The sequence below is a fragment of the Microchirus variegatus genome, assembly GCF_963457635.1.
Source record: "Microchirus variegatus genome assembly, chromosome: 13".
In the NCBI taxonomy this organism is placed as follows: domain Eukaryota; kingdom Metazoa; phylum Chordata; class Actinopteri; order Pleuronectiformes; family Soleidae; genus Microchirus; species Microchirus variegatus.
In genome coordinates, this window is record NC_139814.1 from 26,911,982 (window position 1) to 26,973,419 (window position 61,438).

The 61,438-nt window shown below is 40.6% G+C and overlaps 5 protein-coding genes across 5 annotated transcripts in view; 3 read left to right on the forward strand and 2 right to left on the reverse strand.

Annotated features, from left to right (window-relative positions):
• LOC310936047 (germ cell-specific gene 1-like protein) overlaps positions 1-2,568 on the forward strand; it is a gene marked incomplete at both ends in the record, with an annotated part of 6,878 nt that extends 4,310 nt beyond the window's left edge. Inside the window, 2 exons of the mRNA XM_083900072.1 lie at positions 347-458; positions 2,013-2,568. Coding sequence (XP_083756198.1) covers positions 347-458; positions 2,013-2,568 — 668 coding nt within the window. The remainder of the gene's footprint in view (positions 1-346; positions 459-2,012) is intronic.
• Positions 2,569-4,543: 1,975 nt separating this feature from the next.
• On the reverse strand, positions 4,544-7,043 carry LOC310936058 (recoverin-like; the record flags this gene model as incomplete). Its single annotated transcript, XM_083900085.1, has 3 exons — positions 6,646-7,043; positions 5,775-5,886; positions 4,544-4,629 (listed from the first exon to the last, which is right to left on the reverse strand). The coding sequence occupies exons 1-3, from the start codon at positions 7,024-7,026 to the stop codon at positions 4,544-4,546; spliced, it is 579 nt and encodes a 192-aa protein (XP_083756211.1). The 5' UTR covers positions 7,027-7,043.
• A 4,561-nt stretch (positions 7,044-11,604) lies between these two features.
• On the reverse strand, positions 11,605-12,043 carry tmem238a (transmembrane protein 238a; the record flags this gene model as incomplete). Its single annotated transcript, XM_083899620.1, has 2 exons — positions 11,605-11,768; positions 11,890-12,043. 2 exons carry the CDS (start codon positions 12,041-12,043, stop codon positions 11,605-11,607), a joined length of 318 nt encoding a protein of 105 aa, XP_083755746.1.
• Positions 12,044-14,772: 2,729 nt separating this feature from the next.
• LOC310935687 (coiled-coil domain-containing protein 106-like) lies at positions 14,773-19,824 on the forward strand (the record flags this gene model as incomplete). Its single annotated transcript, XM_083899621.1, has 7 exons — positions 14,773-14,815; positions 15,945-16,076; positions 16,874-17,065; positions 18,378-18,524; positions 18,646-18,846; positions 18,931-19,091; positions 19,669-19,824. The coding sequence occupies 7 exons, from the start codon at positions 14,773-14,775 to the stop codon at positions 19,822-19,824; spliced, it is 1,032 nt and encodes a 343-aa protein (XP_083755747.1).
• A 1,334-nt stretch (positions 19,825-21,158) lies between these two features.
• LOC310936037 (CCR4-NOT transcription complex subunit 3-like) lies at positions 21,159-41,443 on the forward strand. Its single transcript, XM_083900060.1, has 19 exons — positions 21,159-21,297; positions 24,803-24,865; positions 25,551-25,618; positions 25,927-26,001; positions 27,092-27,181; positions 27,843-27,971; positions 28,802-28,897; positions 30,806-30,934; positions 31,024-31,114; positions 32,180-32,313; positions 34,016-34,072; positions 34,813-35,893; positions 36,114-36,222; positions 37,493-37,664; positions 37,952-38,048; positions 39,070-39,271; positions 40,315-40,447; positions 40,605-40,730; positions 41,338-41,443. The coding sequence occupies exons 2-19, from the start codon at positions 24,841-24,843 to the stop codon at positions 41,434-41,436; spliced, it is 2,913 nt and encodes a 970-aa protein (XP_083756186.1). The 5' UTR covers positions 21,159-21,297; positions 24,803-24,840; the 3' UTR covers positions 41,437-41,443.
• Positions 41,444-61,438: the final 19,995 nt, after the last annotated feature.

Sequence of the window (61,438 nt, forward strand, 5' to 3'; positions counted from 1 at the left end):
TGAACACGAAAAATACCATGGACTAGCGAGGATGGAGAAAAACTAGCGTTGACGTAGAAAAACAAACAGCTGATCCGCTGGCATTTTTCCTGAATGAAAATAGTAGCACGCTCCACCGGTAGAATTGTCAACATGTGACGTAGGTTAGCACGTTCGTTACGTTCACTACGCTAATTTGCATGCAGTGATGTCTCAATAGCACTTCCCTCAACGAGGGGAATTTAAGGTTGAGGGCGCTCAAAACCAAAGGGAAATATTAAGGGGGAGGTATCGGGACGGAGCCCAAATTCTCCAGTTTCCTCTCCAGTGTTTTAATCTCTGTGCTGGTGTCTTCCTGCTCGCTCAGGGATGATGGGGATGGTGGCTCACATGATGTACACCACAGTGTTTCAGATGACCGTCAGCATCGGACCCAAAGACTGGAGGCCGCAGACCTGGGACTATGGATGGTCCTTCGCGTAAGTGACAGTCTTTTACGGTTGTAAACGTTTGGACAGTCAAAGAGTTCATGATAAAATGATGGGACGCAATTCTCAACGTTACTGACCACCGTTTGATGACACAGCAGAAATGGTGGGGCCAATTTATCAATTTATTTATAAGCTGCAAGCTACCGCTGCCCTGCCAGCAGGTGGCGCTATGCCCTTGACATGTGCTAATGTTTTCTGGCCATGTCTCTCGTCTCGCATATTAAGTTCCGAGCAGATCGGTCAATGTACGGCAAAGTTACAGGACACTTCCTGTTTCGTGGGAAATGGTCGAAATTCGCCATTGGTTGCCATAGCCACGCCCCTTTTGTATCTGCAAAACCTTTTCATAAATTTTCATCTTTGATGTGTTTAGTACAAATTGACATGCTTTTTTATGTAGGTACAATTATCGTGCTCATTCTATTACGAAATGCCAAGATGGACTCAAAATTCAAAATGGCCGACTTACTGTTCAGTTGAGACCATGGTGCCAATAGACTTTTTTGGTCATCTTGGGCTGTGACATGTTTCCACCAAGTTTTGTGAAATTTGGTGCAACTTAGTTTCAGGTTCGTCCTACCAGGTTTCACGTTTGGGGGCGCCACTTAGCTATTTTGCACCACTTTTACGTATAACCTTTATTTTGTCAAAATTCCATCAGTTCTGATTTCCGTGCCAATTTTCGTCCATTTTCACTAACGTTTAGTGCCTGAAAAATGCAATTTAGTCAAACTGGAGGCCGTAGACCTGGGATTATGGATGGTCTTTTACCTACGTTTGTTTCAATAAAAAAATAATAATTTATAGAAGATTGGATGGTCATACTCATGCTAAAATCTCTACGTCAACGGCCGCCATCTTGGAGACGCAGTAAAGTTGGTGGGTTAAAATGGAGGCCGTAGACCTGGGATTATAGATGGTCCTTCATCTTAGTTTGTTTCGGTTAAATAAAAGTAATAAACAGTAGAAGTTTGGATGGTCAAACTTCATTAGAGTAGAAAATTCTCAAATCTCTATGTCAGTGGTCGCCATCTTGGTGACACAGTGAACTTGGTGGGACTAATTTACCCAAGAAAAATGGTAAAAACGTACCCTTATGCCCAAAGTAGTTAAAATGGAGGCCGTAGATCTGGGATTATAGATGGCCTTTTACCTACGTTTGTTTCAGTTAAAAAAAATAGTTTGTAGTAGATTAGATGGTCAAAAATTTACGTATGAAATGCTGAAATCTCTACGTCAACGGCCGCCATCTTGGTGACGCAGCGAATTGGTGGGTTAAAATGGAGGCCGTAGACCTGGGATTATGGATAATCCTCCACCTTTGTTTTCGGTTAAAAAAAAGTAATAAATAGTAGAATTTTGGATGGTCAAACTTCATTAGAGTAGAAAATGCTCAAATCTCTACGTCAGCGGTCGCCATCTTGGTGTCACCAACTTACCCGAGATGTTGTTGATGTTGTTTTCAATTCCTGATCTGTCAAAGTTTGGCTGGTTTCTGTGTCGTTAAAAGACGTAAACAATGACGATATATGGTCCCCGCAGCATGGCGTGGCTGTCGTTCAGCTGCTGCATGGCCGCCGCCGTGGCCACGCTCAACTCCTACACCAAGACCATCATCGAGATGAAGCACCGGGCTCGGGTCAGGCTGGAGGACGCCCGCGCCGCCGTCCACGCCCCTTCCTACGAGGAGGTGGTCCGATCCGGCGGCGCCGGCGTTTACTCCGTCAGCCAGCTGATTCAGCTCGGCCAGCAGGGGGCGCTCATGGACCCGCTGTGGCCCAGAGGAGTGGGGCCGGCTGTGGGGCCGCTGGCGTGCGGCGCCGGCGGCGCGCTGCTGGTCGGCGGGGGGGGAGTCGGAGTCGGGGGATTGGGGATGGGGATGGGAGGAGTGGGCGGAGTCGGCGGGAACGGCGTCGGGATGGCGCTGGGGGCGGCGGGCGGAGTCGGGGGCGTGGCGGCGCTGGTGGACCCTCACGGCGTGGTGGTGGTGGAGGGGTGTGGCCTCGAGGGCTGCGAAGACTGCGAGCGGGAAATGGACGAGATGGACTACGAACTGCGCGAAGACGGGGGACGCGAGAGAGAGGACTCACTCTGCTGAGGTTTCAGAAAACTCTGGACGAGACGAGACGAAGACGAGACGAGGACACGTGAAGCCGTCTTTGTTTGTGTACGTAGAGGATTGTGAAAAAGAGCGTAATCCAGACTCTGGACTCAGACAACGTCAACATCCATCCGTCAAATCTGGACTACATCTACGATCACACGGGGGGAGTTTATTTGAGATTATTTGATTCAATCACATATTTAATCATTTAAAGGGACACAATGTAGGATTTAAACCTTCAGATTAAGATTATTTTGATGATACGTCAACTGTCAATCTGTCGATTCTGTGCTAATTAAAGAAAATGTCATCATAACTGTCATCATAACCCCCTGCAGGGGGAGCCAGAGAGTAAATCCCACACAGGGTTGCCAGATTACGGGATTATTTTTTTTTGGGAAACGTCCCACGTGAATTCACAGGAACAGCCGTAAAGCTGTAATCCCATTTTTTTTTTTTTTTTAACTTTATTTATATTTGTTGTTTTAACCACCTAAGTACAAGGAAGAATCTGAGATTACAGCGACGGGGAGATTTGGACAGATGCTTTCAAATGCTGGACAGGGGATTATGTCGATAATCTGCCCAGTCAGAGAGAGAGAGACAGAGAGAGAGACAGAGAGAGAGAGAACGAGGAGATTAATTAAAAAACGTAAATTACGAGGCTGAATTATACAACACTTGATGTGAGACGATTCTCTGACACTAACATGTAACTGAGATGATTTACGTGCCTTAATCTGTTTCCCCGAGAAAAACAAGAGTGTTTTTATCAACTGTTTCCACCTGTGTAATCTGACATTTATTCATATACATATACAGTATATATATATATATGTGTATATGTATGTGTATATCTATATACACATACATATACAGTATATATATATATATATATATATATATGTGTATATCTATATACACATACATATACAGTATCTCATTCAAGTGACAATAAACTGTAAATACACTGTAAAATAAAACATAATCTACTGTTTATAACCTGGATTACATGATTACAGAGACATTTAGACAGTGAGACATTAAGACAGTGAGACAGACAGTGAGACAGACAGTGATACATTAAGACAGTGAGACAGACAGTGAGACAGACAGACAGACAGACAGACAGTGAGACATTAAGACAGACAGACAGACAGTGGGACAGACAGACAGTGAGACATTAAGACAGACAGACAGCAGACAGACAGTAAGACATTAAGACAGACAGACAGCAGACAGACAGACAGACAGTCAGACAGACAGACAGACAGACAGACAGTGAGACAGTCAGACAGACAGTGTCCTGGTTACTCAGATTAATCCTCAGACTTCATTGTGAATATGTTTCTAAAACAGTTTCTAATCCAAACGATTCACAGAAGAGTTTGTAGATTATTGTGAATCAGACAGAGATTGAAGTTTAGTTTTATTATTATTTCTCTGAACCTGAGATGAACCTCATCGTTTGTCTCAGTCCTTTCAAGATGGCGCTAGAGAGACAGTGAGGACGAGGACGCTGAGACAGGAATCTTGTTATAAGGAAACTTTCTTTTGTTCATTGATCAGTTGTTTGCGTCAGAAAATGTTGAGAAACGTCGTGAAGAACAGGAAGAGTTCAGGAGACGACATCCCGTCATTTCAAAATAAAAGTTTTTATTACACTCCTACTCCTGTTTTATTGTGAAGGACAGTTCAGTTTCACGCGTCGTACATTTAGAGCGTCAACAATCATCAACGTTATTGTCGTTGCAGTAAAATATGTGTTTGTGAAACTAAAACACAATTCACTTTTAATCAGAATTAAACTAAATAAACACACTTTAGTGTTTCTACTGCGAGTGAAGTGAAGAAGTTCTGTCTCTGTGAAGGTGAACGGAGAAAGACGATGATGATTTCGGTTGCTATGGAAATGTTATAAAAACCCTCTCCTGAGCGAAGACGTCGGTGGTCGTTGAACGTGAAAGCGTTATTTCGACGGCTCGTACTGAATCAAACGCAGAGCGCCTTCGTTCTCCAGAACTCCCTTCACAAACTCTCCTTCTGCCACTCGGTCTGTGGAGAATCGTGGAGAAAAGAAAACGAATCGTTAACCACGTGATAATTCAGTGTTTATATTCAGTTCACTTGAGGGGAAAAAAACGAGTTAAAGTGATAGTTCGGGAATTTTGAACATAAGACCTGTTTTCCAACTCAGCCGGTGTGATGGAGACGTCTGGAGACGTTTTTTCCAAGAAATTTCATTCAGTTCTTCTAGTTGCCGAGTTCGCCGATGCTATGGCTAGCGCAAGTCAATGATACAAGTTAGCATGGCATTAAAAACACTCATACCGACTCCACAGTGCACCAGAGGCAAATCAATTGTATCGACGTACATATCTGTGTTGATAGAATGTTTGAAATAAAAACAAACTTGCAATTTGAAGGATTTATGTCTCAGCAGCAGCAGTGCGTCATACTTCCCGCAGCGGCGGACTGATTCTGCTGCCGGAAGTATAGTGCTGAGAAAGTAGTCCCTCAAAAATTCATGCGATGCGACGTTAGTTTTGTTTCAAATATCATTCTATCAACACAGATATGTACATCGATAGTCTGCCGTTACAATCGATTTGCCTCGGGTGCACTGTGGAGTCGCTATGAGTGTTTCTTATGCCATGCTAACTTGTATCATTGAAATTGCGCTAGCCATAGCATCAGCGAACTCGGCAACTAGAAGAACTGAATGAAATTTCTCGAAAACGTCTCCATCACACCGTCTGAGTTGGAAAATAGGTCTTATGTCCAAAATTCCGAACTATCCCTTAAACGTCCACAAACAGAAGTCGTTATCGCGTTTACGACGGAGCGAGTCCGCGGTAAACGACGCAACACCGTTTTACGTTTGTTTCCCGACGTCTTCTTCCGATGCCGTGTTCAAAACCAACGCGACGGAAATGTTTCGACTTTTGCGGAAAAATCGCGGCGATGCGATCGGACGAACTGCGTTGCGGCGTCGCTTTTTTGTCGCAATGTGCAGCGCAAGTTCGGAAATGTCCGATCAAAAATCACTTTTATATACGTTTTAATCAAACGCGTCACAAACAGAACTCCCCGAAAAGGAAGTTCTTCAAATCTTTTTTAGATACTGTGACGCTAACCCCGCCCACAAAAAAACGACACGTCTGCGCGAATCTGTCACTCGTGATCGTCGTTCAACTCACCGTCGTCGTCCTTCTCGAAGTACTTCCAGAGTTTGTCGGCCCTCTTCTCAGCTGTGTTTTCATCTTGAGGCAGTTTGGCCACTTCCTCTTTGGAAATTAGCTTAAAAATCGCCTGTTAGCAAAAAAACAAACAAACAAACGGGACGTTTTTACATGATTAATTAGCTACGATCAGAGGTGGAAAGTAACAAAATACATTTACTCTACTAGGTTACTGTATTGAATACTTTATTTGTGTATTTTGTATTTTTTAAGTACAATTTAAAATCGGGATTTTGTATTTTACTTGAGTACGTATTGACTCCAGTATTGTACTTAGTTACTTTATAAATCCTCTCCGTTACTGAGTAAAAACAAAAATTCAGCACAATGAAGACGTACAGGGGGAAATCCAGACGAATTATGATGTGATTAGCATTAGCACCATTAGCACTGGCGCGTAAACATAGAGGCGTGGCCTCAAGTGACGTCATATCCTGTGTCCAAAATAGTTTTGGATTTCTGACCCTTTGTCGTATTTCTACTACCCTCACACCCCACGCTAAAGTAACAAAGTAACTTTGACTTAAACTACATTTCAAATGAACTACTTTTTACTTCTACTTGAGTAATATTTCATCAAAGTATTGGTACTTTTACTTGAGTAAAATGTGAAAATTTTAGTACTTTTTCCACCTCTGGCTACGATAAACACCGCGTACATGCGCTTGTTATTGTCTCTCGATGCAGATGACGTAAAGGCATTTATCGCAACTGTAAATTCTACTTTCTTTAAGGGAAAATAATCCAGAAGTTTACAATAAAGTCGTCCCGTACGCCGACGACGCTGTGTTGTTTGTGCTTGAAATCGTCGGCGTGTTCCCGAACTCACCGTGCAGATCTCCTTGACCTCCGTCTTGGTGATGTATCCGTTCTTGTCCACGTCGAACAGCGAGAAGGCCCACTCCAGCTTGCTGGTGGTCTTGCCCGTGGACGTCATGTGCAGCGCGACGATGTACTCGGTGAAGTCCAGCGTGCCGTCGGCGTTGGCGTCGAAGGAGCGGAAGACGTGCTGGGCGTAGGTGTCGGCGTCGCTCTCCGGGAAGAACTTGCTGTAGATGTTCTGGAACTCCTCCCGGGAGATGCGCCCCGTCGGACACTGCCTCTTGAAGTTGTCGTACCACTGGACGATCTCCGTCTCCGAGAACTTGGTCTTGAGCTTCAGGTCCTCCAGGATCTCCTTGGACACGGCTCCGCTCTTGGTGTTACCCATCGTCGGCGGCGTCGGCGGCGTCGGCGGCGGCTGCTTAAAGTTTCTCGAGCTGAGACGGCGACAAACGTGGATTTGCCTCCTCTTGTTTTGTCAAAGCAGCAGAGAGAGGAGATTATTCCCGGCCGTAATATCGCAGCATTATCCTCGTCCTAATCTTGAGCCTGGTCCCCGGCCGCTGATCCGCCGTCACAGAAGAAGGTCCTGTGACATGAGTGAGCTTGGTGAGCTCATTAAGACAATCGTGAGCCCTGAGGGCGTCACGGACCAGACACGAGACGGTCTTTCAGTGTTTATTTGACAGTTCTGCTGTGATTTGTCGAACTTTTTTGGCAAATTCAGAATCATTGGGTGAATTCCAATTCCTTGCTTAACCCTCAATCTCCTAGTCCTCTCTAGTCCAAGTTCTGTCCCGATTCTCAGAATAATTAAGTTGAGTTCAAGTTTAAGGGCTGTATCGCCCTCAATATTGAGATTTTCCGAGACCACCCTTGGGAGCAAGGGCTACCCAGAATGCATTGCGTGTTTTGCCATAACAAAGATGGCGTCGAAAGCAGCGAAACGAGTGCGATACAAATGAAGTATTTTCTTTGTTAATAGAGATATAAAAATGATCTTAGTTTAGGCCCAGATTATGGATTACTGACGTCATTGTTGCGTAACATTTATTTTTATTTTACCATCTTTACTTTTCAATAAGTCGTGGTGTGTGGTAACTGTCAGCTGAATATTTGTACGAGTATCATCTTATAACTAACTGACAACCTAATAACTTGACTGACAAACGGATCAGAATAAATAATCCTGACGTAAATGTGTTCTTGTTCTTCTTCTTCTTTTTTGGAGTTGACAGACTGGACGCAGCTATTCGGCGTTATTCTGCCCCCTACAGTCTGAAGACGTATCTGCATCTAAGGGGTGTCCCATTTCTAAGTGACAAAATAACACCTCAACACTTGGTTTTGAGGCCAGTTAAGATTAAGGGTTGAGCTCGAGGGTTAAGATAGGAATTGGAAAAACATCTTACTCGGGGTTTTCTGCCCATTGAATCTTAAATTCTACTAGTTCTGCCTCCGTAAACACAAATCGCCAAATCCACAACGTCACCACCGTGGTTATCCCACTAGGTGTCACTGTTCACGGAATGGTTCAAATTTAGCCTCCAGCTCAGTTGAAAACTGCAATAGTTTTGTCTCAGGGCAAAACAATACAAAGCAGCTGAAGTTGAATCAGGAAAAAATTGTTTAATTCAGTTTATTTTGTCCTCAGTGATCAACAGTGACTTCACTCCAATTACTACAGACTTCAAATTGTTTAGTTTATACATATAAACGTAATTATAAAACTTATTGAATGCATTCATTTATTTTCATGCTTTTTTTTGTAGTTTTTATTCAAAATTAGACATTTTTAAACGTTGACACTGTGAGATTTGCAGACCTGTTAAATGACAAATTATCTTTATTCCTATTTATTATGGTTTTTACGTGGTTACCAATATATTTTGATTGAAACTTACTTAAAATATATAAAATCATAAGTGAATAACTGTACGTTGATATGTTACGTTAGACTTTTTTCTCATTATATTCCGTATTTGTGTTTACAAATAGCTAAAAGTATCTATATTTTTACATGGATTCAATATAGAAATGATGATAAAAGATCAATTTCACCGTCTCTACTTTTATAACAACAACCCCTACATTTCCAGAAATCCACAAAATAATATCTTTCACTTAAACTAAGTTGTATTAAATGAGTCTAAATGCACCAAGAACAGTAAAAACAGTAAATGTAATTGTTGATATTATGTGCAGTGCAGGTGTGTGATGGTCTTACCTGTGTCGATCACAGCAGTGATTCTGCGTCTGTGAGCGGCAAAAGAAAATCTGCCTCCACCTGATCAGATTAAGACAATTAAGCTGGATGATCACGCGGCAGTGGAGCCACATGTGATCTGACCTTCATCCTCCTGAGGAGGAAGAGGATGTTGAAGAGGAGGCTTCTCGTTTGAGAAACTGAGTTTTTGTAAACCGCTCACTCTCCCACACCAAAGCCCATTGAGAAAATCAGTGATTTTTAGCTCACAGGGACACAGGAGCTGCTGGTCTACTGCTGCCTCGTGTGGTCACTTTGTGTCACTGAAGTTAATCAGAATTAAAGCCGAATTCACTAAAATCAGTCATTGTAAGTTAGTGATGGAGGCAGCAGTGGATCAACAACTCCTGTGAACTCCTGTGTCCCTGTGATGTTAAAATCACTGGTTTTCTCTATGGGCTTTGGTGTGGGAGAGTGAGTGGTTTACAAACTTCAGTTTCCTGTTGTTCAAGTCTGTCTAACAGTGAAGATAAAGACGTGAATGCGTTCTTAAGACGTCGTAGACGTGGATTACATGAAGCAAGTCTTTTGTTATGTGGCGAAAATCAGTTTTTCTTCACTCAAAAGAACCCACACCAAAGTCACTCACTCTCCCACACCAAAGTCCATAGAGAAAAGCAGTGATTTTAACATCACAGAGACACAGGAGTTGTTGACCCACTGCTGCCTCCATCACTAACTTACTATGACTTATTTTAGTGAATTCGGCTGTTTAAAACCTTTGTTTAGATTGACCTCAGTGACACAAAGTGACCACACGAGGCAGCAGTAGACCAGCAGCTCCTGTGTCCCTGTGGAGCATAAATCACTGGTTTTCTCTGTGGGCTTTGGTGTGGGAGAGTGAAGTGAGGCAATGAAGATATTCTTAAAAAAATATATATCTTTAACTTAATCTGACATAGATTTTTATGAGATTCCCCAAATAAACACAGACCTGAACTCTGTTTAAGGATAATCAGCTTAAATGTGGTGAAGACTCTGCTGAGATTAAAGACTCTTGGCTCAGTTCTGACTCCTGATCCACCATCTGGATCGACAGGAAAACAAGGTGTCAGCCTCCTGACTGATGCATGATGGGAAGCTTTGACCTGGTTTAAACTGGCCTCACAGTTTGTTTTTCCTCGTCGTCAGTGGTTTCACAGAGAAGAAGAAGAAGCTCATGAGATGGATGACGGACGCTCACGGCTGTAAAACACCAACAGAAGAAGAAAAGTAGACGTTAATCATGAATGACGTAACGTCAACAAACAACAACAGACACCTGTGACATAACGACGTGTGAAGTCTCTTTAATGCAGGACAACTTTAGAACAACATCCACTCTAATCAGATGAACTCTGGATTAAATAAAACCACTTAATTCCTGAGGATCCTCACCAGTGTCCTCCTTCCTCTCTCCTAACTCCTCATCACTGTCACCTTACGGAAATGTTAAAAAAACTAAAATGTTCTCCTTCTGCTGCAGTTTGTTTTCATCCTGATTCTAATGATGCTAATGTTAGCTCGTGTTAGCGACATGTAGCCACACGATGGCGCTGTGGATTCATTTGTCGACTGTTTTTCATGTTCTGATGCTCTTGAAATTAAACTTTTTTTTCTTCTTTCTTTGATCCACGTTTAGATCCACTTTTAGACCAAGTTTGGACCGGATTTAGACCAGGTTTCGCTCCAGGTTCAGACCAGGTTTAGATCCAGGTTTAGATCCACGTTTAGACCAAGTTTGGACCAGGTTCCGACCAGGTTTAAATCCAGGTTCAGACCAGGTTCAGACCAGGTTTAGACCTAGTTTGGACCAGGTTTAGCTCCGCGTTCAGACCAGATTTAAATCCAGGTTTAGACCAAGTTTGGACCAGGTTTAGCTCCACGTTCAGACCAGGTTAGCTCCAGGTTTAGACCAGATGTGGACGAGGTTTAAATCCAGGTTCAGACCAAGTTTGGACCAGGTTTATCTCCAGGTTCCAGAAAAGAATCCTTGGACTTGAGGGGATTAACGAGATTAAAGTAGAAACAGACAGAGGAGGTGAAGGAGATCTTAAATACTGCAAATTATTTATGATGTCATTATTTTTAGTTTGCTTCACAACGTCTCATTTGCTCAAACAAAAAATGAATAAGTGGATAAAACATTTTTTTTAAGTATAAACTGAATAAAATATGACAAAAATAAGCAGCAAAAAGGGTTAAAATAAATGAATGGAGAAATTGGATGTTGATATGTTTTAATATCACTTTATTTACATTGAGTCTGACATAAATTACACATTTTTATTGAATATTGTAGAGTTAAAAACATGAATCTTTAAAAAAAAAAACAGGCATTATACAGTAAATCCTGGCTGGAAATGTAGAGGCGCCCCCTTGTGGCACTTGAAAGTAAATCCCAAGGACTTGAGTTGTTGATGAAATAAATTCACTGTGATTTATTAAATCTTTTTAAATGTGATGGGCCATAAAATCAAATATTTAAATGACTTAATCCACTTCCTGTGGATGATGCAAACAAACATGTATATAATTTATTAAAATGCTTTTATTTTTTTTTTAAAGTTTAAAATATGACATTTTTAAAAAGTTGTTTTTGTAACAGCTGAAATGTTTCTAACACTTGAGTTTTCAGTATAAAAAGTAAAACTAACACTGATAAACACAGACGTGTGACTTTTAGGATGAAATGTATTCACGCGTTCACGCCCGGGGGCCTCAGAGGCGCCCCCTGTAGGTGCGGATCTTGCGGCTCAGGTTGCGAGCGAGTCGGTCGACGGCGCTGCCGATGTGTCCGAGCTCCTTCTTAGACGTCGGGCCCTCGATGTTCCCGCTGTACCACAGGACCCAGCCGCCCAGGGACATCAGGACGAACAGAGCTCCTGAGGACAGACGCACAGGTTATCAATAATCAATAATCAATCAATTAATTAATTAATCAATCATCTGCTGTTTTTTAAAAGTGTTTTTAACTTGATTTAACGCAGAGACAAAAAAACGTACCGGTGTAAACCAGTAAGTCTCCAAAGTCTCGTCCTTTGACTTCCAGGTTAGCGAAGACTCCCAACAGCAGGGCGGCGCCACCCAGCAAATCCATCAGCACGGCGAAGGCCAGAGCAATTTTACAGCGAGAAAGTCCGTCGCACAGATTCTTCATCGTCAGACTGAGAGAAAAACACGTAAGAAAACACGTAAAAAAAAAAAAAAACACACGCCCCAATAATTCATCCATAATCTACCAATGACTGAATTTATCCACAAATAATGGAAAAATACTAAATACTAAATTTTAAATAAAACCATGAAACATAAAACAGATTTTATCTTATTATTAAATAAGAAAAATTAAATTAGAATAAAATAACTACTTAGTGTTTAACTAATGATGCAGGAAGGTTTTAAACAAAAATAACGGCACATAAACACATAAACAGAGCCGCCATTTTGAGTCCACTGTTTACATTCACTGTCATTATAAACGTTTCCTGTGGATTAAAGCCCAGATTATATCTAAACTAAAGTCATCATATAATCTATAAACGTATTAATCCGTCATGACTCAGCATAAACTCTTCCTCTCTCGTATTCACTCACCTGTTTTTCTCGGATTTTCACTCAAAACTCGTGTTTTTTAGACGTTTTTATGAACTTTTCCACGGACGAAGCTGCCGCCGCTGCCGCTGTTGCTTTTCTTCACTTCCGCGTTTACCTGAGCCACGCCCTCAGGTGGCACACTTCCGCTTCCCCCTCTCGGATTATTGTTGGTGTATTACTGCCACCTAGTGGACTGGATGGTGGATATTTTTGACCCCTTGACCCTGCTTTGATTTTTCTCTGTAAAAATAATAAATAAATTATATCTAATGAAAGTAAAAAAATAAAGATCACTATGGTAACTGTATGAATTTATATATATATATAAATAAGTTTAAATGTGATTTTTTTCTGATCTTTACAGAGACTGTGGTCTCTTTTTATTATGATCATTATTATTAATCACTGTTTTCTTCTTCTCTTCCATTTATATATTATATAAAAATATCCAGTATTCAGTCAGTTCATATTCAGATGGATTTTTTTTATCATCAACATATTCCAAGGCAAAAATGTATATTAGTAATCCATAATTATGAGATATTTATAGTCATGATTATTGAGTTACTATTAGCAATCAATTATTAGTATTTGTAAAAAATTACTAACTGAAATAAGATCTAATATATCGAAGCAAATGTGTGTCATTATCCAAATGAAAATGCATTAATAGAAATGCTTTTTCATTTTTAAAATATAGCTGCATTTTGTGATTCGTAAATAAAATTAATAATAAATATTTCAAAATGCATTTTCACATTTTTAACTTCAAAACTGCTCATTCTATGACTTCATTATAAAGAAAATTACATTTAAGATTTAATTTTCAAAACATCCTCCAGCAAATATGTTACAAAATCCAATTTGAAATGTCAAATTGGAAAATTAAAATGCATTGACAGAAATGCTTTTTCATTTTCAAAATGCAGCTGCAGTCTTTTTTTTTTACTCATAAATAAAATTAATCATCAATATTCCAAACTGAATTTTAATTTTCAGCTACAAGACTGTTCATTCTATGACTTAATTAAAAGACAAGGAGAGAAATACTTTTTCGTTTTCACGTTTGCCGCAAAAAGTGTCTCATAATTCCATACTAATATGACATAGTCTAATTATTATGACATAACATCTCATAATTATGACTTAGTATCTCATAGTTATGACTTAATATCAATAATTACGACTTAATAAGTCATAGTTGTGACGTAATATGTCATAATTATGACTTAGTATCTCATAGTTATGACTTAATATCAATAATTATGACTTAATATGTCATCATTGTGACTTAATATCTATAATTATGACTTAATATGTCATAATTATGACTTAATATGTCATAATTGTGACTTAATATCTATAATTATGACTTAATATGTCATAAATATGACTTAATGTGACTTAGTATATCATAGTTATGACTTAATATAAATCATTATGACTTAATATGTCATAGTTGTGACGTAATATGTCATAATTATGACTTAGTATCTCATAGTTATGACTTAATATCAATAATTATGACTTAATATGTCATAATTGTGATTTAATATCTATAAGTATGACTTAATATGTCATAATTGTGATTTAATATCTATAATTATGACTTAATATGTCATAATTATGACTTAATGTGACTTATTATCTCATAGTTATGACTAAATATTTATAATTATGACTTAATATGACTTGTTATGTCATATTAAGTCATAATTATGACATTAATATGTCATAATTATGACTTAATGTGACTTAGTATCTCATAGTTATGACTAAATATCTATAATTATGACTTAATATGTCATAATTATGACTTAATCTCATAGTTATGACTAAATACTTATAATTATGACAATATGTCATAATTGTGACTTAATATCATTTGTAATGTCATAGTTATGACGTAGTATCTCATAATTATGACCTACGTATACGTTATTGTTTATATAAATGTTTTCCTCGCTGTTCACTGTGAATAAAGTTTTTTTTAAAAAGGGAGAAAAAAAAAGTAGAAAATGGCGGGGGTCAATCAGAGAGAGAGGCGCATGCGCAGTAAACACACCTGTGCACGCGCTGCTTGTTCTTCTTCGTCACCTGTTGCCGTCACTTATAATCAGGTAATTGCGGCAGACCGCGTTCTCTGTGTCACGCGGTATTACTCCACTATAACCAGTTTTAAAAAAACTAGCCTAAAACTAGCATAAAGCGGTATTAACTGGTATTAGCCGGTGTCACGGAACGGCGGGAACCGTTCATTTATTCACTGGTTCATAACGAGTCTGTGAGATAATGAATCCACCGGAGAACAGAAGTGACGACGTGAACACGACAGGTAAATACAGCGTTCACACTATTACCGTGTTTTTAATCAATATTATTCATGTTTTATCACTGATTATATCATATATGATGGATATATGATCTGCGTGGGTGAAGCAGGAACTCAAACGTGCTGAATAATAACTCATCAAACAATAAACGTATAGTTTACAGAGATTATCTGATAAAAAATAAGAGGTCAAATAAAGTCAGATTAGAGTCAGAAATGATGAACTAAAGACATAACTGTGGATAAAAATTCAGATTCAGTAGAATCACATTCAGGGCCGAAGAAAACATTAAAAGTTCACGTTTAAATCATTTACATAAATTCAGGAAATGAGACTTAAGATTAGTGCTGTCCTTTAAGTTTGATTTTTATAAATATGACTGACTGAAACAGTGAAAACAAGCTTCAAAATGACAAAATTCAATGATTTTCATGTGTTCTTCCACTTAATTTATTCACATGTACTTATTTATTCTCTATATTTGTAAAACAAATCAATTATTGTACATTATCAGAGCTGAAACACGTATAAAACCTTTATTTATACTACTACTACTTCAATTATAATGATGTAAGTGTCTTGTAAATCAATAAAACAAAGGCTCAGGTGATATTAAAGGTAAAAAAAACCTTCAAGCCAAAAACAACTATTTCACAATAAAAGCCTTGTGTTGAGTGCTGTTACTGTGAAACAGGAAATGGATGTTTTGTTGTTGTTTGGACGTTAAAACTCTCTGTGAACGGTGATTTTTGACTGAATTTCCTGGACCTTTTTTGCCGTTAAAGGCTCGAAAAACCGTGTCCTCGTAAATACAAGGGTTAGCGTAATCGCTAGCAAAGATTTAGCTCAAATATTGTGACGACACTCAAGTTCCCAACCTCCAGTGTTGAAGATTTCCAGTTTATTCACATTGATTCCCGTGGAAATTTTTGAATTTTACAACTCTGTGTATGGTAACCAATAAGTCCAGGTCTGGATCTGGATCTGGACTGTGGTCCACCTGTCAATGACCTCCAGACCCCAAAGATCCCAGTGTAGATGGAACATGATGACGTTTTTTAAGCTCCTTGTTGGTCTGTTGTTGTTTGTCAGGTCACAACATAACTCAGTTGTCTTTGTCCTCCTCTACAGGAGGAGCAGCAGGAGCTGGAGGTGGAGGAGGTTTGTATCTGGACGCCTACGAAGTCTCCTTCCCTCTGGAGGAGCGTTTGGAGAGACCACAGCCTTATCATCACCTGAACCAGGGTCAGCAGATGATGGACGGTACGTGGTCACATGTTTAGTCACTGATCAGGTCCAGTGATGTTTGTGATGCTTCTTCTTCTCCTGCTGCGTTCTATTTGTAGTCGGAACTCGGAATTTTCCAAGTTCTGGGACAAACGCGACTGCACAAGATGGCCGCCTCCGTAGAGCAAGGCCCTGGTTCATACTAATACATAAAAAAGCCTTTTTCTGAGACTATGAAAACTATAAAAACATGTATTATTATTATTTTAAAGCTGTTTTACAACACATTTATGTGCAGTATTTTTCTGTCCACCCATAATCCATCTGTAATGTCATACACTAGACCTTTAAGATGATGACGTGGCTGCTACAAGCAAACAGATATTTAATTCAGATTAAGTACATGTTTGCAACTCAATCTCACTGACTTTTACAACAGGAAACTGAAGTTTCTATAATTATCGCTCTCCCACACCAAAGTCCATAGAGAAAATCATTGATTTTAACATCACAGAGACACAGGAGTTCACAGGAGTTGTTGATCCACTGCTGCCTCCGTCACTAAGTTATAATGTCTGATTTTGTCAATTCGGCTTTTGAAAATCTTCATTCAGATTAACCTAAGTGACCACACGAGGCAGCAGAGGACCAGCAGCTCCTGTGTCCCTGTGAGCTAAAATCACTGATTTTCTCTATGGGGTTTGGTGTGGGAGAGTGAGTGGTTTTTGACACAAGATGCCTCTTGTGTTGGATGGAATGTGTACTGTCATTGACTCCTCCTCCTCCTCCTCCTCCTCCTCCTCCTCCTGCTCCTCCTCCTCCTGCTCCTCCAGAGCCTGTGGGGCAGGAGCCCGCTCACCCTCACTACAGCCCCTTCATCCTGGTGTCAAACCTGCGCGCTCACCTGTACGTGGCTCTGGAGAAAAACGCCTGGCTGCAGAAACGCATCGAGGAGCTGGAGGAGGAACGCAACTTCCTGCGCTGTCAACTCGACCGCTTCATCGTCAGCATGAGGAGCCCCGAGGGTGAGAAACACGCCATTTTATCTCATCTAATCTCAGCTAATATAATTGTATCTAATTTTATCTCATCTAATCTAATGGTGTCTCATCTCCATTTATCTAATGTTATCTTATCTAATCTCATGTTATCTCATCTCAATTTATCTCATCTAATCTCATGTTATCTCATCTAATCTCAGCTAATATAATTGTATCTAATTTTATCTCATCTCAATTTATCTCATATAATCTCATGTTATCGCATCTCAGTTTATCTAATTTTATCTCATCTAATCTCATGTTATCTCATCTCAATTTATCTCATCTAATCTCATGTTATCTCATCTAATCTCAGCTAATATAATTGTATCTAATTTTATCTCATCTCAATTTATCTCATTTTATCTCATATAATCTCATTTTATTTGATCTAATCTCATGTTATCTCATTTCAATTTATCTAATCTAATCTCATTTTATTTAAACTCATCTAATCTCATGTTATCTCATAAATTCTCATTTTTTCCTCATCTAATCTCATTTTATCTCATCTAATCTCATGTTATCTCATCTCATTTTATCTCATCTAATCTCATGTTATCTCATCTAATCTCATGTTATCTCATCTAATCTCATGTTATCTCATCTAATCTCAGCTAATATAATTGTATCTAATTTTATCTCATCTCAATTTATCTCATATAATCTCATGTTATCTCATCTAATCTCATGTTATCTCATAAATTCTCATTTTTTCCTCATCTAATCTCATAGTATGGTCCGGTTTTTAACAGAAACATGAACCATCTTTTCTTGTTTTGTCCTAATCTTGTCTAATCTCATTTGATCTCATGTTATTTTACTTCATCTAATCTTACGTCATTTCATCTCTTCTCTCATTTTCTCTAATCTTGTGTTATCTCATCTATTCTCATGTTATCTCATTATATCTAATCTAATCTCATTTTATCTATATTTATCTCATCTAATCTCACGTTATCTCATCTAATCTCATAGTAGGGTCTGGTTTTTAACAGAACCATGAAGCATGTATTCTTGTTTTTTCCTAATCTCATATGTTCTTCTCTCGTCTTATCTCATTTTTATCTCTTCTTATTTTACTTTATATTATTTTATGTGATTTTATCTCTTCTCTCATTTACTCTAATCTCATTTACTCTAATCTCATAGCATGGTCCTCCAGTGTTTTAACGTTAACATGAACCATCTTTTCCTTCTCATTTCATTTCTTTGTTTCCTATAATTATATATATATATATATATACACTTTTTTTTTTTTCTGACAATTCTCAATAATCTGCTGTGATAATCTCAGAGTGGTGTGCAGACGTCCAGCGCAGCATTAAGGTGCAGCCCTCCTGCTCGCCCCCTCCTCCCTCCCCCATGACCACACGCTCAGGAATGACCCTCAAACGCCTGCAGGCGCCCGGAGCTCGGAGCCGCCGCGTCACCGCCGTCCCAGGTGAGGACGGCCTGGTCACACCTGGTCACACCTGGTCACACCTGGTCACACCTGGTCACACCTTCACGTCGTCTCACGTCTTCATGTCCATCGTGTGTTTTATACTCGTTGATCCTCTCAGTCAAGCAGGAGTTCCACCTGGAGGAAGACAAATACTACACTGAGGACGAGTACCTGGAGGAAGAGGAGGAAGACGACGAGGACGAGGACGAGGAGGCGGAGAAGGGGACGAAGAAGAAGAACCGAGGACGAGGCAACGGGGAGCCCAGGATGAAGATGAGGAGGATTTTCAGGATCACTCACGGGAGGGAGAGACAGAGAGGTTTGACTTCACACACAGTGAAGATATGTTATTTTATTTCATGTCTTCACCCTCTTCTTCCTCCTCTTCCTCCTCGCTGCTCAGTGAAAGATCCAGACGGCGTTCTGATCCGTTATAAGAAGATTCTGTCCACGTATCAGCGCGTGAGGAGCATGTCCAGAGCCTTCCAGATCCACGGAGTCGACCGGAACACCATGGCCTCCACCTCGCCCATCGCCGAGCTGCTGCTGGTCGCTCCGGACAAGGTCTGAGATTCACACGCTCACGTGTTCACACTTTCACTGAAAAATTACAGAAACACAAAAATATTCACATTTAAGAAGCTGAAAAATGACAGAAACGTGAAAATATTCACATTTAAGAAGCTGAAAAATGACAGAAACGTGAAAATATTCACATTTAAGAAGCTGAAAAATGACAGAAACGTGAAAATATTCACATTTAAGAAGCTGAAAAATGACAGAAATGTGAAAATATTCACATTTAAGAAGCTGAAAAATGACAGAAACGTGAAAATATTCACATTTAAGAAGCTGAAAAATGACAGAAACGTGAAAACATTCACATTTAAGAAGCTGAAAAATGACAGAAACGTGAAAATATTCACATTTAAGAAACTGAAAAATGACAGAAACGTGAAAATATTCACATTTAAGAAGCTGAAAAATGACAGAAACGTGAAAATATTCACATTTAAGAAGCTGAAAAATGACAGAAACATGAAAATATTCACATTTAAGAAGCTGAAAAATGACAGAAACATGAAAATCCAGAGAAAGCTGCTTTAATGCTTAAAAACAAAGAACTGTGACCTTGGTGCAGATGGCAGAGGTGGGAGAGTTCGAGTCGTCCAAAGAGAAGCTGCTGGATTACGCTCGCCGCTGCTACAAGACCATGGATGAGCCGACGCACGACAAAGTCCAGACCATGAAGAAGAATCACAAGCTGCTGCCCATTTCATATCGCTTCAGAAACTGAGTCCAGGCTCTTCACCGACTGACGCACTGACGGTTATTATTATTGTTGATTTATTTTCCTCTTTATTTATCGAGCAGCAGGAGGTTTTTGTTTGTTTGTCATGTGACGACTCACTTTAATTGTTGCTGAAAACGTTTCTCGTCTGTTTGAACGTTGGATTAAATCAGACGAGTTCATTTTGTGTTTGTTTAATTTATGACCAACTGTTTTGTGTTTATTATGTAAAAAAATATTGATATTTATCATCGAGTATGGTTGAAGAAAAAAGAGTTGCTGTATTTGTTATATAAGCAATATATATTATTTAAGTTTTTGCTCATGTTGTGGGTTTTTTTGTGTTTTTGAATTTTTGAATTTTTGTAGTGAATATTTTCTTTTTATTTATGAAGTTATATTGTCACATAGTGACATGAGTTTCCATATGTACTTGTGTATATATGAGGGATTACGTTGAATAAACAAACATTTGCACATTTGTGGTGTTTAATTCACACTATTACTGTTTGTCACTGTTCTACATTCATGCATTCATCATTTAAAAAATGACTTTAAATACATGCTACTACACACGTTATTCATGAGTGTGTACAGTGCGTTTGTATCAGCAGCTCGCAGCGCCCTCCAGTGGACAAAACTAGGAAGTGGGAAAAATTGTATTTTTGAAAAATTAGAACGTAAAAATAACAACATTTCAAGAGAACAAATTATGCCTGTTTAACAACATAATCATTATTATACTTTTTTTTTTAATTTGGGGTGGTTACGTTTAGGGCTTAACTGGTTATGGTTAATTAACAGTCATTAATTAAAGTATAATAGGGAAAAGTATTTCATACATGAACCAGCCAGGCTAATTAAGGTAGCCTTAAAAAAATAAAGAATAATATTAAACTTGGATAAATGTATGAAATGATCATAAATATAAATAGTATAAGCATAAAAATATAACTGTAAAAAAAAATACATTTTATTTCAAATGTTTTCTCTTTTACTTTGTTAAAATGTTCATTTTTATTTTGCATATATGCTATTTTTATTCTCTGCTTTCAATCTATAAATCGCGCAATCGGTCAAATAAATGCTCGATCAGAAGCAGGAAAAAAACACGTCGAACACAATAACTGTGTCCCATGACTGAACCCCATTTCCCACAACGCCTTGCGGCCAATCACAGCGCGAATTGCACCGGAAGTTGTCAGAGCAGGCTTTCTGGACGGACGACGGACGTTGACCAATAGGAGCGCGCGAGCGGCTGCCGCGGGCCAATCGGAGTCGAGGAGGGCGGGACTCCCGGCCGACTGGGCATCGGAGGAGGAGGTGTTCCTGGCAGCCATCTTGGATGTGCGGAGTGATTGTTTAGCGAGAAGAATTGTAGAACAATTTAGGGGAAAAAGGGCCTTTTTCACTGAATCCCTGAAGATTTCCCGACGTGGGAGCGATCGCGGAAAGGAATCGTGACTCGGAAAAATCCAGGTAAGCGGCCCGCGGGAGGCGAAAGTGATGTATTTGCGTGCCGTGCCCCCTCTTTCTCTCTCTCGGTCTCTCGGTTTCTCGGTCTCTCTCCCTCCCTCTCTCCTCTCCCACATCAGACAGCGCAGCCGGTGGGAAGCTGCGGCTCTCCACGCCGCTGTTTCCCCCCCCCCACTCCCCGGGTGTGGGTGCTCCCACGGCGGCTTCACGCTCAAACTTCTGCCCGGGCCGAGGCTCGGTTTGGTGAGCGCGGAGTTGGTGAAGTGTGGTCGGTGCCCCGCAGGCGGGCAGCGAGGCTGCCGCTGGCTGCCACCGCGGATGCCCGCCTTGTTTACAAACATCCCGGGATAAGAAATGTTTGACCCCCGCTGCCCGGTTCTTCTGCCCCCCGACTGTGGAACTGTGGACAAGCGGACAGTCGACGTGTCTTCTGCGGGTCAAACGTGTGCACATGTTCGTGGAGGGAATCCTCAAAGCAGCACAGACAGTTTGTGTTATCAATTACACGCCATTAAAAAATGTGTTTTTCAAGGTGAAAACACGCAGGTTTAGTGTCAAATGTGTCCCTTTAGTTACTTTAAAATGTACAATAAAGCAAAAATCACAAAATATTAAAGTATAATAGTTTATTGGGGAAGTCAGGGCCAATCACTGATATAATCTCGTAGTCATTACATTGATTATAGTATCATAAATATCATAATTTGTCACTTAATTAGGTATAATATCGACACAATGGCGTCACACAGATTTGTTACCAATCTGTGACATTTAAACTAGTGATTCGTGGCAGATTTTCTATCTTTATAGTTCAAATTCATGTGTATAATACGTCCATTTGTGTGCATAATACACATTTTTTTTATCTCCAAAATAATGGGTCCCTGTATTAAACGTTTTGGTAAACATTAATGCTAATTTAAAGGGCTTATATGTAAGAAATGACCATGAGGTGTGCATCAGATTTTATTATCTTATTCTTATTCCAGGAAAATATGATAACCTTCACTCTCTTAGTGTTTTGTAACTGTTTAAAATGCTCAAAGTCACCCTTGTATTAATAAATATTATCTTTAATACTAAGAGGCCTCAAAGTGTGCCAGGAAAACACAGCGCAAACATCTGACCAGCAGCAGCAGCTTCAAACCACCAAAGTATAATAGTTTACTGAAGAAGTCAGGGCCAATCATTGTGATGACATTGATTGTATTATCATAAATATCGTAATTTGTCCACTTTATTAGGTACAATATCGACACGATGGCGTCACACAGATTTGTTACCAATTTGTGACATTTAAACTAGTGATTCCTAAAAACAGGTTGGTTCGTGGCATATTTTCTATCTTTATCAGATTTATGTGTATAATACATACGTTTATGTGCATAAAACACGTTTTCTTTATCTCCAAAAAAGTGGGTCTCTGTGTTAAACGTTTTGGTAAACATAACTGCTAATTTAAAGGGCCTATATGTAAGAAATGACCATGAGGCGTGCATCAGATTTGACCCTTTTCTTATCGCTCTGATATCCGATCCAGGGAAATATGACAACCTTCACTCTCTTAGTGTTTTGTAACTGTTTAAAATGCTCAAAGTCACCCTTGTACGTATTGTATTAATAAATATTATCTTTAATACTAAGAGGCCTTCAAAGTGTGCCAGGAAAACATCGTGCAAACATTTTACCACCACCAGCAGCAGCAGCAGCATGAAACCACTGACAGTGGGGAGATAAAACAACATCACAATCACATGGTCAACATCGTTACACCCTCAGGCCGGAAGTACACGTCCATATTATCCAAATCAGAAGATAACGTTCAACACAAAATTTCTTCTTGTCAATAAAAGCAACAGACGCAGACAAAGAGAGGTCACTCACGCAGTGTTTATAGAGTGTTTCCACCTCCCTGGTACGATACGGTGCCTATTTTTTTGCGTTTCCATTGGGAGTTGTACCAAAATAAAAGTCCCCAACTGGTCCATTTTTCAGTTCCCTTCCCTTGGGGTACCAGAGTAATGGTACGGTCCAGTACAGGTGGAGCTAGACCTACGACAGCTGTTCGGGGAGACCGAAAAAATGTGCTTTCACACCTACAGCATTTGGTGCGCACCAAACGTGTTTGGTCCCTTGGTTTCGGTTCGTTTGCGTAGGTGTCGATGTGATCTCCGTACTTTGGTGCGTACCAAATCAACCGGATCGAGACCTGCCTGAAGGGGTGGCCTCGGACCGCTTTATCTGCCCTACTTTGGTACGGTTCCTCTGGTGTGGAAGCAACCAAACCAAATGGGACGAAACGGTCTAGTTTAATGCGTGAAAGTGGCACGTTTTTCTGGAAATTTGTCTGGTTCCTGGTGCCGATGGTCTTTGTGGTCTGTTTCGGTGCGTTTGGAACGATGCATATGTGAAAGCAAGACCAAAGCAATCGAACTTTCGGTCTCAAAGCGCTCTGTGATTCCAAACCCAACCGAACTGTACCAAACCAAACTACACCACGATGGAAACACGGCTTTACTTGGTTTGGTAGAGTGCGTTTTCATTGGGAATATAACCAAAATACCAATTGTGGTTCCATTCTTTGGCACCCTTCCCTTGGGGTACCGGAGTGCTGGTCAGGGTGGAGCTAATCTGGTGTGTTTTACGTCTTGTCGGGACAAACGGACACAAATCTAGCATGAAAAAAAGAGCTGCCGGACGTTCCTCCATTGTTGTCTGTTTTGTGTCGAGGCCCAAGCTCCGCCTACCAAGTAAAGTCACTGTTCTCGGTCGCGAACCCAAGCCTCACCCGGGACTTAACCGCTCCAAACCGCAACATAAACAGTCCGAGCTTCCACTCGGTTAAACCTATCATTAGAATCATTTTTAATACTCATTTAATTTTTATTTTAGATTCAGACAAAAACACAGTGTGACGCAACAGCCCCGCAATAAATTCCGTTTTTCACGTAACGACTTAAATATTTAGGCTGCTCTCATTATGTCCTGATGCTGCTCACTCAGTCTGTTTAAAGTGTTGTGTATTTATACTATACTAACTAAATATATTGATATTTGTCACCGGAATAATAAAAATAAATCTGAGTCGGAATGACTTATGAGATATATGTGGATATAAAGCTGCACTCGGGTTGTTTCCCCGGACTCTCGAAGCATTTTTAGAGTGTAAAATTTTTTATCTTAAGTGTTTATAATAATTAGTATAATTGACAAATGTGTATTTTTACATTCCTAAATGCTTAAACAGTAAATATTGTCCTGTTCCTATTTGCACGTTGTTTGTTTTTGACGTCAGTTGCGTTGGGTTTACCAGTGTTTATCAAAGCTGCTCATTTTAGTTTAGCGTGACCCTCACGTGGAGGAGGAAGCTGAAGAAGACAAACCGTACATTTCCCTCTGTAGTTTTCCCTTTAGTGAGATTGTGTGTGTGTGTGTGTGTGTGTGTGTGTGTGTATCAGAATAAATACATCAATAAATAAAACTTGTCTTTGTTCCTTTGTTGTTGCAGTGAAAGAAGGCATGAAGACATCATCCTAGTCATCAGTCATGGCCGATAAAAGGAAACTGCAAGGTGAGATTTCACTGTGTGTGTGTGTGTGTGTGTGTGTGTGTGTGTGAGAGGCATCAAACAGTGCACATGATAATATTATGGTTTGTGCTGCTGTCATTTGTTGTCACGTAGCATTAAACATCAGGTTTCGGAGCTATTTGTTAGATATTGCTAAGTGTGGGTCCAAATATTGATTTGGTGATACGTCGTCGTCCAAATATCTATATTTTAATGAATTAACTAAGAGGCGTCACGTTAACATCCAGGCTGTGTGAGGTCACAGTGGAGGCGGAGTCAAAAATCTACATCCCTAAAGGTTTTTTTTTTTTTTGGCTCAATCACTTAATTACATCTCAAACATCCCTTAAATCTCCTCAAATCGTCCACTAAACAATTCATCTGTGGATACGTTTAATTAGTTCATCGATAAAATGTCCACAAACCAAAATGAAAATCTCCACAAAGTGATTAATTAATTGTCTGTTAATAAAATGCAGAAAAATATTGATCGGTGTTTGGATTTGATGTTTTGTTTGGGTTTTTAATGATCTTTCTGTCTTTTATGGCGCAAAGAAACCAGATTAGATTCACAATTAAGAAGATTAAACACACAATTAAATGACTTTTTCTTGCTTTAATTGTTATCTGTGTATGTGTTTGTTGTATTTTAATGAGATTTGTTCTGCTTCTGTTTTCTTTGGTCCAGGTGAAATAGATCGATGTCTGAAAAAAGTCGGGGAAGGAGTGGAACAGTTTGAAGACATCTGGCAAAAGGTGAGAAACGGGACGTCGACTAATGATTATTTTCATCATCAGTTCATCTGTTGGTTTAGTTCTTCTGTTTATTGAGAACTTGTTCCATCGGGAAAATGTTGAAAAATATTAATATTTGAGATGCTGAGAAATCTGCAAACTCTCAGAAAAGATCATGCTTCATGAATGTCCTCATTGTTTTTCCCCTTAAGAAGAATTTAATTTAATCACCGTTTTCACCCAAACCACAAAAAAACGCACTCATTTTTAAACACTTTGACCCATTTTCACCTTTGACCTCTCCTCTCTTTCTTTTTGCCTCTGTGCAGCTTCACAATGCAGCCAACGCCAACCAGAAGGAGAAATATGAGGCCGACCTCAAGAAAGAGATTAAAAAGCTACAGGTAAAGACTGAGAAATAACCTCCTTATCTAGGCCTGGGGGGCGATATATCGATTTTGGGAATTTTTGAAAATCATGAAATGATCCATCTGTTCTGATGCACTTTGACGGTGATTTGACTTTCTTCTCAAAAACAAAAAGTATCTCGGAATGACTTGAAATTTACCATCATAATAGTCGGCATCGCCCTGAACAAGGATACGTTGGAAATATTTGTAAATCTCTTAAGGAATAATTTTAATACATTTTTTAAAATCAGGAAATTATCCATTTTCCCTGATGCACTTTGACAGTGAACTGAGTTTCTTCTCAAAAACAAAAAGTATCTCGGAATGACTTGAAATTTACCGTCATAATAGTCGGCATCACCCTGAACAAGGATCCATTGAAAATATTTGCAAAGCTCTTAAGGAATAATTTTAATGAATTTTAGAAAATCAGGAAATTATGCATTTTCCCTGATGCACTTTGACAGTGAGCTGAGTTTCTTCTCGAAAACAAAAAGTATCTCGGAATGACTTGGAATTTACCATCATAATAGTCGGCATCGTCCTGAACAAGGATCCATTGAAAATATTTGCAAAGCTCTTAAGGAATAATTTGAATGAATTTCTGAAATTCAGGAAATGATCCAGTCGCTGTATTTTAGTCCAGAGACTGTGACACAGACACGGAGTGTGTGCTACGGTCATGAAGGACGTATTAAAAATAGTTTAATTAACTGACACTGAAACACTGTATATGTGTGTGTAAAACGTCATGTATTTACACTTAGTGCATCATATGAATAATTATATTATATCGCCCAGTCCTATCCTTCTGTGTCATTACAAGTTAGTTCTAACGTGATTGTTGTGACAGTCGTCATATTTGCTGGTGTGACATATTTTTATCTGCACGATGTTCATGAGCGCAGAGTTTAAAGTTTCCTCGTCGTCAGCCAGTAGCAGCGTCTGTGCTTCATCTTCTCTGTCACCATGAAGACCAAACTCCAAGCCAAGCTGAAGACGAGTCTCTGCACGAATCTCATGTCTCTCCTTCTCTGTCTTTGTCTCTCTTCGTCTTCCTCGTCTTCCTCCTCTGATCCTTCAGCGTCTCCGAGACCAGATCAAGACGTGGGTGGCCTCCAACGAGATCAAGGATAAACGGCAGCTGGTGGAGAATCGCAAACTCATAGAAACGGTGAGCGTTCTGTGTTATTCTGAAGGACTGGCTGTGTTTCAGGAAAAAGTCTGAAAATCTACTCGACACTACAGTATCTCTGTCGCAGGGACTTCTAGACTGTTGTTTAGACTAACTATAGTTTAGTTCTTGTTTGGTCCATTAAACTTTAGAAAATGTTGAAAAATGTTGGTTTTTGTTTCCCAAACTTTGGGAATGATGACATTGTTGAATGTTTAGTTTGGTCCAAAAACCAAAAATGCATCAGTTTGAATGATTTCTCTGTTTCTGTGGAGCAAAGACACCAGAAAAATCACAGAAACTGGTTTGAATTCTTGAAAAATGGATTAATTATCAATGAAATGTTGCAGTTTTTGGTCTTGAAATAAGGAAATTGTCAAATGAAATCTTACAAATTGTGCGAGGAAACTTCATTTGGTACTTAAACTTTAAAAAAAATGTTGATCACAAACCAAAACGATTAAGTTTTAATGATTTATAATAAGAAAATTAAGAGTATAATGCAATTATTTACAGTTTCCCCAGTTCCTAAAAGCTTTTACTTCTGTGGTTTTTAAACCCACTATCTACCAAAAATGGTCCGATTATCCCTTCAAACAGAGCGTTGTTTCATTTTCGTTTATTTATTTGTTTGTTTGTTTGTTTGCGCGTCCGTCTGCAGCAAATGGAGCGCTTCAAGATCGTGGAGAGAGAAACCAAGACCAAAGCCTACTCTAAAGAAGGACTGGGTCTGGCACAGAAGGTGGACCCGGCCCAGAAGGAGAAGGAGGAGGTCGGCATGTGGCTCACGGTGAGTGTCTTTAACGTCACTGCCACCTGGTGGACTGGACTGGAGTGGAGTGGAGAAACTATCTTCACTGACCTGTTAGCAACACTGTAACTCCTTTAGACCGATTGTGAGATCTAGGAAATTGGAAAAGGATACTAGAAAGCAGAGAAATAGAGCTTTAATTGCGCTCATATACTTTACATTGTTACGGTAGAACCTCAGGACTTAAAACAAAACGTTAAACACAGTCTGTAGGAAACGTTTAGGTTCCTTTAAAGAAGGTTCCTGGTTCTGTGTGGTGGCTTCACAAATGTCTGTGCTGCTCCTTATGCAGATATTTGAAGAATTCTCCGATGAGGACGTTCAGTATGGATGGACTTTAAATGTGCAGTTGTTGCAGCTAAAGCTGGAATGCTTGAGCAGCTGCTCAGTGCTGAGTGGAGCAGCCAGTAGGAGGCGCCCTCTCCCTCTAAATATCTCTCTGTGAACTCTTTCTATTTTAAAGTAGATTTTATTCATATTGACCTCCGCCAACGAGGTCTATGTGTTTGCAGGAGTTTGTCTGTTAGCATCATAACTTCTCTAGTTGTCTATTATTTACAATGTGAATTGTAATGTGATCTAAGAAGTACTGGATGAAGTAATCCAGAATGAGTAGATATAGCTTTGTACATTCATTTCATTGTGATTTTATTCAAATATATATGACGCTGTGTAATGTTTCACGCGAATGCTTCTCACCTCACTTTGTGATGACCCGGTCTGTGGTTCTGTCTCGTCTTTATTATGTTGTTAAATAACATTGATTCATTCCCTCCTGACACGTATCTGTGCCTCTGTCTGTGCTTCAGAACATGATCGACACGTTAAACATGCAGGTGGACCAGTTTGAGAGTGAAGTGGAGTCTCTGTCGGTCCAGACCAGGAAAAAGAAAGGGGACAAAGAGGTGAGTGTGGTCTGGTCTCACTGTCCTCATCTCTTCATCTTCACTCAGAGTGGAGATTAAAGACACTTTCTGTTCTTCTTATTTACACAACCACGGCGGCACTCGATGACTAAATTAGTCGTCAGCAATTGTCATAATCATTTTATGATATTTTTTTTTATATTTGTGTGATTTCTTTGCTCCAAATAACAAAGAAATCATTAAAATGGAATCATTTTCACATTTGAGGACATGTTATGGAGCAGAGATGAAAAGTGATTTTGTAAATAACCCTTATTTACATCCCTCAGTGGAAAAAATGACCTGGAAATGATGATGATGACGATGTTCTCAAACGTCTTGTTTTTGTCCACAAATGTAATGATTTCTTTGTTTCTATGGAGCAAAGAAACCAGAACATATTCACATTCAAGAAACTGGAAACGTGTTTTAAACTATTTTAGCTTTATTTTTTAGTCCATTGTAAACAACGTTAGCTAAAATGCTAGCACTATTTTAGTCATACGCACCGATAGCTTTGTACGTTCATGAGCACCATTTGGTGTCTTAGTGCTAAGATTTTAGGCCATCTGATATTACATTAAAACAAATAATAATGCAAAAAAATATATATTTATTCTAAACTTTTACATATTATATACCAGGCTGTAATAATCCTAAAAATAAAAATCCAGTTTGCATGAAGTATATTGAAAATATTGAATTTTTTGTGTTTTTTTTAGATCATAAAATCAAAGTGCATCATGACAACCTGGTAATTTAAGGGTTAAAAACCTATAAAAAAAAAAAAATTAATGATAATAATAGTTAAAGGTGCCATATGTAAGAATGTGGCCAAAAACAGTTACTACATTCATATTCAAAATACCGAGGTCTTTTTGGTTTCGTTTTCTGACTAAACTGGTAACTGGCAACCCGTGGTTGCTCGGAAGCTGAGACTCTACTGACTGCAATGATTGGTAGACGGCGGTAGGTGGCGCCACATGCAAAAACATGACTTCAAAACATAAACATGATTTGCAGTCTGCAAAATATTTATTTTAATGCAAATATTTTGTCTGTACTGTTGTTGTTGGTGAGTTCAGTTTGTTATATGAACGTCTCTGTGACATATTAGGAGGATTTTATGGCCAGTTGCTTTAGATTTATTACATAATGCACCTTTAACGAGTAATAATCGTTGCAGCCCGTAATATTCTCAGGCTTTCTTTGCTTCACATCACAAAGAAATTCTCATTTTTTTGACGCGTTTTGGACCAAACGAGTAGAAAATAATGGACAGACGATGAAAATCACCATTACCTTGCGTTTCTAAGTGTAACTGGTGTGAGTTTTAACGTCTGCTCCACGTGCTTCATTTATTCATGTTCTGTCCTTAGAGCAAACGCGTGGACACTGAAACAACACTGACCTGTGTTTTTAGAGTCCACTACTCTCTCAGCTTTTACTGCACAAATCCACAGTCCAGAGACGTGAGCTTGAAGCACACGAGTAAGCAAGAAAAACAAAAGGCGTTTGATTTCACGCCGCGACGTTGATCGACTGCGACGGAGTTTTAAGAATGAATTATTGAAATAAGAAGTGGTGGCTTTTGCCGCATTAGGCCGTGAAGCCGCTCGTACTCTCACTTCTGCGTTTCGTTTCCCCCTCATTAAAATTTCAACGTCCTTTCTCTTCGGGGCTTGTTTTGTTTTGCCCACTTTTTTTTATTATTTCAAAAACGACACTCAAATGAAGAAGTTGTGAAGTTGAAGAAGTTGTGAAGTTGTGCGCAAACGGTGGACCATGACTCGACACTTTTTGAGGTCTCTTTCTCAGTGTGTTTGTCCTTTTTTTTGTTTTCTTCCTCCTCCTCCTCCTCCTCCTCCTCCTCCTCCTCTTCCTCCTCCTCCTCCCCTTGTTGCATAGAAGCAGGAGAGGATTGAGGAGCTGAAGAAGTTCATCGAGAAGCATCGACACCACATCAGGATGCTGGAGACCATCCTGAGGATGCTGGACAACGACTCGGTGCAGGTGGACGCCATCAGGAAGATCAAGGTTCGTTACACGTCTGCGGACGATTTCTCTTTCTCTCACGCGGAGCAAAAAAGAAACCTTTAATCAGAGGCCCGTTCTCTGTGTTTCAGGATGACGTGGAGTATTACGTCGACTCGTCGCAAGACATGGACTTTGAGGAGAACGAGTTCCTCTACGACGACCTGGACCTGGAGGACATCCGTAAGTCCACTTCTGTTTGACCCCCGATCTTTGTTTCGATATGAAGCGTGGAATATAACGTTGACGCACACACACACGAATAATCCAGATTATGCAAATCATATACACGTACATGTTTAACTGAAAGGTTTGGCTCTTTGGGTCCTGACCCAGACTTTGGGAACCACTGATCCAGGATATTAAAGGTCACATAGAGTGGTCCTGTTGCACATATATGTGAGTTATGGAGGTCTACTTACATACATTCACTTGTTTTTATGCTCAAAAACCTCCTCGTTGCTGTAAACGAGCCGATAGAAATCCCTCTTTTCTGACGGTGTTTCCCAGCCCCGATATTTGAGACTCAACTCTCTCTACCCGGAAGTGACATATCAGCACACCCGCTCTCAGAAGCACAGCTCCCCCCTCTGGAACGGTGGATGCACGGCTCCTCATTATCAAAACATTGTTTCAACAGTGTTTAAAAATAGCTTCTTCACGACTCCCCGCCGCAGTCCCTTTGACGACCCTTGACCCGGAGTCAGACCCAGAGTCAGAAGACACTGTCGCTCGTTATTCTTCTTCTGCGGTTCAATGTACGCAACCGGATGTGCCCAGACTAGTGCGCGGAGCAGAAGGATCTGCTGTTCAGGAGAACCGATGTTTACGTAACCATAACAGGATTTTTCAGAGATCTCGTTGAAGCCCGAGATTACAATAAAACACAGCGTTCTCAGCAGTGGCTGAACTGTTTGTTTAGAACCTTCAGGGCTTCATAAACAAGGTAATGACGCAGATACACACCAAAAAAAACAGCCTTAATTGGAACTTCCGGTCTAGGTCCGCTTTAACTGAAAGGTTTGGATCATTGAGTCCTGACCCAGACTTTGGGAACCACTGATCCAGGATATTAAATGTAGCCTCTATTCTGTTTTATTCACATTTACTGTTCTAGTGCCAATAACCCACCCACTTTTAATCTGATTGTTTTTAATCTGAAGACAAGAAAACAGTTGATTATTGATGCTAATTGTGCAGATCTGATGTAAACTCTGAGACCCTCGTTGCCTCCTTGTGTCCCTGCAGCTCAGGCACTGATGGCCACCTCGCCGCCGGGACACTCGAACTTAGAGGACGAGATCTTCCAGCACTCCAGCAGCACGCCCACCTCCACCACCTCGTCCTCGCCCATCCCCCCCTCACCGGCCACATGCACAACGGTAACGACGCTTTCACACGCTGAATTATTGTGTCTTCGGGGGTCGTCAGAGCGTCCCAATTCTTTTGAAATGAGGCAGAAATGTCAGTAGGACGGTTTAGATCGTGTCCTCACAACATCACAGTATCATGGTAGACATTTCAGATAGTCTGGTGTGCTTCTAGGCTGTATGTCTTTAATTTGAAAGGGTTATTTTGGAAAGTTTTAACTTTTCCCCTCAAGTTCAAACTAATAAAAATATAAATAGTCACAGTCATGTTCTATAAATTATTCTGTAAATACACTCTAACATAAAATCTAATCTACTGTTTATCATCTTTATTACATGATCTTTAATTACACTTATTACCTTTCATTTGAGCTAATATCTGCTTTATTTCTTTGGCTTTTTCATGTTAAATTAAGGCTATTTGCCTAGAAATATGCTAAAAATTTTGCTATAATACAAATAATTCTGTTTTTTGAAAGATCATTTTGTCAATACCATGTATTTTTTTACATTTTATACATTTAATTTATGATATTTAGTGTAATATCCACAAACTAATCAAAAGTCACAGCTGTACTTAATTCTGGATGATATGTCTTATAAATTATGATATATACGAGATATAGGCTATATTATTTATGATATAAAGCTGCACACGCATGACGATACACTCTAAATATACTCTAAAATAAAATATAATCTACTGTTTATCATCTTTATTACATGATCTTTCATTGGAGCTAATATCTGATTTATTTCTTTGGATTTTAATGCCAAATTAATGTTATTTGCCTAGAAATATGGTCACATTTTTAACTTTAACGAGAAAAATTCAGTTTTTTAAATGATAATTTTGTCAATTCCATGTGTTTTTTACATTGTATACATTTAATTTATAATATTTAGTGTAATATCCACAACTTTATTGATTATTATCAATGCAACAGCTTTTAATCACGATAAGACGGCGTATCTAAGATCAAAATCTAAGACCATATCATGTCTCAAAACGTCTCAGTTTAGACGTTTTGCTGTGACTCTGTTAAATTAAAATGATTTGAAGCAGTTAGGACGCTTTTGTTTGAACAGGAAGTGTAAATCTGTCTCGTCCTCTCCGTTAAAACTCTTCTTCTCTGAGTAAACTTCACCGAACACCGACCACCGTATTCTCTCGTCGTTGAGCCTCGTTTCTGTCCCTTCTTACCTTCTCTTCCTCCTCTTCCTCCTCATCATAATAACGACGTCTGACATTAAACGTGAGATAATTGCCTTTGTGCCATTGTTCTGCGTCGTCGCGGTGTCGTCTGTTCTCTCCTCTCTGCCCACACACACACTGAGAGCAGTCATTGTACGTCTGCTCTGAGCGTGAATAGAGGGGCGTGGACGCGTTTAACGCTGAACAAAAGCTGAATGCTTTGGCGTGGAGGTGAATGTAAAAGGATGAGAAGGTGGAGTTTTGTACTTTTAATGATCAAGAGAGACTCGTAACAGCTTTGTGACGCTGATAAAAGTCAAAGTTCACTGATAAAACATGCAACTTTAATCACAGATTATACGTGAAAACAGCTCATTGATAAATGTGGACTGATAATATGAGATTATTCCACTTTTTCTGCTCCTTTTCACTCAGTTTTTGTATTTGCTTTGTTTGATTTCTAAAACGATAATAAAGACTTGTTGATATGTGATTCTTCCTCGTGTCTTTGTTTTCCAGGAGAACTCAGAGGACGACAAGAAGAGAGGACGTTCGACTGACAGTGAAGTGAGTCAGGTGAGTCTGAAGATGTCTGTAATCTGTAATCTACACCAACTGCAACGAAACTCGTGACATAATCCTGATTTTTAGAGTCACAGCATCATCAAGGAAATACAGATTAACATTGTTTTGGTTTTATTAAGACAATAAGAGTCCTTTATTCGTCCTGCAGTGGGGAAATTTACAGCAGCAAGACGGTAAAGATGAGGGTAATAAATAATAACCATTCTTATTAACAAGATAAGTACAATATAAAAAGTTATTAACACTGAGACTGTATAAAAAGTTGAATAGAGTTAAATAGAAATAAATGGAAATACAGTATTTCATATTTCGTGTTGTTTTTATACCCTGAAATTGCTATTTAAAGCCATTAAATCTCCATTTTTCTCCTTGTCTTCTCGTTTAAGTCTAATAATTTAGTATTTACCCAAAAAAAACTTATGCCTTATTATTCAGAAATGAATGTAATGGCTCATGTAGTGTCAGAAATCTTGTTTAATTATTTTATAGATTAATTTCAGGGATTATTTGTCTTATTATTTTCTAAAGTCACATTAAAGATCGCTCTTAAATGTCATAACATTTTCAAAATGAGTACAGAAGAAGTTTTTCTGTTTCTGTTGTAGAGTTGTAATTCCAGATGTTACAAAGCGTGCTTTTATTTTGTAAACCACGGAAGAGTTCATTTTCACTCTATTATAGAGTTTTTATGTCGAATAAACCCACGTTTTCTTTTTTGTTTTGTTTCCCAGTCGCCCGTGAAGAACGGAAACCCGTCCTCCTCGCTGTCCTCGTCGTCCTCCTCCTCTTCCTCCTCGTCCTCCTCCTCCTCCTCGTCCTCCTCCTCCTCCGTCTCAGGACTGACCGCGTCCTCGCTGGTCTCTATGGCGACCATCGCCGCGGGTGGAAGCAGCGGCGGCGGCGGCAGCATTGGCATTGGCATTGGCCTTGGCATTGGCGGCGGCTCGGGTGGCAACAGCCACCACGGCAGCTCGGGGGGTTTGCTCTCCAACATCTCCAACATCTCCGCCGGCAGCTACAGCAACGCCACGCAGCAGCAGCCGCCGATGCTGCACGCGTCTGCGCAGCAGCAGCAGCAGCAGCAGCAACAGGCCAAAATCTCACTCGGCTCCTCCTCCTCCTCGTCCATGCCCATCCCCATCTCCACCATCAACAGCCACGCCGCCCCCTTGGCCTCCTCGCCGCCCAACGCCATCACTCAGGGGCCCCTGATGTCAAACTCCCAGCCTCAGGCTCCGTTGGGGCCGCCGCCGACCTCCAACAGCTTCGGCCTGGGTCTGGGTCTGTCTCTGGGGAAAGGCGGCATGTCCGGCTCCATCACCACCAGCCCGTTGTCTGGTAGCCTGGGTCTCTCGGGGATGCCGGCGTCCCTGAGCACCATGGCCAGCCTCCTGTCCAGCTCCACCCCGGCGCCGTACGCCCAGGCGGCCGCCGTGGGCACCATGGGCTCGGGGTTACCGGGCTCTCTGGGCGGCATCTGCACCACCACCTCCAACAGCGCGGTGGGGTCCATCGGCAGCGGCTGCGTCACGGTGGGCGGGCCGACGTCCTCGTCCGCCGGGCTGCTGGGCTCGTCGGTGGGGATGGGAACCATCGGCTCGGGGATCCTGGGCCTGGGCTCGGGTCAGTCGCTGGTGCAGAGCTCCTCTCTGATGTCGCCCAGCCCGGTGGGAGGCCTCGCGCCGGGGAGCGGCGTGGGAATCATCGGGAGCAACGGCGGCAGCTCGGGATCGTCGGGCAGCGGAGTCATCGGAGGGAACTCGTCGCTCTCCATCAGACCGCCGAGTCAGCAGAAGCAGAACGGTAGCAACAGTGAGTTTTTGTACTTGGAGAGGTTGTTTCTTCTTCTTTTAAAATGTAAACATCAACATCCAGTTGAAGCATATTGACGGTCCTCAGGATGAAGATTTGTTTCCATATTTATATTTTAAGACTCTGAATTTCTGGAACTAACGATAAAAATGTCAGAAAATGTCGATCGAACCTGGAAATCATCACATTCTTTATTTGTTTCTGTCCTCTTCTGTCACAGGTTACAGTGCCGTGGTCTCTGACACCAGCATAGAGTCCATCCTCATCAGTACCAGCCAATCACTGAGCAGCCAACCATCATCATTTTTGACCTCCATAGCCAATCAGCCGTGAGTAAATGTATATTGTTCTCACATTACATTTATTTATCATTAAAAGTTTGGGCTCACATATACAATATTTGTTCGTGTTTTACATTAAAAGTCAGACTTTTATTCATCAAAAGAGTTGCAAAATGAATGGAAAATATAGTCAAGACATTGACAAGGTTAGAAATAATGATTTTTATTCAAAATAAAACTGTTTTCAACTGTGCTAACATCATTGCACAAGGGTTTTCTAATCCTCCAATAGTCTTCTAACGCCATGAGCAAACACAATGTACCATTAGAACACTGGAAATGGGCCTCTATACACCTATGTACATAGTCCATTAAAACCAGACGTTTGCAGCAAGAATAGTCGTTTACCACATTAACAATGTATAGAGTGTATTTATTATTCATTTAATGTTGCATTCATTGAAAAAAAGTGTTTTCCTTCAAAAATAAGGACATTTCTCTAAATATTTTTTTTTCCTCAAATAAGTTTTTTTTTCTCAAAATGTGTTATATTCATTGAAATTTTTTTGATTTTCATTCAAAAGTAAGGACATTCCTCAAAAGTAATTTTTTTTTCTCCTCAAAATTCAAAATGTTATATTCATTGCAAAAAGTGCTATTCCTTCAAAAAAAAGGACATTTCTAAAAAATTATTTTTTTCTCAAAATTTTTATTTTTTTCTCAAAATTGTAATTTTTTTTTCTTCAAAATTGTAATTTTTTTTTCTTCAAAATTGTAATTTTTTCTTCTTCAAAATTGTAATTTTTTTCTAAATTTTATTTTTTTCTAAATTTTATTTTTTTCTAAATTTTATTTTTTTCTCAAAATTTGTTATTAATTGAAAATTTGATTTTCTTTCAGACATAAGGACATTTCTCAAAAAAAAAACATTCTCAAAAAAATTTTTTCTCATAATTTTAATTATTCCACAAATTTTTTTTTCTCAAAACTTTTTTTCCCTCAAAATATATTTTTTTTTCTAAAAACTTTTTTTCCCTCAAAATATTTTTTTTTTTCTTTTTTTTTTTGAAAAAAGTTATTTCTTAAAATTTCTTTTCATTAAAAAAATAGAATAAGGCTAGTGACCCCAAACCTTTGAACAGTAGTGAATGCCGTAGTTGTGTCCTTTTCAAAGTAGAAAAGAAATGAGTGACTTTTTAGGAGGAACCTTGAAGGGTAAATTTGAGGTGTTGAGTTCAGTTTAAGGAGAAAAATCTCCTTCTTTCTGTCAGTGTATTTAAAGTCTTAAAAACTCTCCGTGTCTCTGTCTCTTCCACAGTAAGGACACTGGTTCCACTTTACTGGGCTCTTTAACTCTGTCGTCCAGCTCTCTGTCGCCGGCATCTTACAGCGAAGCGAAAACGGCAAACATCAGCATCAGCAGCAGCAGCAGTAACAGCCTGCTGAACGGACCCATGTCCTACTCCACAATGTCCTCTGACATCATCAAGGTGAGACAACACACACACACACACGCACATGAGGGCTGCGACCATATACAACTTTAATCATCAGCATCAGCGTATAATTATTTATTAATCAGCCACTTAGGACGCATTCTTGTAAATAAATGCTCCATAGTCACTTTAAAAAACCTTATTTTATTCATCGGAAACTGTATTTGACAAAATAAAATGTTAATATTGAAGTTTATATATTATTCTATTTAAGTATACAACCACACACACACACGCACAGAAGCTGTTTTCCCATGAGCCTCCTTGTCTGTCCTCATCAGCCCCAGGAGCCTCTGAGCAGCCTGAAGTCCATGGCTGAGCGAGCAGCACTCGGCTCAGGGATGGAGGGAGAGCTGCCTTCACTGCACCTCACCCCAGGTAACACACACACGCACACACACACACACACACACACACAGCAGAAGTAGGAAAGTGGAATAAAATGTCAACTATATTGTCATCACTGACTCCATTTCTCTCAGCAGGAACACAGGAAAAACTTAACTAAAATAAAACTTATATATATATATAATCTGCTGATGTCTGCAGTATCTTAAAAACATGTTCATGTCTTTATCTTCACTGTTAGACAGACTTTTCCAACAAGAAACTGAAGTTTGTAAACCACTCACTCTCCCACACCAAAGCCCAAAGAGAAAACCAGTGATTTTAACATCACAGCACACAGGAGTTCACAGGAGTTGTTGATCCACTGCTGCCTCCATCGCTGAGTTCAAATGTCTTATTTTGTCAATTCGGCATTTAAAATCCTTCCTTCAGATTGACCTCAGTGACACAAAGTGACCACACGAGGCAGCAGTAGACCAGCAGCTCCTGTGTCACTGTGAGCTAAAATCACTGATTTTCTCTATGGGGTTTGGTGTGGGAGAGTGAAGAAACATTTTAGCCACTTAACAAAAGATTCAGCTAATAAAATGGATGATATTTTAAGAACATGTTCACGTCTTTATCTCACTGTAAGAACAGGGAAAAACACTCACTCTCCCACACCAAAGCCCATAGAGAAAACCAGTGATTTTAGCATCACAGAGACACAGGAGTTCACAGGAGTTGTTGATCCACTGCTGCCTCCATCACTAACTTACAATGTCTTATTTTGTCAATTCGGCTTTTGAAAACCTTCATTTGCTTTTACCGAATGGAAGATAAAGTGTCACAAAGTGACCACACGAGGCAGCAGTGGACCAGCAGCTCCTGTGTCCCCCGCGAGCTAAAATCACTGATTTTCTCTATGGGGTTTGGTGTGGGAGAGAAACCAGTCAGTTTCCTGTTGTTAAAGTCTGTCTGACAGTGAAGATAAAGACGTGAACATGATCTAAAGGTGTCATCGTCTCGTTACCCCCCCCTCCCCTCTCTCTCTCTCTCCGTGTCTCCACAGACATCTTCCCCAGTAGCACGGCGGCCTCCTCCGTCTCGTCGTCGGCGCCTCAGTCCACGCTGTCGGAGGTCAGCATCGCGCCGTCACTGGGCGTCTGCCCGCTGGGGCCGGTTCCCCTGTCCAAAGACCAGCTCTACCAACAGGCCATGGAGGAGGCGGCGTGGACGCACATGCCCCACCCGTCCGACTCGGAGAGGATCAGGTGCGGTAGAAACTTTGGTTTTTTTCGGTTAAGATATAGGAATTTAAAAAAAAACTCAAGTAGCATCCTCAAACAAAGTGACTCTGACGGAGTTTTGTATTTGGGTTGAAATGTTCTGTTCCATCCTGACACCATTGTTTTGTGTGCGTTTGTGTGATTTTCGGGACACTCTTGACGAGTGGAAACAAACCAGGACACTGAGAGTTTGGTCTGGGATCTAAAAATACGTGGTTTAGATGGAGAAAAAAACACGTTTGGTGGATTTTCCCACTTAGTGTGGATCCATCACTGAGGTCACTCGATCGTTTCCCAATTAGCTCTCGCGTTTTCAGGCCGTTTCCAAACATTTTCTTACTCTTCTAGTTTGACGAGGTTCCTCGTGGTTGTAAAATTCTTATTTTTTAAGTTTATTTCTTAGTAAATGTGGATAATTCTTTAAAGAGAAGAGAGAACTTCCTGCCTGAGGAAATACGACACATTTGCTTAAAATGCATATTTTAACAGTGTTTTTAATTATTTATTATGTTTGTTCATGCTCATGTTCCTGTGTTTTTGTTCGTTCATGCATATTATCAACAGCGATTATTTGAAAAAGGCTTTTATTTTTTTCTATGTTAAAATAAAACATTTGTTACACATTTTCTTCATCGGGATTGCTGTTTTATTATGATTAACGTTCATTTTAAGACATTTTCTCTGTTATTTCATGTTGAGAACAAACAATTTGTCAAACTTGAGTCACAAGAGGACTGATGCATTCTGGGAGCTGCAGTCCACGATGTGTGAGATATGTGTATTATGTATATATATATATGCATTATGTATATATATATATATGTATACATACATATATATGTGTATATATAAGTGAATATATATCTATATATGTGTATATATATGTTTACAAATATATTTATATATATATATATAGATATATATATCTATATATATATCATTTTTTAAATGTCATGTTCCTTCTCGTTGTCCGTCCGTCCTCCGGTCGTGTCCCACTAAAAGTCTCTGTCTCTGTCCTCTGTCCACAGACAGTACCTGATGAGGAACCCGTGTCCCACGCTGCCGTTCCACCACCAGGTGCCGCCACCTCACTCTGACACCGTGGAGTTCTACCAGAGACTCTCCACAGAGACGCTCTTCTTCATCTTCTACTACCTGGAGGTACGACGTGTATTGTCACCACAGAAGAAGAAGAAGAAGAAGAAGAGTTCACATATGTCTTTAACACTGTTTGTCCTCTATGTGTGTGTGTGTGTGTGTGTGTCCTCTGTGTGTGTATGTGTGTCCTCTCTGTGTGTGTGTGTGTGTGTGTGTGCAGGGCACCAAGGCCCAGTATCTGGCAGCCAAAGCTCTGAAGAAGCAGTCGTGGAGGTTTCACACAAAGTACATGATGTGGTTCCAGAGACATGAAGAACCCAAGACCATCACGGATGAGTTTGAGCAGGTCGGTGTCTCGTCTTCAACCTCTCAGGACAAATGTCTGTCTCGTCAGTGGACGTCCACACCGGGGAACGATGAATCAGCTGATTATTACTGAACCAATTACTCTCCTACACCAAAGCCCATAGAGAAAATCAGTGATTTTAGCTCACAGGGACACAGGAGCTGCTGGTCTACTGCTGCCTCGTGTGGTCACTTTGTGTCAGTAAAGTTAACCCAAATGAAGATTTTTAAAAGCCGAATTTTATAAAATCCGTCATTGTAAGTTAGTGATGGAGGCAGCAGTGGATCAACAACTCCTGTGAACTCCTGTGTGCTGTGATGTTAAAATCACTGGTTTACTCTATGGACTTTGGTGTGAGAGAGTGAGTGACTTTGGTGTGGGAGAGTGAGTGGTTTACAAACTTCAGTTTCCTGTCTCACAGTTAGCGATAAAGACATGAATGTGTGACGTAGATATCGAGTTAAGAGGCTAAAATCTGGTTAGCGAGGATTTGATTAGCATTTTTTTAGCTCCGCCACAAACAAAAATGAGGATTTTCATGATCGTTTACTAACATCTTACTTCATCTTTAGTATTGATTTCTTGTATTTTGATGTTTTTCTTTCAGGGAACCTACATTTACTTTGACTATGAGAAATGGGGCCAGAGGAAGAAGGAGGGTTTCATGTTCGAGTACCGGTATCTAGAAGACCGCGACCTCCAGTGACCTCTGCGGAGACGAACAGACGGATGGACGCCAGAGAGGTGAGACGGGGGGACGAGTGGACACACGGAAAGACAACCGAGCAAACCAAGACGACGGGGCGGTCCACTGGCTGACCTTTGACCTCAGCTCACCGAGGTCTCTGACCTCTGCCTCGTCATCCTCAGTGATAAGCTCCTCCCACCACCTGCATCATCAGGTTGTTTTTTTCTTTTCTTCTTCCTGTCTTTTCCCAAAACTGGAACCTTCTTTCAGGACTTTTATTTTGTAGTTGTACACCTGACGCCACACCTTGTTTTTTTTTTGTTTTTTTTTGTTTATTTTTGTTTTGTTTTTTTTCTTTCCCGCGCTCTGTTGTGTTGCTTTAAAAGCGGTTTCTTCACTGAAACAACCAAAGATAATGAACCGTTAAATCACACGACAGCACATAGTCCGTCACAGAGAGAGAGAGGGAGAGGAAATGTTAACCGTGACTCGGCGTCTCCGGCTGTGGAGGTGAGGAAGACGAGGAGGAGGAGACGACGAGACTCCGTTTAAATGTTCGGTTTATTAGGTACACCTGTCACTGACGTGTCTGCCACCAGAGACACAAGGAAAAACACTCATCTAAGTCTACGACGTCTTAAAAACACGTTCACGTCTTTATCTTCACTGTTAGACAGACTTTAACGACAGGAAAACTGATTTGTGTAAACTCACTCTCCCACACCAAAGCCCATAGAGTAAACCAGTGATTTTAACATCACAGAGACACAGGAGTTCACAGGAGTTGTTGATCCACTGCTGCCTCCGTCGGCAACTTCAAATGTGTTATTCTATTAATTCTGTGTTTGAAAAACTTCGCTCAGGTTCACCTCAGTGACACAAAGTGACCACACGAGGCAGCAGTCGACCAGCAGCTCCCGTTTCCCCTGTGAGCTAAAATCACTGGTTTTCTCTGTGGGGTTTGGTGCGGGAGAGTGAGTGGTTTACAAACGACAGTGAAGATAAAGACTTAAACTGACGTAGATTTCATGTCCTTCAGTGGCTGAAATCCATTTTCCTATAAAAACCCCAAACACACTTCACACCGTTTCGTTTTTGCGAGTCTGCACTCTAAAAATAATCGTGCCCCTCCTCCTCCTCACATCTCGCCGTGGAGGAGGAGGAAGAGGAAGTGTGTGACATCAACATCTTCATCATCACAGCCACAGTGGCTGAGGTGTTGTTGGTAGTAACGTTGTGACCTGGTGGGCAGCGTTAATGTCGCACAGTCACAGCAAACAAACAAACAAACAAACAAACAAGAGGACGCACATTTAATAAACACGACAACGAAAACGTGATGAACACGTACGAGGTCAGAGGTCAGACGTCTGGCAACCAAATAAGGAAAAATAATCATGGCGGTTTGAAACGTCAGGACGTGAAAGAGACGTTTCCACACTTGTTTTTTGCCTGAAAAGTTTTCAGTTTGACCGCGATTACGCACAAAGACGCAAAATTCCAGGTTCGATCGGAACAGGAAACGGAAATCGTGGGAATGAAATGTTTCATGATTTTTGAGTCAAGACTTTTAAGCAAAAAATTGAAAAACTATTCCTTTACTCTCCTTCCTTTCCCTTCCTTTCCTTCTCTTCTTTCCTTCCCTTCCCTTCCCTTCCATTCCCTTCTTTCCCTTCCCTTCCCTTCTTTCCATCCTTTCCCCCCTTTCCTTCCCTTCTTTCCTTCCTTGCCCTTCCCTTCCCTTCTTTCCCTTCCCTTCTTTCCCTTCCTTCCCTTTCCTTCCATTTCCTTCCCTTATTTCCCTTCCTTTCCTTCCCTTCTTTCTCTCCCTTTCCCTTCCCTTTCCTTCCCTTCTTTCCCCTCCTTTCCCTCCCTTTCCTTCCCTGCCCTTCCCTCCCTTCTCTTCCTTCCATTTCCTTCCCTTCTTTCCTTCCTTTCCCTTCCCTTCCCTTCCCTTCTTTCCCTTCTTTCCTTTCCCTTCCCTTCCTTCCCTTCCTTCCATTTCCTTCCCTTCTTTCCCTCCCTTTCCCTTCCCTTCCCTTCCCTTCCTTCCCTTCCCTTCCTTCCATTTCCTTCCCTTCTTTCCCTTCCTTTCCTTCCTTCCTTCCCTCACTTCCTTTGTCGTCCCGTCATCAAACTGATCGACACACAAACACACAGACGCACAACTGACGATAGTCTTTTCCCGCGTTATTCCTCTCCTCTTCCTCTCCTCCTCCTCTTCCTCGTCACGTCAGCTAAATGTTTCCGTTGTTTCTCAGGAAGTAATTTGATCATTTTAAGAGGAAATGTGTCGTCGTCGTCAGCAGCACAACAACAATAACGACAACAACAACAACAACAGAAATCCCCTTTTCTCTCGCTCGCTTTCACTCGCGTTGTTTCATTTCACAAAAAAAAATCACTGTTTTTTTTCTTTGTTTTTGTTTTTTTTTTAAGAAAAGGAAATAAAACAGAAAAATAACACATTTTTATCCTCCAATGTTTGGAGCAGCAACAGAGACCATCTTTATTATTATTATAATTATAATTATTATTGTTCTATTTTGTATTTTTTGGACTTTTCTGTGGTTGTTTGTACTGTTTTTGTTTTTTTTTCTTCTTCTTCTCCAGAGATGGGAAAGTGTTTTAGAACCCGAGGAGAAGGAGGATTTTATAAACACACACACACACACACAGACACACACACACACACAGTGTTCACCCGTTCACTCCGCTCTCAGTCCTGCTTTTAAACTGTTTGTTTACGTTTGTTGTCCTTCGTTTTATTTTGAAAGGACGAGAGTTTGACGTGAAATGTGAATCTTTCTCTCGGCTCGTTGTACAGACTCTTTTCTCCAAACCTCTACGTTGTTGTTTTTTTTTGTCTCTTTTGTTTGTCGTCGTCGGCGACAACGCGGGAGTTACGACGCTCACAAAGTGACAAACTGAAAAAGTAAATAATGAAATAACCCATGAATAAAGGATTGTAAAATATTAAAAAAGAATTACTTTTCAGAAAAAAAGCCTCCCTGCTCGTGTGGTTTGTGAAATAATCTCAACTTTTAATGAAGTTTTTAGAGCCGTTACAGACGACGTCACCTGTAACAGGAAGTCCTCGCTTCACCCGTCACAGGAAGTCCTCGCTTCACCTGTCACAGGAAGTCCTCGATTCACCCGTCACGGGAAGTCCTCGCTTCACCCGTCACGGGAAGTCCTCACTTCACCCGTCACAGGAAGTCCTCGCTTCACCCGTCACAGGAAGTCCTCGCTTCACCCGTAACGGGAAGTCCTCACTTCACCCGTCACAGGAAGTCCTCGCTTCACCCGTCACAGGAAGTCCTCGCTTCACCTGTAACGGGAAGTCCTCACTTCACCCGTCACAGGAAGTCCTCGCTTCACTCGTAAGAGGAAGTCCTCGCTCCACCTGTCAACAGGAAGTCCTCGCTTCACCTGTGACAGGAAGTCCTCGCTCGACCTGTCAAAGGAAGTCCTCACTTCACCCGTAAACAGGAAGTCCTCGCTTCACCCATAACAGGAAGTCCTCTCTTCCCCCTCAACGGGAAGTCCTCACTTCACCCGTCAACAGGAAGTCCTCGCTTCACCTGTAACGGGAAGTCCTCACTTCACCCGTCACAGGAAGTCCTCGCTTCACCCGTAACGGGAAGTCCTCGCTTCACCCGTCACAGGAAGTCCTCGCTTCACCCGTAACGGGAAGTCCTCACTTCACCCGTCACAGGAAGTCCTCGCTTCACTCGTAACAGGAAGTCCTCGCTCCACCTGTCAACAGGAAGTCCTCGCTTCACCTGTGACAGGAAGTCCTCGCTTCACCTGTCACAGGAAGTCCTCACTTCACCTGTAACGGGAAGTCCTCACTTCACCCGTCACAGGAAGTCCTCGCTTCACCCGTAACGGGAAGTCCTCGCTTCACCCGTCACAGGAAGTCCTCGCTTCACCCGTAACGGGAAGTCCTCACTTCACCCGTCACGGGAAGTCCTCGCTTCACCCGTCACAGGAAGTCCTCACTTCACCTGTAACGGGAAGTCCTCGCTTCACCCGTCACAGGAAGTCCTCGCTTCACCCGTAACGGGAAGTCCTCGCTTCACCCGTCACAGGAAGTCCTCGCTTCACCCGTAACGGGAAGTCCTCGCTTCACCCGTCACAGGAAGTCCTCGCTTCACCCGTAACGGGAAGTCCTCGCTTCACCCGTCACAGGAAGTCCTCGCTTCACCCGTAACGGGAAGTCCTCGCTTCACCCGTCACAGGAAGTCCTCGCTTCACCCGTCACGGGAAGTCCTCACTTCACCCGTCACAGGAAGTCCTCGCTTCACTCGTCACAGGAAGTCCTCGCTTCACCCGTAACAGGAAGTCCTCGTGCCACCTGTCAACAGGAAGTCCTCGCTTCACCTGTGACAGGAAGTCCTCGCTCGACCTGTCAAAGGAAGTCCTCACTTCACCTGTAACAGGAAGTCCCTGCTTCACTTCACCTGTCACAAGAAGTCCTCACTTCACCTGTAACAGGTAAGAGCCACTTCCTCCTCTTTTTAATGTTTTAGAAGTAAAAAATGAACTTTTCCCTTGAATTCTAAGTCATTAAAGCAGTTTATTTAATAGACTGTTCTTACAAGGTTTTATTTCTTTTTCAGCCCTTTTGTTATCAGGGTGTTTTCCTACTCCTCCTCAGTGGAACACCTCCTCCTCCTCCTCTTCCTCTTCCTCAGTGGAACACCTCCCTGAGGAAGACGTCCAGGATAAATCCTCCTCTCTGGGGAGCAGTGACTCCTCGACGTCTCTCAGATTCTGAAGAACATTCGTTCCAGATTATCTTCAGTCCTCGTCTTTGCAGTCTCGACACAGATCCTGACCACAGGTGAGAACAGGTGAGAACCACAGAGGAGAAACTTTACTGTCAAATACAAAACCAAGGACAAACAAAATGGCCGCCTCATCACTCATTTATTAAACAGAAACGTCCAGGTCTGACCTTCAACCTCCTCCTCTTCTTTCACCCATTTCCTCCTTTCATTCACCTTCTTCCTCCTCTCTTTCCTCCTCTTCCTCACCTCTGGGCGAACACCGTCCCACTTATTTACTCTCTTCTCTCTTCTTTCATGTTTCACGCTTGTTTACGCGTCACACGGTTTTCACCTCGTGCGTCACGTGATTAAACTCAGATCATCGTCTGCAGATGTTTTCTTGGCTGAAAGTGTGTGAACGTGTGAATGGATTTAAGCCAGTATCACCAGTGTTTTTGTTCACTGTTCATCGTTTTTCTTCTCCCATCGTTCAGATTCACCTCAGTGACATAAAGTGACCACACGAGGCAGCAGTAGACCAGCAGCTCCTGTGTCCCCGTGAGCTAAAATCACTGATTTTTCTCTATGGGCTTTGGTGTGGGAGAGTGAGTGGAAACTCCAGTTTCCTGTTGTTAAAGTCTGTCTAACGTGTTCTTAAAGACGTCGTAGACTTAAAGTGACGTCTTTTGTTCAGAGGCTAAAAGCTTTTTTTTTTTATTTGCGTCATCGCTGACAAACGTAAGACTGAGATTTAACGTCTGATTTCTCTGTTTGTGTCCTGATGACATTGTTACCTGTGTGTGTGTGTGTGCGTGTGTGTGTGCGCTCATGTGTGATAGTGACGCACACACACACTCTCTGTGTCCAGAGGACACTTTGACTCATTCATGTCTGTTGACTGTTCTGAGGTCTGTCAGCTTTAACACTGTGGCGTCAAACACACACACACACACACCTCCTCCATCCTTCACTCCATCCTTCACTCCATCCTTCTCTCCATCCTTCTCTCCATCCTTCACTCCCTCCTTCTCTCCATCCTTCACTCCCTCCTTTACTCCATCCTTCACTCCATCCTCCATCCTTCACTCCATCCTTCACTCCCTCCTTCTCTCCATCCTTCACTCCATCCTTCTCTCCGTCCTTCACTCCCTCCTTCTCTCCATCCTTCACTCCCTCCTTTACTCCATCCTTCACTCCATCCTCCATCCTTCACTCCATCCTTCACTCCCTCCTTCTCTCCATCCTTCACTCCATCCTTCACTCCATCCTCCATCCTTCTCTCCATCATTCACTCCCTCCTTCTCTCCCTCCTTCACTCCATCCTTCACTCCATCCTCCATCCTTCACTCCATCCTTCACTCCATCCTTCTCTCCATCATTCACTCCCTCCTTCTCTCCATCCTTCACTCCCTCCTTCACTCCACCCTTCTCTCCATCCTTCACTCCATCCTTCTCTCCATCATTCACTCCCTCCTTCTCTCCATCCTTCACTCCCTCCTTCACTCCATCCTTCACTCTCATCCTTCACTCCCTCCTTCTCTCCATCATTCACTCCCTCCTTCTCTCCATCCTTCACTCCATCCTTCATTCCCTCCTTCTCTCCATCCTTCTCTCCATCCTTCACTCCCTCCTTCTCTCCATCATTCACTCCATCCTTCTCTCCATCATTCACTCCCTCCTTCTCTCCCTCCTTCACTCCATCCTTCACTCCATCCTCCATCCTTCACTCCATCCTTCACTCCATCCTTCTCTCCATCATTCACTCCCTCCTTCTCTCCATCCTTCACTCCATCCTTCTCTCCATCATTCACTCCCTCCTTCTCTCCATCCTTCACTCCCTCCTTCACTCCATCCTTCTCTCCATCCTTCACTCCCTCCTTCTCTCCATCATTCACTCCATCCTTCTCTCCATCATTCACTCCCTCCTTCTCTCCCTCCTTCACTCCATCCTTCACTCCATCCTCCATCCTTCACTCCATCCTTCACTCCATCCTTCTCTCCATCATTCACTCCCTCCTTCTCTCCATCCTTCACTCCCTCCTTCACTCCACCCTTCTCTCCATCCTTCACTCCATCCTTCACTCCATCCTTCTCTCCATCATTCACTCCCTCCTTCTCTCCATCCTTCACTCCCTCCTTCACTCCCTCCTTCTCTCCATCCTTCACTCCCTCCTTCACTCCACCCTTCTCTCCATCCTTCACTCCATCCTTCTCTCCATCATTCACTCCCTCCTTCTCTCCATCATTCACTCCCTCCTTCTCTCCATCCTTCACTCCATCCTTCACTCCCTCCTTCTCTCCATCCTTCTCTCCATCCTTCACTCCATCCTTCTCTCCATCCTTCACTCCCTCCTTCTCTCCATCCTTCACTCCCTCCTTTACTCCATCCTTCACTCCATCCTCCATCCTTCACTCCATCCTTCACTCCCTCCTTCTCTCCATCCTTCACTCCATCCTTCTCTCCGTCCTTCACTCCCTCCTTCTCTCCATCCTTCACTCCCTCCTTTACTCCATCCTTCACTCCATCCTCCATCCTTCACTCCATCCTTCACTCCCTCCTTCTCTCCATCCTTCTCTCCATCATTCACTCCCTCCTTCTCTCCCTCCTTCACTCCATCCTTCACTCCATCCTCCATCCTTCACTCCATCCTTCACTCCATCCTTCTCTCCATCATTCACTCCCTCCTTCTCTCCATCCTTCACTCCCTCCTTCACTCCACCCTTCTCTCCATCCTTCACTCCATCCTTCTCTCCATCATTCACTCCCTCCTTCTCTCCATCCTTCACTCCCTCCTTCACTCCATCCTTCACTCTCATCCTTCACTCCCTCCTTCTCTCCATCATTCACTCCCTCCTTCTCTCCATCCTTCACTCCATCCTTCATTCCCTCCTTCTCTCCATCCTTCTCTCCATCCTTCACTCCCTCCTTCTCTCCATCATTCACTCCCTCCTTCTCTCCATCCTTCACTCCATCCTTCATTCCCTCCTTCTCTCCATCCTTCTCTCCATCCTTCACTCCATCCTTCTCTCCGTCCTTCTCTCCATCCTTCACTCCCTCCTTCACTCCATCCTTCTCTCCATCCTTCACTCCCTCCTTCTCTCCATCCTTCACTCCATCCTTCACTCCCTCCTTCACTCCATCCTTCACTCCATCCTTCTCTCCACCCTTCACTCCATCCTTCACTCCCTCCTTCACTCCCTCCTTCACTCCATCCTTCACTCCTTCCTTCCTCCACTCCCTCCTTCACTCCATCCTTCTCTCCATCCTTCACTCCCTCCTTCTCTCCCTCCTTCTCTCCCTCCTTCACTCCATCCTTCTCTCCATCCTTCACTCCCTCCTTCTCTCCCTCCTTCACTCCATCCTTCTCTCCATCCTTCACTCCCTCCTTCTCTCCATCCTTCACTCCACCCTTCACTCCCTCCTTCACTCCATCCTTCACTCCATCCTTCTCTCCACCCTTCACTCATCCTTCACTCCCTCCTTCACTCCCTCCTTCACTCCATCCTTCACTCCTTCCTTCCTCCACTCCCTCCTTCACTCCATCCTTCTCTCCATCCTTCACTCCCTCCTTCTCTCCCTCCTTCACTCCATCCTTCTCTCCATCCTCCACTCCATCCTTCACTCCCTCCTTCTCTCCATCCTTCACTCCCTCCTTCACTCCATCCTTCTCTCCATCCTTCACTCCCTCCTTCTCTCCCTCCTTCACTCCATCCTTCACTCCGTCCTTCCTCTCCATCCTTCTCTCCCTCCTTCACTCCCTCCTTCTCTCCCTCCTTCACTCCATCCTTCACTCCCTCCTTCACTCCCTCCTTCTCTCCCTCCTTCACTCCCTCCTTCTCTCCCTCCTTCACTCCATCCTTCTCTCCATCCTTCACTCCCTCCTTCTCTCCCTCCTTCACTCCATCCTTCACTCCGTCCTTCCTCTCCGTCCTTCACTCCCTCCTTCACTCCTTCCTTCCTCTCCATCCTTCACTCCCTCCTTCAATCCCTCCTTCTCTCCCTCCTTCACTCCATCCTTCTCTCCATCCTTCTCTCCTTTCCTAGCTTCTGCCCTGGACAAAGATTCCTCACTGTGTCACTTTAAAGACAGAATAAAACATATTTTATTCTAATCTGTTCATAAAACATACTTAAAAGGACTGAAATTAAAAATTTTCACTTTCATATTCAAGGAAATAACTACAAAGAAAGAATTAAACACCAGCAAATACACTCACGTTTAAGATGTTTAATAAATCCTATTTGTGATAAAATGTTCCTTTTTTTAAAAGTAAATATATGTTGAACTTTAATATTATTATTTTATAATGAATTACAATTAAAATGTATTAAATAGCTCTGTTTAAATTAAATAATACTTATAATAATTATCATATATTTATATTCTCACACTCCTGTAAAAAAAACGTATAATATACAGTTTATATATATTTATATTTAATATGTTTAATTTATGTTAATACACAGACAGATTTAAAATCAAATCAAATATACAAAGAAGAAGAGAAAAAACACTATTTAAAAAAAAACAAAAAAAACATGTTTAAATAACAATTTCTCAGTTCCAGAGAGAGTTAAATGAACAGTATAAAGCTGTCATGGATGATAAACCCCTCTCACAGCGTGGTCTGTTCCTCCTGCCCTACATTCTGCTGTTTGACGCTCATCCGTTCATACATGTGTTTCCATGGAGACGAGCGACGGCACTGAAGCTGAGTCTGGAAAACGCCCAGAGAAAGTTTTTTTTTTTTCTTCTTTTCCCTCAGTCAGCCTGTGATGTCAGAGTCAAACCACCGGAGGCTCCACCACTCAGCTGCTTCCTGTCACAGCAGGGCCGGACCAAGGGGGGGGGGCCTATAACTTAATATCTTCGCCTGTGACCTCGTCTTCCTGTAACGCTCAAAAAAGTCCTTCGACACAGGATTAAACTCACGTGGATGATTTATGGGTATTTAGATCGAGGGTCGGGGGGTGAAAGGTCACAGAGGTCACAGGAAACAAATCACTTTGACCTTCCTCCTCATCACAAGCGCTGAGTCACTCCTCATCCTCTCCTCATCTGTGGTCCAGCTGCGTCCTCCAGGGCATCGTTAAAGGCTTCATTTTCTTCAAGCTCTGCCTCACATCCATCCCACTGCTCCCCCGTGTTCCACCCCCCCCCCCAATCATATCTGCTCTGCTACATCCTCCCCCCCCCCCTCCCCCTCACATGTCCTCACTCTGAACCTCCTGCTCCTCAACACCGACTCCATTCTCTGTTAAAACCGTTCTGCCAGCAGGTGGCGCTATGCCCTTGACTTATTTTTCAAGTCAAGATGTTTTCACGCCGCGTCTCTTGTTTCACGTATGAAGTTTCGAGCAGATCGGTCAACGTACGGCAAAGCTACAGCCCACTTCCTGTTTCGTGGCTATAATCGCAATTAGCCAAAAACTCGCCAAATGGTTGCCTAGGCCACGCCCTTTTGAATCTGCGAGACTTTTTTGATACCTTTTCATTAAAACTGACACGTTTCAATGTCGCTACGATTAACGCGCTCAGACGAGTTCGTTTATTTTTTCAAAAATTTGCCAATTCGCCGAGATGGCCGCCAAATTCAAAATGGCCGACTTCCTGTTGAGTTGACCCCATGATCCCAATAGAAGTAGATTCCACTTTGTCATACCGGGTTTCACCTTTGGGGTGGCGCTATGCCCTTGACTTAGTTTTACTTTCACGATGTTTTCAGGATGTTTTGTCTCACGTATGAAGTTTCGAGCAGATCGTTCAACGTACGCCAAAGTTAGCGCCCACTTCCTGTTTTGCGGCGATAATCGAAATTCGCCAACATTTTGCCAAATGCTTGCCGTGGCCACACCCTTTTAAATCTAGACCTCCATTTCTAGTATAAATTGACTCGTTTTTCATGTTGCTACTATTAACGCGCGAGTTCATAAATCTTTTCCGTAAAAACGCGCCAATCGCCGATGGGCGCCAAATTCAAAATGGCCGACTTCCTGTCGAGTTGACCCCATGGTCCCAATAGACTTTTTTGCTCGTCTTGGGCTGTAGCATGCGTCCACCAAGTTTGGTCAAATTTGGTGCAACTTCATTTCGGCTTTTGTCGGGCCAGGTTTCACCTTTGGGTTGGCGCTATACCCTTGACTTGGTGACAGTAGGGGGGCGCTACTGAGCCATTTTACACCACTTTTACGTATTTCTCTTATTTGATACGAGTTAAGACATAAGTTCTGCCACTTTTCGTCCATTTTCACCAGCGTTTAGTGCCTGAAAAAAAGAAAGAAAATGGAGTGTTTTTGGTCCTCGGTGGATTCCAGCGACGCTCTCGATGATTAACGATCGACAGCTGACACCAGAACACACACACACACACACACACACACACACACACACACACACACACACACACACACACACACAGGGGAAAGTAAATATTTAATTTAGCGTGCGGCACAGAATTGATCTGTGGGTTTATTGATCGCAAATCCAGTGGCGTCATTGATTTATCGACGCTTTGACTGCAGACGATAGTGGTGTCGTCGTTCGTCTTCGCGAAGCTTCACGACCACATTTTCCTGCATTTTCCAGACTAATAATCTGTGTTTGCCTCCCTGGGCTGTGTGTGTGTGTGTGTGTGTGTGTGTGTGTGTGTGTGCGTGTGTGTGTGTGTGCGTGTGTGTGTGTGTGTGTGTGAAACGCAGATTATAAGCATCAGCTGGTGTCGTCTTTGGTGAGCGAACAGCTGGCGAACGCTGGGCTCGGTTTGTTGCAGCTCCTCTGGCTGTTCCTGCAGAAACAGAGCAACGTGTAGCTCGTCCACCTGTGCTCTTTCAACTTATATCAATATTTATCCACGTGAAAGAAAACCTACGTCAGTTTAAGTCTACGATAGTTTAAGAACATTGTCACGTCTTTGTTTCACTGCTAATTTAGCGTGTATTCTCGCTGTGTAATTTAGTATATATACACGCTGGCTAAATTAGAACATATTTAGCTGAATCTCAGGATATATGCAAGCTAAATTAGAACATATTTAGCTGAATCTCAGGATAAATGCTAGCTAAAGTAGAACATATTTTTAGCTGAATCTCAAGTTAATTCATTTAGTATATAAGCTAGTTAAATTAGAACATATTTAGCTGAATCTCAGGATATATGCTAGCTAAATTAAACTGAAGTTATTTCATTTAGTATATAAGCTAGTTAAATTAGAACATATTTAGCTGAATCTCAGGATATATGCTAGCTAAATTAGAACATATTTAGCTGAATCTCAGGATATATGCTAGCTAAATTAGAACATATTTAGCTGAATCTCAGGATAAATGCTAGCTAAAGTAGAACATATTTTTAGCTGAATCTCAAGTTAATTCATTTAGTATATAAGCTAGTTAAATTAGAACATATTTAGCTGAATCTCAGGATATATGCTAGCTAAATTAAACTGAAGTTATTTCATTTAGTATATAAGCTAGTAAAATTAGAACATATTTAGCTGAATCTCAGGATATATGCTAGCTAAATTAGAACATATTTAGCTGAATCTCAGGATATATGCTAGCTAAATTAGAACATATTTAGCTGAATCTCAGGATAAATGCTAGCTAAAGTAGAACATATTTTTAGCTGAATCTCAAGTTAATTCATTTAGTATATAAGCTAGTTAAATTAGAACATATTTAGCTGAATCTCAGGATATATGCTAGCTAAATTAAACTGAAGTTATTTCATTTAGTATATAAGCTAGTTAAATTAGAACATATTTAGCTGAATCTCAGGATATATGCTAGCTAAATTAGAACATATTTAGCTGAATCTCAGGATATATGCTAGCTAAATTAGAACATATTTAGCTGAATCTCAGGATAAATGCTAGCTAAAGTAGAACATATTTTTAGCTGAATCTCAAGTTAATTCATTTAGTATATAACCTAGTTAAATTAGAACATATTTAGCTGAATCTCAGGATATATGCTAGCTAAATTAAACTGAAGTTATTTCATTTAGTATATAAGCTAGTTAAATTAGAACATATTTAGCTGAATCTCAGGATATATGCTAGCTAAATTAGAACATATTTAGCTGAATCTCAGGATAAATGCTAGCTAAAGTAGAACATATTTTTAGCTGAATCTCAAGTTAATTCATTTAGTATATAAGCTAGTTAAATTAGAACATATTTAGCTGAATCTCAGGATATATGCTAGCTAAATTAGAACATATTTAGCTGAATCTCAGGATAAATGCTAGCTAAAGTAGAACATATTTTTAGCTGAATCTCAAGTTAATTCATTTAGTATATAAGCTAGTTAAATTAGAACATATTTAGCTGAATCTCAGGATATATGCTAGCTAAATTAAACTGAAGTTATTTCATTTAGTATATAAGCTAGTTAAATTAGAACATATTTAGCTGAATCTCAGGATATATGCTAGCTAAATTAGAACATATTTAGCTGAATCTCAGGATATATGCTAGCTAAATTGGAACAGAAGCTAATGAATTTAGTATCTAGGCTAGCTAAATTAGAACACATTTAGCTGAATCTCAGGATATATGCTAGCTAAATTAGAACATATTTAGCTGAATCTCAGGATCTATGCTAGCTAAATTGGAACAGAAGTTAATGAATTTAGTATCTAGGCTAGCTAAATGAGATCATATTTAACTAAATTAGAACAGAGACAAAATAATTTAGGATATACGCTAGTTAAATGAAGACATGTTTTCGCTAAATTAGGACATATTCCAGCTAAATTAGGACATGTTAGCTAAATAAGGACAAATTTAGCCAGATTAGAACAGACAATATAATTTAGGACATATGCTAGCTGAATTCAGACATGTTTTTCCACCATGTGTCGCTCGGTTCAGACGACGCCCATCGTCTTTCAACTTAAATATTAATATTTATCCACATGAAAGAAGGCTGCAGCTAAGAAAACTTTTTCACGTCTTTATTTCACTGCTAGACAGACTTTTCCAGAAGGAAACTGAAGTTTGTAAACCTCACACCAAACCTCATAGAGAAAATCCGTGATTTTAGCTCACAGGGACACAGGAGCTGCTGGTCTACTGCTGCCTTGTGTGGTCACTTTGTGTCACTGTAGGGAATCCTAAAGAAGGATTTTAAAAGCCGAATTCTGTAAAATAACACATGAAGTGACTGATGGAGGCAGCAGTGGATCGACAACTCCTGTGAGCTCCTGTGAGCTGTGATGTAAAAATCCTTGCTTTTCTCTATGGACTTTGGTGTGGGGGAGCAAACAAAGGAACACAGACTTCACTTTCCCTGTTCATGTTGTAGCTGCAGGTCACTTTTATGAGCAACCACACAAACAAACACTCACAGGTAGAACTCGTCATCCCCACAGTGTTTTAAAAAACACTTGCTGGTTGTATATATTTAACTTTTACAGAGACAAAAAAAACTCTGTGTCACATTACAGTTATTTGAATTTCAGTATTCAATTTTAAATTTCCAATCCAGTTGAAACTTGGTCAGATGGTAGAGTGTCTGATCCTGCATGCACGTACCAAGTTCCGTTAAAATCCGATGAGTTTTGACTGAGATACGTCAGTTTTTTCACAGTTTTGCCCATTGTAAGTGATCGGGATTACTTGACAATTTGATTATAGTTTGTGACGTCATCAGTGGGCCGATTCTCACCAAAAATGAATGGGAGCTTACTTGGGCGATCACCTACCCATCCTCAAAAAATCTGATTGATCCATCAAAAAAAAAAGATCTTTACCTGTTCAATGGGACTGAACCATGTTAAATCTGTAATCTGGATCAGGTCTGAATGAAACTTAGTTGAAGGGGAGAGCGTCTGGTCCTGAAAACACGTACCAAGTCTCGTTCAAATCCGATGAGTTTTGACTGAGATACGTCATAGTTTTTCACAGTTTTGCCCATTGTAAGTGATCGGGATTACCTGACAATTTGATTATAGTTTGTGACTTCATCAGTGGGCCGATTCTCACCAAAAATGAATGGGAGCATACCTGGGCGATCACCTACCCATGCTCAAAAATTCAGACTATTCGTCAAAATATTTATTTTTTCATGTTTACCGTTATTTAGTGCTATATAAGGTCAATTATAGACAATATATAGAGATTAACTGCATTTTGAAACTACTAATGGACAAACCTTAGGATTACAGCTGCATCATAACTACCTCTTCATTGCTGTTGAATATATATAAAGTCAGGATTAAAGTGCTAACCCAAGTCAAAGAGTCTGAGTTAACGACGCTGAGCCGAGATCGGGGAACAAGCCTCGTCTAATTTCCTGGCAAAAGAGAAAAAAAAAAGGTGAAAAAAGAAAAATCATAATTAACATGTTAGAGGTAGAGGTTGCGGTTGTCAAGGTAACCGATGACAGCGTGTTATCACTTGGTATCCTCCACATCCTCCACATCCTCCAGCATCCTCTCGTTTTCCTCCCATTCATCAAGCAGCCATTCAACAGCACAAAGCAGGGAGGAAGCTGAGGGCGACCAAAGCCAGATTAATCTGAAATGCTCTGTTTGTTACACACTCGGTGGAATTAATTATCATAATAGATTGTTACAAAGGGGAGGGGCGTGGCCAATTAATGCCTAAAATATACTTTTATCACTGTTTATTTACGCTTTTTTTCTCTTTTTTCCAAGGGTTGGTGCGATATCGGCGCATTGAAATTTAAATGACTCGTTCGTTGTGTATGATATTAGGATAATGTAGATGATTCAGAATACAAGCTATAGCTTAATGAGATTATATTCTCTATAGCGGAGATCAATTCTGTGAGAAATGTGTCAAATTAGAACATAGCTAATTTAGCGTGTGTTTTTAAGTAATTTAGGATATAATTTAGCCCAAATTTGATGTATTTTAGATAAATTAGGGGAGAAGCTTGTCAGATTATGATTATGATGGTTGTTAAACAGTGAGAGAGGATAGTTGAATTAGGATTATATATAGCTAAATCAGGCTAGATTTGAACTAGATCTTACATTAGGATACAGCCTAGCTACATTAGGAGAGAAGATGCTTAAATTAGGACACATTAGCATAGGTGTTCTAGCTAATTTAGGGAAGAAGCTATCAAAATAAGGAAAGTTGGTAGCGAAATTAGCACATATTCTGTGCCTAAATAAGTAAATAGTTCTAGTAAAATTGAAAGAGATGCTAGTTAAATTGGGCTAAGGTCGTTAAATGCAAGTATATTTTAGCTAGAGAAACTAGTTAAACGCAAGTTAGCCGAGTTAGGATGTTCTGTGGGAATGGTATAAGCTTATGAATTGGGATGTATCCTAGCTAATTTAGGATTTTTTTTTTTTAGCTAAATTATAATAGAAGCTAATTAATTTAGGATATATGCTAGCTAAATGAGAACATATTTAGCTAAATTTTTGGATATATGCTAGCTAGAACAGACGCAAATGTATTTTGTATATAGGCTAGCTAAATAAAGATATGCTATATATGAAATATATGATATGATATAAATATATATTATATTATATATAGATATAATATATGATATGATATAATATGCTTTAGCTAAATGAGAACAGGCTAATTAATTTAGTATATACTGTATATGTTTGCTAAATTAGAACAGAGACTAAATAATTTAGGATACACGCTAGTCAACTTAACAAGTTTTCGCTAAATTGGGACACATTCCAGCTAAATTAGGACATATTTTAGCTAAATTGGGACATATTTTAGCTAAATTGGGACATATTTTAGCTAAATTAGGACATATTTTAGCTAAATTTTGACATATTCCAGCTAATTTAGGACATGTTAGCTAAATTCTGACATATTTTAGCTTAATTGGGACATATTTTAGCTAAATTGGGACATATTTGAGCTAAATTAGGAAATTTTTAGCAAAATTTGGACATATTCCAGCTAATGTAGGACATGTTAGCTAAATTCTGAAATATTTTACCTAAATTGGGACATATTTTAGTTAAATTGGGCCACATTCCAGCTTTGTTGGGACACGTTAGCTAAATTCTGACATATTTTAGCTGAATCGGGACATATTTTTGGTTATTTCGACGCTAATTGACTAATATTCCATGAAAATTTACGTGAACGGTTCGTGTTTTTGTGAATTTACCAAACGTTTTTGATCGGAAGCGATGATTTAGCGGATTTCTGTCAGTATTATTTATCAGAATAATACAAACACGGGTCAGGACCGTGACGTCCAATCAGAGACGAGAACACACACACAGAGACTCATCATCAGCGGACCTGAGTGAGCGCAGGCGTCAGTCTGTGAGACGTTCACGTACACACACACACACGGAGCCGTGAGACGTTCACACACCGCGGCGACGACACGGAGATTTAACGTGACTGAACTCGGCGGAGAAACATTTGTATTTTTTTCCACAGAAAAACGCGTCTTTTCGCTGCGTTTAAACGCTTCTTTTGTGTGTTTTTTTTCCGCAGAGGAGGACGAATAACAGCACGGGGTTTTTTCTTCTTTTTTTTTTAAATGATTTATTTGCCATTATATATATTTATTTATTAGATTTTTTTTTTTTTTTTTTACTGCGGCTGAATCAATTTCCTCTTCCAGGATCTGGGAATTACAATGAAACATGTAGGTGCCACGTTTTCCTTCACTTCTCCAGCCCTGGAATCACAATAGAGAGCGAGGATCCACGCGAGGACGACACCGCACACACACACGACAACAGGTAACACAATAAAACACACACACACACACATCATTATTAACACACAATGTGTGTGTGCTTTTAAACAAAAAAAAATGTGTTTAATTTGAATTTAATAAGATGGGAAAAAAACGGGGTGAGTGTCGTAGTTTTACATCATTGATGTGAACTTAAACGCAGCATTTGCGGCACACGTTTGAGCCTCGTGGTGCGTTTGTGGCACTGTTTATTTTATTTATTTATTTTTACAGAATCATGTAAATGTGTTCGCAGGAGGTGTCATGGTGACGACTGCAGCATCAGCAGCATCTAAAGCATCAGCAGCAGCAGCAGCAGCATCCTCTCTGTGCTGCGTTCAGGGACAAATAACAGGTATTTTCTGCTTCTTTTTCCCCCCTCTCCTTCATTTCGTCAGTGCTGCAGTGAGTGTGTGTGTGTGTGTGTGTGTGTGTGTGTCTTTGATAACATCACATGCACAGATACACACACACACACACACACACACACACACACACACACATTGTGTGACGCCTCAGCATTTAATGCAACACATCCCTCCCATTTTGTGTTTGACTGCTTTTGCAGCAGCAGACACTCACATGCAGCCACCTATAGAAATGTGTGTGTTTTTAATGCTTTATTCATACTGAAACACACACACACACACACACACACACTGAGCATAATTGCCTCATGAATGCTAATACATCACTGCAAACTAAAGTGCTGTTGCTCCCCCTCTGCACTGCTGCTGCTGCTGCTGCTGCTGCTGCAGCCTCATGCTCTTCCTCTAACTCTGCACATTTATTATTTAACACGTACAAACGTGTGCGACCACGTACAGGACAACAGGTATAAATGGCGATTAAAAGTGGGAACAATTGCAATTGTGAACGAAAGGAAAAGAGAAAAGTCGACGTTATGTCGTCGCAAGAGTTATTTACGAGTGATTTAAAGGGATTTCTGTATCTATAATTCTATATTTGTTAAATAAATAAATAATTAAGACCCATAAGCCCTGAGTTGAGACACCTCAAATAATAATAATAATACTAATGTCAAAGAAAATGATGAAAATATGAAATCAAGACAAAGAATATGGCACATGACGAGTGTTAAAATGCTGCTTTTTACACAAATCGACTCAGTGAAACAGTGTAAAAACCTCAGGAGGTGAAAATCTTTACAGTTTTAATCAAAAATAACAAAAAAAAACAAACAAAACCTTGTAAATTAAAGCTGACATTGTCTTAATAGTGCGTTCGTTCTATATTGATATATATCAGGACAAATCATATATATATTTCTGTAAGTCTGAGTGTGATATATTTCATAAATAATGTGTATATTTAGAGTCTAAATCCTGATATTGGAGATATATGTGGATATAAAGCTGTTGTTTCTCTGGACTCGTGACAATACACTGTAAATACACTCAATAACATAAGTTATAATCATCTGTGTTACATGATTTTAAAAATAAACACGATGTACTGACTATAAATATAGTCAAATTCTGCTATAACACAAATAAGTGACTTTTTAAAATATATATATTTTCTTATTAATTTGAAATATATATAATATTCAGTGTATTTTTCCTCATGATTATTAATAGAACAGTCTAGAAAAGTCATCACAGATGTGTGTCCACTTTATTAGGAACACCCGTCATGTGTCTAACGGCTTGTTGACGCAGATTTAAAATCATCCAATCACACGGATTCACGACGTCATTGAGACGTGGTTCAGTCGCCGCTGATTAAAGTGACTTTAAATGTTGTCGTTAATGGTCAAAGCTAACAAACCGACAGCGTGGCGTTTCACTGCTGCCACCTGCTGGAGTCAGAGAGCTCCTACGTTGACGTACTGGCCTTTTTTTTTATGGCGTTTCCATGGTTTTATATCGACAGTGCTGTCGAGGAACAACGATGAATTAACGTCTTATTGTTGCTGATGGATTTTAAAGATAAAGATACGACGAGAACGTTTGTGCTTTTCCTGATCTTTATTTTCCCGTCTTTGGTTGGAACACTGAATCATGTAATTCCAACCTTTTATTATCCTGTTGCTGCAGGTTTTTTGGACTCAAACTCATCCCACAGTTCAGATTCTATAAGTATATATATATATATATATATATATATATATATATATATATATATATATACGTATATATACGTATATATACGTATATATATATATTCATGGGCACATCCACACAGAAATGGATGGATGATACACTCGTTAAATTAGGAAATATTCCAGCTAAATAAGGACATGTTAGCTAAATTAGGATATATTCCAACTAATTTAGGACATGTTAGCTGAATTAGGACATATTCCAGCTACATTAGGACATATCTCAGCTAAAGTAGGACATATTTTATCTAAATTAGGACATACTCCAGCAAAATTAGGACATATTCCAGCTAAATTAGGTTATGGTAGCTAAATTAGGACATATTTAGCTAAATTGGGACATATTCCAGGTCAATTAGGACATATTCCAGCTAAATTAGGACATATTCCAGCTAAATTAGGTTATGGTAG

Excerpts from the sequence above, each read along its gene's own strand:
- LOC310936037 (XM_083900060.1), top strand. The coding sequence starts at position 24,841 with ATGGCCGATAAAAGGAAACTGCAAG. Across the intron at positions 24,866-25,550 it reads CGATAAAAGGAAACTGCAAG|GTGAAATAGATCGATGTCTG; the intron begins GTGAGATTTCAC and ends TCTTTGGTCCAG. Across the intron at positions 31,115-32,179 it reads CCTGGACCTGGAGGACATCC|CTCAGGCACTGATGGCCACC; the intron begins GTAAGTCCACTT and ends GTGTCCCTGCAG.